Consider the following 72,089-nt stretch of genomic DNA (forward strand, 5'->3'; position numbering starts at 1 on the left):
CCCTCAAACTTTAGCTCAAAACTATTTAAATCAATCACCGACCTAAAATAGCCATCTTAAACCAGGGCGCACAAACTTACATACAGTCCTTCCCTCACTCTCACTCTCTCTCAAGCTCATCAGCATCCCATTCTGAATTTTGTAGAATATAGGTAGAGTGACACTGACGCTGTTATCATTAATACTATGAGCCTGGAGACACACGCTGCATGCTTCACTCACTGAATAACTGATACAAACTCAATCTCTGACCTCATTAGAACGAGAGAGAGCAGCAGAGGGATAAAGAGAAAGAGAATTAAACAACATTGAGAGAGCAAGAAAGAGAAACAGATAAGAGTTTGAGGCTGTGCTGTGTGCGAATCAGGTCAGCTGAGATTTAGCAAGATGAGGCGTGAGGTTTGTTCTGCTCTGGGTGAAACACACATGCGCTCTAGAATCAAACCAACTGGGATCTCCCGGTCACAAAACATCACTTGTCCTGAAAAAGTTCCTTTCATATATATAAATGAGTGGCTGAAAACACCACATCATATCATTCTACTCTACACTTCCATGTGTGTCAGTACTCGTGTTTAATTCACTAAGTCACTGAAATGTGTCCTATATTTTAGCCACCTCTGGGTTTGGTACCAAGGGACTTGCTGACCTATTCATGAGCGCCTTTCTAATTATGCTAATTTAAGATTTAACAGGGCTGAGGCCTGCAAAGCCAAACATTATCTCATGAGGATGAGCTGTACACACAGGAAATTTAATATGAATGTAATATAATTAAATAACGCATTATTCATTTGAAAACATATAACACCACGCAACAGACTGTGCAGCTTACATAACCAAGTTATGCCTTTCTGTATGTTAAAATTTCATTTGCTTCACCTCTTTCTCTTCTCTCTCTGCAACTGGAATGAGAACAAGCTATCAGAACATGAGATGTTTCTTGTTGCTATGCAACCAGAAATATGGGATCGTGGGTTATTCTGCGCTGTGTATAGCAATACATAACCATTCAAAAGTAGATCCATCTGTATCAGTGGCACAGTGAGGTAATGCATGTGAGGATCCGTAAATAAATGGGAGACAGTCTCTATAGATAGACTGTTATCCTGTGGTGCAGCTCTAGGAAAATTATTAGAATAGAATTGTAATTAGAGAATAATTCAAATTGTGCATACATTTAATTCAGATTTGAGGAAGCATGTTGTTTATATTGATGGTATCTTTTATATTGGGAAATTCAGACTATATATAGGGAAGTTAGTTAGCTTCAGTACCCATATTTAGAACAGTGCGTTTGACTATTAGTTTGTGAATTAATAGTGGGGATTTCTCAGTGACTCTTCATGCAGGTTTTATCAGTAAGTGACTGTGTTTAATCATTCACTTACACAATTTGTTTGAACAAACTACTTAATTGAGGAATGAAACAAGTGACAGATGTACAGAAGTATGTCCAGAGAGCATTCATACTACACACATGTATACTGTATTGAACATACTTATCAAATGTAGTATATATAGCCTATATATGTGCCGTTTCGGATGCAGTGAGTCATTGAATCATTCAATCATTCAATCTAAAAATTTGTCCAAAAACACTAATTCATTCAAACACACTCACACAAACTTTATAGCTCTGAGCAAGCTGAAAACATAATGTCCGCTGTGTGCTGGTTCCTGACAGCAACCAGTAAAATAATCAGGCACAGGCACACAGGATAATTCCAAAACTAATGAACCACAGTCCTGCTGACTGACAGCAAATGCCTACCATCAACCAGAAGAGATACAGGTAGAGTTCAGCCGGGCAGATAAACCGATTATCAAACTGAGGCTCTTTTCTACATACCCGATTAAGGAATGTGAGTCATACTGCACAATGAGACAAAGAGAAAGTATTTCTTAGCTGGGGAATGACTCACAGTAGACCTAATCACATGCTATGCTCAGGGATGACAAAAAGAGACAGATGACAAGTGGGATGCGGAGGCTGATGAATGCAAGGATAAATAAGAAAGGAAACTAATAACTTAAATATATTTAAATATATAATTTCAATCACAGTCTTATCAATATCATCTTCTTTTTCTCCAACAATAGCATCACAGTGTAGCACTCATGTTTGGCGATGGCTCCCCCGAGCGGCTAAACTGATTTAGAGCAGTAGAACATAAGGACCTTGTTTACTGAACCCAGTCCAAATACACAATTTTCACCAAGTGGCTGTAACACTGTTATGTGTTTGAGGCCCCGTGGTATTTTATATCCCCTCCCACATCATGAATTGAGAATATAGAGATCAGAATCTTGCTTTGTCATCACTGTGTCCTTGAGCAAGGCACCAAACCCCAGGTGTTTCCACACAAACGCTCTCTGTAATTAGTCTACTGTGAGTCACTTTACATTAAGACCATTATCTACAATTTGACATCTAAATATAAATATGAAGGACTTATGAATGCATAGACAAACAGGCACATGCATATTCCTAGTTCTTAGAGGACAAGGTGTCTTGATACTTCTATTTAACATGCAAATCGAATGAGATGCACGAGTCCTAACGTTTAGTGTCAAAGGAGACCTTTGGAGACACAGTACTATTGATCTTCCTGGCACCGGTAAATATGTTTATTAATTATGTTTCATAAATAGCACTGTGATTTTAAATTAAAATCTGCCATTTGTGATTTGAAAAGTATTAAAATGTGTGAAGGATGCTTTGTGATAGAGGGGATTTAACATATGGTACATGGTCTATAATAGAACTATTACAGAAATCATACATTCTGAACTGTAAGTATATATATATATATAAAGGAAACATTATATTTACTGTTTACATATGTTATTTATTATGGGGCAGTGTTTTTGACATGATGTGTAAATATAAAAAAAAATAATAATAATTAAAGCATATTAAGTTTAGCTATATTCAGTATGGTTGAATTCATACAGAATACCCATGTGTAAAAATTATATATGTTGACGCAAATTTCTTAATATGTAGAACCGCCATATAAAAAGCATGAGATATCATGTAAGTTTGTAGATATAGATATTACATATTATGATTTACATCTGCATCCATCCATTTGAAACATTTACAACATCAACCTGATGAAAATACTAGTGTTAAATTGCACTTGTGGGAGTTATTTTCTTGTTCCACACAGGCCACGAAGAGAGATAGAGAGAAGATGGCTGCCAGATCTGTCAGTGTGCTGCTCATTTCTGCAGGTTGGTGGCTTCACATCAGATCACACCAAATTCATAATTACAGCAAAACCATTATAATGAATATCAGTCATGAACAGGGAACCAATAAGACTTCTTTCTCCTGGGTTTAGACTGGGGAGTCACTATATGCCTTTACTTTCTTATCTAAAGATTTTGGACAATGAAACATCACTGAGTCACAGGGCAATGAACTAGTGTAGCAATGAACTAGCAATGAGCTAGTGGATATTAGCAGTGATTGATGAAAATTAAAAATTCCATATATTACCAAACACATCACATGTTTTTATAACCTGTACATTCTGTAGACCTAAAAAGGAGAACCATAATCTCTTGCCAGAACAAACTGTGAATTAAATACAATTAATAAAACCCAAAAACCTTTGGGTTATCAAAAGATAAAGATCCATCAGTACCAACTTACTGACATGTTTAGTATTTATTTCTTCTTTACGTTCTTTATGTAGTGTTGATCAGTGTGACTGGAATGCTGTCATCTTGGATAATGGGGTTCGGATTTTTATAGTTCTTTAAAAATATGTGACATTCTAGTAATAATCCTTAATAATTGCAGTTTTTTTATTCATGTCTAGGTTTCAACAATCTGAGATTAGAATGAAGTCTTCCGTAAATTCATTCACAGTCAACTCAGATGCAGCTCGAACAGAGATGACAACATTAGCGAGTCCATCAGATGTGACCGAAGGTGTGTCGAACACACCAAAGGCACAAATAATCACAAATATTCCTGGAACTGCATCAGTGAATATGATGTCTGGATCATCTGCGGTATCAAGAGCTTCATACGTTGCTATTGCTGAACCCTCTCGGCAAACAACAGCTGAGACAGCAGCAGTGAGTGCAGCTGGGGCAGTGAGATCTACAGCTAGGGAAACAATCGTCTTGTCTGAGACCACAGAGAAAGATAAGATACACACTTTATCTGGAACAAAAAAGACCGAAAGACAAGAAACAACAGTCACTGCATGTACACAAATAGAAGAAAGTGCCAATGTGGAAACATTGATAAATACAGCTCAAAAAACACCTCGACCTGAGAGAATAAGTGAAAGTGATATCATACAAACACATAAAAGTGAAACGGATGTTACAATATTTGAGAAACCAGCAGAAATGGGCATGACACCCAAAAAAGAATCAGGGACAACCAGATTTGCTCGGACTATAACAGCTCCAGCTAATATCAGGAGTGCAACTCCGATACCAGAACCAGTGACAGTAAGAGCAACACATTTCATTGGCAGTAAACTGGAAACTTCAAAAATCACACCTGAAAATAAAGCAACAAGCAAAACTAGACCAGACATTACATTTAGGACAGAAGCAGTTAGGACTGAAACAAAAGAAGATTTAGCTGAAGGAAAACCAGCACCAACCACCATCATAAAAAGACCAAAAACAGCAGGAACAGGGTCATCTACAGTTGAAACAAGTGAAAAAAACACAGTTAGATCACAAAAATCTCCTCAAGCTATAAAAACTTCAAATGGTCCAGCAATAAATGAGGCTACTGGTATAAGTCTTATAACTATGATTCAAACTGCCACTGGAAAACAAGCAAAAACAGTGGGAAAACAAGCTGGTACAGGTACAACAATACAATCAAATGTATTAACCACAATTAAATCCCTTGTAAATGATTTAAACAACATTTCACCAGAGAGACAGACTGCTAAACCATTTGAGAAGGTGACAGCTCCGTCACACAAGTCTGTATCGCCAGCATGTACAGGTAAATGTCCAACCAAATCTACTACTAAGAATACTACAGGCAGACGAGGCCAGGACAAGAAGCCCCTGTCGCATAAAACTTTTTATTCTGCCATCACTATGGGTAGCATCTTGGTTGTATGTGGCCTTCTAGCTCTTGTTGTGTTTATAAAGGATTGTATTGGGCCCAACTAAAATACTCAGCATATTCAAATGTTGGATAATTAAAATTGAGTATTTGTTTTAAACAACTACTTTAATAAATAACTAAAAACTAAACCTGTAATTATTCATTTTGAATAAATAGCTAATTCATTAAGATGAATTCAGATAACGACTGTTGATTTCCCCCCCTCCAGTATAAGGTCTTAAACGGATAGTTCACCCAAGATGAAAACTCACCCAACATTTACTCACCCTCGGGTCATTCCAAACCTGTATGACTTTCTTTCTTCTGCGGAACCAGTTTTAACTGGTTTTATCCTTGCAATAGAAGTCAATGTATCTTCTTTTGTTTTCCAAAAGGTTGATAAAATAATGACAGGATTTACATTTTTGGCGGATAATAATGCTCATGAAACTGTAGAAGAAGATACAAACTGCTTGTAATAAGCATGTTTTCTACAATTTTTAAATTTAAATTTGACTAGACTCAATAAACAGCTCAAATAAAAAAAAATTAAATAAAATATATATATATGAAACCTGATCACTTATCAAAACTCAACGTATTCTACGAAGAAGACGCTGATTGGCGGAATGCTTTGGCGGTCAGAGCACGCGATTGGTCCGGTGTTAAATCTTGGTAGCGAGCTGAACTAAAAAATGGTTCTTGACCGCAACAATTTTCACGGTTGACATTATAGTTTGAAATGTAAACAGATAGCACGTGATCTAACGGATGAGAATAGTGTGGTCAGAATCTGTTGCTTTGGTAAATACAACAGAAAGCTGCAGATTTGTAATGATCAGGTGCCCCTGCACGCAGTACTCACGTGGCCTCGTTGGCGCAGTAGGCAGCGCGTCAGTCTCATAATCTGAAGGTCGTGAGTTCGAGCCTCACACGGGGCACAGATTTTTAGTCATGAAACGGGAAATACACACTCATTTATCAGTGAAAGCGCACTTCTCTGGGCTGCGTCAGATATATAGGGTGGGTTCTGGTTTCCAGATAGAGTAAACACACAGTGTACCAAGTTTACTACAGACCTTCACCTAACGTTCAGACAGAGAGAGAGAGAGAAACTAACTAGAAATGCATTGGCAATATAAAGCTTTACGGTTTATACAAAGAAAGTCTTGAATGTAAGCGTTTTCTAAATGTCTTCGTGGATGTGTTTGTTTCAGAAAGAAACAATGTTTTATTTGTGTTGTTCTAATGCCCCCTAGTGCCAGAAACAACAACACAAAAGATTGTTCTTGGTTTTGCCACATGCCACATACTTTCAACATTATTATTAGCATGACTGTAATACGGACTCTCTGAGGAATGAAGTGTAGAATGTGAAGATTGTAAACTGACACCAAAACAAGGTGCTTGTATTTTATTTTTTAAACACCAAAGACACCCCGCTACAGCCTAATTATAATTAAAGAAAAATAAAAAGGACAAATATATAGAAAAAAAAAAAAACAGTCAGCAGCACTGAGTTTGACTTCTTTTTTCTTGTTTATTAATTTTATCTTAATTTCTTTGGTATATGCACTTGTGTAGTTATTAGGTCGAGTTTTTTTCTGTGAAAAATAACCTCACAGTTCTGTCTCATTAAGAAAGCAAAAGTATTTAAGAAACTGAAAACTTTTTTTTTCCATTTCAGTAGAACTTTTTTGCACAATTTAAATGGTTCAGAAAACCAAAATCATCACTGGCATCTTTGTCAATGACTAACTTCATATAAAAACGATAAGGTTCTCAGTGCAACCAAAGAAAGATGACAACGGTTGCATTATCAAATAAAGAAAATGTACAAAGCAAATTAACAGAGCAAAACGCTATCAATGGGAAACAAAAAACAGACATCAATACAAACAAAGGAATATCACAAAAATCAAGTGATCGTTAATACCAAACTGAAAAATGGCAGAAACCAATAAGAAAAAACACAAGTCTTGAGAAAGTCTTACCAATTTAAATCTTAAAAAAGAAAAAGAAAAATACAATATTTAACAAAATAATGAGCTATAATAAAGTTAACCAAAATGTGCTGAGCAGCAGCATAATTACAAAAAAAATGATCCCACTTAAGTTAGAAGACACATTTCATCCAATGAAAATCCCTCATCCAGCAACAAACACATTTTAAAATGGGTGCAAACAGATATGAATAAAAGTATAAAATAAAAGGCAACATAACATCTTAATATTTCAGAAGTTAAAGATTAATTCCCAACATAAGAAAATGATTAACAGGAAATGAGAATGTGAAACATTAAATGTTTTTGTGTATGTGTGTGTTTATGGGTAAATGTTCATAATTGCAGTTTTTTAGTGGTGGCATATGAATTGTTCTGTATGTACATGAGAGAGAGTGTGGGCTGTAGAAGCGTTAACTGTGTGGATGAGCCATGGTGCTGTTACTGAGTCCTAGCGCGTATACACACATTTGGTCGGCGTGCCGCTACAAATCCGAGTTTACAGTGACATTTGAATGAACCGAGGGTGTTAATACAGCGTGCATTCTTGCAGAGGCTCTGCCCTGTCCCTCGGCCTGCACACTCATCGATATCTAGAGGAAGAAAGAGAGAAACCGCCTCAAAATATGTCTGTCCATACACTTACAAATAATGAAATATGTCGACTTCAGGAACATGACCTTAATGATTATGCATTCATACTCACCTATACAGCGTGTTCGTGAGTGGTCCAGTACAAATCCAGTATTGCACTCGCACATCGTACCCAGATAGGAGCGCACGCACCGTCCATTAGCACAGCTACACTCGTCTGAGTCTTCCTCTGAACTGTCTCCATCTGAACACGTGAGAGTGACAGAAAGAGTCGTGAATAACTCAGCCAGTTCTGTTTAGTTCAAGGTGAATAACACTGCCAAGGTCACCTGGGTTGTAATTGGAGAAAGCTGCCAGGAAGTCCCCCTCTCCATCAGACTCAGTCTCCAAATGCATTTCACACAACCTGTTAAAAAGCACTGCACACACACCGAAACAAAATAAAGGATAGTTATGTTTGATATTTCTTTTCATCTTAGTGAAAGTGAAAAAAGTGAAAGTGACGTGACATACAGCCAAGTATGGTGACCCATACTCGGAATTCGTGCTCTGCATTTACCCATCCAAAGTGCACACACACAGCAGTGAACACACACACACACAGCAGTGAACACACACACACCCCCGGAGCAGTGGGCATTTATGCTGCGGCGCCCGGGGAGCAGTTGGTTTGGTGCCTTGCTCAAGGGCATCTCAGTCATGGTACTGAGGGTGGAGAGAGCGCTGGACATTCACTCCCCCCACCTACAGTTGTGGTCAGAATTATTGGAACCCTTGGTAAATATGATCAAAGAAGACTGTGAAAATTAACCTGCTTTGTTAATCCTTTTGATCTTTTATTTAAAAAAAAAAAAATCACAAAAAGCTAACCTTTCATTGGATAATAAGAATTTACAATGGGGGGAAATATCATTATGAAATAAATGTTTTTCTCAAACACACGTTGGACACAATTATTGGCACCTTTTTATTCAATACTTTTTGAAACCTCCATTTGTCAGTTTAACAGCTCTAAATCTTCTCCTATAATGCCTGATGAGGTTAGAGAACACCTGACAAGAGATCAGAGACCATTCCTTCATCCAGAATCACTCCAGATCCTTTAGATTCACAGCTCCATGACGGTGCTTCTTCTCTTCAGTTCACCTCACTCATTTTCTACAGGGCTCAGGTCAGAGGACTGGAATGGCCAACAGAAGCTTGGTTTTGTGCTCAGTGACCCATTTTTGTGTTGTTTTTGAGGTTTGTGTTTGGATTATTGTACGGTTGGAAGATCCAAACATGGCCCATTATAAGATTTCTAATAGAATCAGTCACTTATTGATTTTTTATCTGTTGGTATTTGATAGAATCCATGATGTCATGTGTCTGAACAAGATGTCCAGGACCTCCAGCAGAAATAGGCCTACAACATCAAAAATACAGCAGTATATTTCATTGTACACATGGGGTACTTTTTATCCCTGTGTTCACCAAACCCATCTTGAGTGTTTGCTGCTAAAAAGCTCATTTTTTAGTTTCATCTGACCATAGAAGCCAGTCCCATTTGAAGTGCCAGTCCTGTCTGATAACTGAATATGCTGGAGTTTGTTTTTGGATGAGTGAGAAGAATTTTTCTTGAAATCCTCCCAAACAACTTGTGGTGATGTAGGGGCTGTTTGACAATTTTTTTTTAAGGTTTTCTGACCCCGAGACTCAACTATTTTCTGCAATTCTCCAGCTGTGATCCTTGAAGAGTCTTTAGCCACTCAAACTCTCCTTCTCACCGTGCATTAGGACGATATAGACACACGTCCTCTTCCAGGCAGTTTCATTACATTTTCTGTTGATTGGAAATTCTTAATTATTGCCCTGATGGTGGAAATGGGAATTTTCACTGCTCTAGCTCTTTTCTTAAAGCCACTTCACTAATTTGTGAAGCTCAATTATCTTTTGCTGCACATCAGAAATATATTCTTTGTTTTTTCTCATTGTGATGGATGATTAAGGGAATTTGGGCTTTGTTTTCCCTCCTATTTATATTTCTGTGAAACAGGAAGCCATGGCTGGATAATTTCATGTTCATAATCACCCTAAAGTGCTCAAAATTGTGAATATGAATGGGAGTATACTTCAGAGATATTTTACTCTTAAGAATTTCTAGGGGTGCCAATAATTGTGTCCAACGTGTGTTTGAGAAAAACATTTATTTCATAATGATATTTCCCCCCATTTTAAATTCTTATTATCCAATGAAAGGTTAGCTTTTTGTGAATTTTTTAAATAAAAGATCAAAAGGATTAACAAAGCAGGTTAATTTTCACAGTCTTCTTTGATCATATTTACCAAGGGTTCCAATAATTCTGACCACAACTGTACAATCCCCGCCGGCCCGAGACTCGAAACCCGCAACCTTTGGATTACGAGTCCGACTCTCTAACCATTAGGCCACAACTTCCCGTACATCACAATTTCATCCTTTTCTACCTGCTTTGCTAATGTAAAAAAGAAAATTCAACACTGGCAAACGTTTTTTTTCTATTATGTTCATTCAAACGTTTGAGTATGATTGTTTTTTAAAGAATTTAATGCTTTTCTTCAGCAAGGATGCATTAAATTTATCAAAAGTAACAGTAAAGATTTTGTATTTCAAATAAATGCTGTTTTTTAATTTCTATTCGTCAAAAATCCTAAAGAAAAACTAAATGTTTCCCAGTTACCACAAAATATTAACTGTTTTCAAATAATTATTGTAATAATTATAATAAGAAATGTCTCTTAAAGCAGCAAATCAGCATATTAGAATGATTCCTGAAGGATCATGGGACATTGAAGACTGGAGTAATGGTTGCTGAACATTCAAAAAAATAAATTTTAAATGAAATTCAAATTGAAAAACCATTAAGAATATTTTACAATGTTACAGTTTTTACCGTATTTTCGATCAAATATATGCAGCCTTCTAAGCACAAGAGCATTTTTTTGCGATACCTGAATTTCTATTTGGACAGGTCCGGCACTCTGGGCCCCAGCCACGACCGTAGTGACAGCAGCACTCAGAGTACGTCACCGTTAGCTCATTTCGTGGCATAGTGCACATAAGATCCTCATCAACCTCCTGGAAACATATGTCCTTATGTGCTGCAGTACGGTCTGAGAAAGACAGAGATAAGCAGATGATGGAGGACATGAAAAAGAAACAAATACAGAGGGTTCACAAAAGAAATGGCAAAGTAGGTGGAAACAAAGTCAACTCCAAGGCTAACACTGCTAAAATATATTTAATGGTCCATGCTCAGAGGTTCAGAGCAGTAACTTGTGGACTGCCAGGCTACATGAAGGCCAATCAAAAACAAACAAACAAAAAAAAAGTTTCCACCAATCACAAGTCTGCATGCAGATTACTTGTGATACCCACCATCATAGACGCATTGCTTGAGGGCTGCACTGAAGGTGTGTGGCTGCTTGCAAATGCAGTGGAAGGAGCCGGGAGTGTTGACACATCTCCCGTTCCTACAGTAGGAGGGATCTTCACACTCGTTCACATCTGAAAGGTGCACCACAGACACACCCGTTACTAAAGAGATATACAGAGAGAAGGACAGATAGAGAGAAAACAGCAGGAGGGAGGAAGACAAGGAGAGAGCCATCAGAAGCACACAGTCTTGGGTGAGAACTTCAATAAATGCCTGGAGTTATTTCATCTTTACTATTCCAGGAAGAGCAGTTGAATTTCTTAGGAAATGAATAGCCCAACACATTTTGAGCCATAATAAAACAGACCATCTGTACATTACATTCTAAGAACTCATGCCATTTTTTATTAGCACCGTGATGTTTCCATAAAACTATACTCACCCGCCTGCTCCTCAGGTGTGACGCAGCTGTTACGGTCGGTGGCCAGAATCCAGGGAGGAGTGCAGAGGCAATAATAGGAATCTTGGGTGTTTACACAGTGGCCATTTTTGCAATTAGCAGGGTCCTGACATTCATCCACACCTGAATCAAAAAAATTTACATCAGGATACTTGAGTTTACAATGATTAAATTATTACAATAATTTATATTACATTTATATTTCATTTTTTAAATAAATTAAAAAATACATTGGCTAGTGGCTACCGTTCAAACATTTGGGGTCTTTTGCTCACCAAGACTTATTAAACTTTACCTATTACATTTATAAAAAAAAAGAAAAAAAAAAAAAAGAAAAAAAACTGAAGAATGTGAAATATTAGTAGAATTAAGAAAAAAACAGTTTAAAATGTTATTTATTCCATCTCTGCCATTACTCCAGTCTCCAGTGGCACATGATCATTCAGAAATTATTCTAACAGGCTGATCTGATACATTTTATTACGGAAATAGTGGTGCTGTTTAACATTTTTTTAGGAAACTTGATTTTTTTTTCAGGATTCTTTAATAAATAGAAATTTCAAAAGAAGAGAATTGATTTAAAACAGAAATATTTTGTAACATTATAAATTTCCCTACTGTCACTTTTGATCAATTTAATGCCCTCCTGAATAATTTATTAGCTCTGTAAAATCATATGTAGTAGTAGTAGTGTGTAAATATTGTATTAATTATATTTTAGAAATATTTATTATATTTAAAAAAATAATACATATAAAATAAATCCTTGCTGAATAAAGTATTAATTTCTTTAAAAAAACTGCACTGATCTTAAACATATTAATGGAAGTGTAAAAATATTGTATATATTATGTATATATTACATTACATTATGTAACATACATTACATTATATATATATATATTTAATATGAAATATAACAAGTATAAAATATAACTAAATTGTAACTAAAAATTATATACAAATACATATTGCAGGCAAATTGTTTTGATTGATGACAGTGACAGTTATCCCTATATGCAAAGTATTTAAGTTGCATAGGACCCCCGAACCACCTGGGCGTCCCTTGCTCTCATAGATGATTTAAAGACTATGGCTGTGTGATTAATGCAGTGTTTATTCAACACAACAAAAAGAAAACGAGTGAATCATTCAGTGCTCTTCACTGAATAACTTTCATAACTCAATGTATATTTAATTAATATGGTGACGACTACAGTGTTTTATTTACATTTGATTATTTTATTCAATTTTACAGTAGGCTATTATTTTTAGTAGGCTAAATTGTTTAATTTATATCCTTTTTCTTTCGTAATTGTCCATTTGTATTTTTTTGTATTTTTTTCTTTTTTTATTGTAACACTGTTTCAACTCACTGTTGTATGCTGACAGCGAAACTGCTTTGAAAGAACAGATTTAAGGGGTTAAGGGTCCTTTTATGAATGCACTGACAGGGCCCCCTTACAGATATATTATTTTTCAGAAACATGCAGCTGTGTCACTACATAAAGCGTTCTGTGTGCATGTGGGCCAAAGCCTCGTTGGCACAGTAGGCAGCGCGTCGGTCTCATAATCTGAAGGTCGTGAGTTTGAGCTTCACACAGGGCAGAAGCTTTTTAATTGGGTGGCTTTACTACCAAGTGTGACACACTTGACTATAAACACATACCTGTAACTGTGGGAAAGACACACTTCTTGTTAAAGGTGTCAGGGACCCAGGGTGGGTTGCAGGTGCAGTAGAACGACCCTCGAGTGTTCACACAATGTCCATTGGTACACAGGGACTCGTCATGACATTCATCCACATCTACAGGGGGAAAGAGAGAGAAAATACTGTTAAGGAATTCTACAATGCATTTGAGTTTGATAAATATGAAAGATGAAGGTTTATCATGTGTTGGTGTGTCAAATGTGAGTGCTGTACTTGTGTAATTCTACTGCTCCCTAGTGGCTGACAAATGATTCTTTCTACCACTAGCAGGCAAGTACAGCAGCACAAAAAAAATCTTTCCTTTTCAATATCAGTATCATACTGGTTTTCTGAATTTTTTTCATTTTTGGTGGTTTAAAAAAAATAATCTAATAAAATAACGACTGTTTGAACCACTGCAAAATTTTAAATTATATAGCCCATTCCAATGCATGACCAAAATAACAACACATTAAGATTTACAATTGTTATTTAATAATTTAGCAAAAATTAATTTCTTTACTGTATTTGTAAAATCATGGCACTGTACAAAATATTGTACTTTTACACACCACTGTTCCAAAGTTTAAATTTTTTTAAATAAATCTCTTGAATGCACCAAAGCAGCATTTAAACAATAAAACAGTAATATTGTGAAATATTGCAATTTCTTTTCAAATAACTCTTTTCTACTCGAACATATTATAAAATGAATTTTCAGAAGCCATTCCTGTAGACGTCAGTGTCATGTGATCCTTCAGAAATCATTCTAACATGCTGATTTGGTGCTCAAGAAACATTCTTATCATTATCAATGTTAAAAACATATGCGCTGCTTAATATTTTCGTAAAAATCATGATCCATCGCTTTTCAGGATTTTTTGATTGAAGTTCATTACAATGTAACAATGAAAAAGACTACTGTCAATGCTTTCTTTCCAAAAAAAAACCCCAAAAACTTTTAAACTGTAGAGTATATGTCCATGTAAGTGTGTACAGAAAAATGTGTGTATTTGTGTGTGATTTTACCGATACATTCCAGTAGATTGCTGTCATAGTAAAATCCCTGTTGGCAGTAGCATTCAAAGCCAGGCTGTGTGTTCATACAACGTCCCTCCTTACAGATCTCATTAGAGAACAATACACACTCATCAATATCTACAAAGAGAGCATGAAAGTCAGAGGATTTACTTTATTATGTGAGGAAGTGTGTTTGTGTTTGTGAATACACATATTCATGCACATATACCTTGCAAAGGCAATCCATATTCCATCTTTCCTTCCTCATGGTAAAATCCCCTGCCAACTGGACACAGAGAGTGATACTCCGCTGGAAAAAAACAGACAACATCAATCAAACACTGATGGACCAATTTACCTTTCATCCATTAATACATACATGTATTCATCTGTAATCTAACCAGAGTGGTAGACGGGACAGGGGTAGATCTCGCAGTGATCTCCCCATCCCACACCGATAGAGCAGCAGCACTCCTGCTTAGTAACGTTGGTTGCCAGGACGCTATCACAGAACACGGTGTCATCTAGATTTAGGTAGCACTCCTTCTTATCATTCCAAACTATCTCAACCTCTGTGTGGAAAAAAACAGAAATAACCGAACTTCGTAAAAAAAAAAAAAAAAAAAGGCAAAAGCAACTTCATGTGATCAAACTCACTAAACCAGCTCTCACCTTCACAGCTGTGTTTGTCTTCAGACAGCCTGAAACCATCGTTGCACACACACACATATCCACCCTGCCTGTTTTCACATACACCGTGAGGCTGACACAGACTCCTTTCCACAGCGCACTCATCTATATCTGAGAGAGAGTGTAAAAAGGTGAACAAGAGGACCAAGACCAAGATAAGGAACTGGGTGATGTAAAAAGTGTGAAATCCCATACCCTGGCATCGGCGCCCACTGACGAGCATGTATCCTTTTTGGCACTCGCAGCGGTAAGAGCCCATCGTATTGATACAGCGTCCTCGCTGACAGTTAGAAGCTCGGTCACACTCATTAATATCTAAAGAGATCAAACATATTCTTACTGATTCACGTAGGGTGTGCATTAGTGAATTGTTTCAGCTGTATTAGAAGGGTTACAAAAGATATTTGCTCACTATCATTCAAAAGTTCCCCAAATAAAATGAATCAGTTTATTGAGCAAGGATGCATTAAATTGATCAAAATTAACATTTATAATTTTAAAGGGATAGTTCACCAAAAATGAAACTTTTGGTATCATTTACCCACACTCATTTCATTTCAAACCTGTTGAACATAAAAAGATATTTTGAAGAATGCTGGTAATTAAACAGTTGATGGTCCCCATTGACTTCCATAGTATTTCTTTCCTTACAATGGAAGTCAGTGGGGACCAGCAAATATTTGGTTCTTCAAAATATCTTCTTTTGTGTTCAACATAAGAAAGAAACTTATACAGTTTTGGAATGACATGAGGGTGAGTAAACAATGACAAAAACCACCAGTAAACACCATTTTTGGGTGTACAAGATGAATAAAGACTGGGTGAAAAAGATTTATATCTCAAATAAATGCAGTGCTTTTGAACGGTCTATTCATCAAAGAATCCTAAAAAATATGTAGCACTGTTTCCACAAAATATTTTAACAGCACAACCGTTTTTCAATGTTGATACTAAGAAGAAATGGTTCTTGAAACCAAAGCAGCACATTAGAAAGGTTTCTGAAGGATCAAGTGACACTAAAGACTGGAGTAAGCTTCTCCATTACAGGAATACACATATATATATATATATATATATAGTGAACTGGGGGAGAGAGAGTGGGACAGGATCAGAAAAGGTCGAGTCATGACTCGAACTCGGGATGCCCAAAGCGCAACGGCGTCAGCGTGCTACCCACGACGCTATTGGCGCTGACATAAATCATATTTTAAATAAAATTTAAACTGAAAATAGTTATTTTAAATTGTAATAATATTTCAAATATTTACTGTTTCAATTGTTTAAATAAATGCATCCTTGTTGAGCATAAGACACTTCATTCTGACTTTTTACATTTGGGGATTATTGGCTTTATTGCATATTTAAGACCACATAAATGATTAACTATTGTAAATGTTTGTTATACAGAAGGATATTTTTGGTCCTGAATGCTAATTGGTCAGTACTGTGTTTCCGGCCATGCTAAAGACTGGAATACACTACACAACTTTTTTTTTTTTTATCTGAAGAGATTTTTTAAAACTCTACATCATACAATGGCTGTATTTTTAAATAGTAACAGAGAAAAACTGGGCATTATACACTAAACGACTGAGAATCACACAGCAAAAATCCCACTACCAGACTTTCAAGTCACTCTGAACACAATGATCTCCTGCAGAAACATGTGCCTAGGAGAAGTATGACAAATGAAAACAATGTGCGCTCTACAATTGGCTCAAAATATCAAACAAGCTTTTCAACTGGATGGAGTCATACACTACGTGGTTTTCTGTGAAAATTCCATCTACCGAAAATCTGCAGACTTAAATTGAAGTGCAAAATTTTCTTTAGTGCATTACATTCTCTATACAATTTGTACTGTAGTATACAGATATTGCAGTATTAAGTTCATGAGACTCGCAGCATTGGGTTAGTAATTACTAGCTGACCTTCGCAGTGGCTTCCCTCTTGTGTAGGCTGGTAACCAAGGTAACACTGGCAGCGGAATGATCCCTGAGTGTTAATGCAGTGACCGTTAGCACACAGATGGTTATCCTGACACTCATTGATGTCTGTGGAGAGACGAACAGACACATAACTTTCAAGAAAGAGCACATACACACGTGCTCAATTCTATTTATGTATATGTTGAAAAGTTGTGTTTGCAAGTATATTTATTCCCTTTAGAATGAACTTGTGCAGGAAGTAATAAAATCAATTTTAAAACCATTCTGAATGGCAAGATTAAGTTTCCATTAAAGGAACACTCAGCATTTTTTTGGAAATAGGCTCATTTTACAACTCCCCTAGAGTTAAACAGTTGAGTTTTACCGTTTTTGAATCCATTTAGCCGATCTCAGGGTCCGGCGGTAGCACTTTTAGCTTAGCTTAGCATAGATCATTAAATCGGATTAGACAGTTAGCATCTCGCTCAAAAACGACCAAAGAGTTTTGATAATTTTCCTATTTAAAACTTGACTCTTCTGTAGTTACATCGTGTACTAAGACTGACGGAAAAGTTGCGGAATAAGAGTATAGTTCCTAGTCATATCGGCCCAGAAAATCACAACTTTTAATTTTCCGGTAGCCTTAGTACATGATGTAACTACAGAAGAGTCAATTAAAAAATTATCGAAACGCTTTGGTCATTTTTGATGACCAAATGCTAATGGACTAATCCGATTTAATGGTCTATGCTAAGCTAAGCTAAAGGTGCTACCGCCAGACCCAGAGATCGGCTGAATGGATTCAAAAACGGTAAAACTCAGTTTAACTCTAGGGGAGTTGTAAAATGAGCCTATTTCCAAAAATAGTGGAGTGTTCCTTTAACCAATATGTTGTTTAGTTTTATTGGCTGTGTGCCACTGACCTCTGCAGCCTTTGCTGTCAGTCTCAGGCAGGAAGCCCTCATTGCACAGACATCGATAGGATCCTGCCAAGTTCTCACAACGGCCGTTCAGACAAACACCACGCTTCTGACACTCATTGACATCTAACACACAGAGAGAGACAGAGAGAGAGACAGAGAGAGACAGAGAGAGACAGAGAGAGACAGAGAGAGAGAGAGAGAGAGAGAGAGAGAGAGAGAGAGAGAGAGAGACCAAAAACAAGACCGTAAGCGGCACCTCTTTTCTCGTTTATTTTTTCCCATTTTTGAAAAGTATTGTTTCCCAGTTTTCTCCCGCGGCATGGAAGCCGCCACCCGTTTCGCCGCTCTAGCCCGTCTTGATCTCCCGTTCTAGGAGTACACCGGGGAGTTCTGCAAGCTCGGGGAGTTCTGCAAGCAGCGTGGGATCATCTGTTCTGGCTCGGGGGCCAACTACCATTGCCCCGTGGACCTCCCAGACACCACTGGACTGAGTTGGAGAGAAGGTATCTTCCGGTGTCTGGGAAGTCTAGAACCAGCCCACCGTCATCCGCGGTCAACGCAAGCCCGCCATCCGTGGGGAACTCTACACTGCCGTCCGCTCCCAAGCCTGCCGTCCGCAGGGAATTTTACGCCGCCGTCCGCGGCTCACCCAAGCCCGCTGGCCGCCCCTGACTCAAGCCCAGTGCCAGCCCCTCGAAAGAGCTATGCTGTGCCTGTGCCCCCAGAGCGCCCTCCAGTGCTGGCCCCTAGAAAGCGCTCTCCAGAGCCTGCTCCTAGACAGCGCCCTCCAGTGCCCGTTCTTCCAGTGTCTGCGCTTCCAGAGCGCCCCCAAGTGTCCGCTCCTCCAGTACGCCAGACTGATTGAGCCCCTACTTTCCCCAAGGAATTTTTTTTTGGGGGGGGCTGGGGTAGTAGGGCTCCAGCCGTAGAGGCCGAGGCGGGGGTTGGGGCCACGATGCAGCCTCGGAGGCGGTCCCGCCATGGCCTCCCGAGTCCCCTGACCCGCCATGGCCGCCCGAGCTCCCATCTCCGCCGTGGGTCCCGGAACGGGCATCGCCCTCACTCCCCGTTGGAAGTGTTAAGGTGCAGGACGCGCCTTCCTGGAGGGGGGAGTAAATGTCAGTCTTGTGTCCCCATGTCCTGTGTTTCCCTCCCTCTTATGTCCATATTTGGTTTCCTGTTCCTGCCCTTGTTCTGTGTGATCATTAGTTCATTAGTCTCCGTTTGTTTGATTACTCCTCACCTGTTTCAGTTCTCCTTGTTTGATTCCCCAGTATTCTTAAGCCTTGGTTTTCCCCGTGTCTGATGTCCGGTATTGTAGATGTCATGTGTTTGTCTTACCCCCATTCTCCACGTGTGTACTCCTTGGATTCTTCAATAAAAGAAGTTTTGAATGTTCTCCTGGCTCCAGCGTAGTTTGTGACAGTTTCAACATTGCATCATACTACGATCATTATTTGACCATGTATTACGGTGTCTTTTGCCTTTTAAACACATTAAAATGCACAAATTCACATTACATTTTTTCATGTAATGCATGGATTCCCAAACGTTTTTGTCATCTGAACCTCTTTCACCTAATATATTTACTTGAAGTAACCCTGAGATTTTAAAATAATATTTTAATAATTAACAAATTTGCATGTGGATAAATATAATAAAAATATAATGACAGCAAATGGCATGCACAAAGGGAAGTGTAAAGAGAGTTGTTTTGGTTTAGTCATGAAATGTCTGGAAGTCTGTGCGAGGAGCTGATGGTAGTCAGAATGGCTTTAGCCCTATAGTTCTAAGAATGTGAGCTAAACTGTTTGTGAGTGGTTGCACGTGTCTCTGTATGTGTGTAAGTATTCAGACCATAACACACTCCTCCCTGTGTTTGGTATCCAGGTTGGCAGGGTATACACTCATAGGATCCAACAGTATTCTCACACTGTTTGTTAGGACATATACTCAGTTGCGAACATTCATTAATGTCTGCATTTGAGAGACCGCAACAGCATAGACAATGAGACTCTCACAAACCTTCCCTGACATTTAAATACACTGCTAATAAAAAACAAAATAAACCATACTGGATGAACATGAACTGTTTATAGGTGTCTACATTTAACATTAATTAGGTGTATTGTGTCTATGCTTTGTATGGGTGGGTGTCCTCACCTTCACAGAGAGGTTGTCTGCGTGATTTGCTATGGAAGCCCGGCAGACACTCACACTTATAGGATCCATGCAAATTAGTGCAATGCCCTCCAACTCCGCAGATATCAGGCTTAGAACACTCGTTTACATCTGAAAACATGCATCCAAACAAGTGTCAGCCATCTGTACTGATACGCTCATATATTTAGTAGCTGTACACTGCATTTGAATAGACGATGCTGGTCACTTACCAATACATTTGCGTTTCCCATTATGCACCACAAGTTTGTAGCCATTGTGACAGTGGCATCTGTAGGAACCCACGGTGTTAATGCAGGTGCCTCTACCACATGGCTCCGAGTCACATTCATTTTCATCTACAGAAAGAGTGAGAACATTGTATATATTTTTATGTTATCTTTATTGTGTAATATAGTTGTTTTATATAGTAATTTTAAAAACATTATACACTACTATTCAATTACTATACCATTCTATTTCAAATAAATGCTGTTCTTCTGAACTTTCTACTGATTAAAGAATCCTGAAAAATTGTGTCATGGTTTCTACAAAAATATTAAGCAGCACAACTGTTTATATTGCTGATTATATAAGAAGAAATTTTTCTTGAGAACCAAATCAACATGATTTCTGAAGGATCGTGTGACACTTAAGACTGAGGTAAAGGCAGCTGAAAAGTCAGCTGTGCCATCACAGGAGTAAATTATATTTGAAAATCTATTCAAATAAAAAAAAAGTTATTTTAAACTGTAATAATATTTTGCAATATTACTGTTTTTACTTTATCAAAAAAAAAAAAGAAACCTTTAGTGACCATAACAGACGTCTTTTAAAAACAATAGAAAATCTTACCATCCCCAAACTTTTAATTGGTAGTGTATAATATTTTATGCACTACAAATCCAGGCTTTTATTTTAGCGTACATCCATCTGTGATTTCATTGTTTGTAAAGTATGTGTGTGTATTTACATGTGTGTACTCACCCACACAACTCTTTCTCTGTGGATGGGGTCGATAGCCAGTGTAACAGTGGCACATGAAACCATTTTGCATGTTCACACACTCTCCATGGCCGCATATATTCCAGTTAAGCTTGCAGTCATCCATTGCTGTGATACCCAAACCCAAAGAAAAAAATCCATAATTGTAAAAAAAAAAAATCATTTTTCTTATTAAATTACCAAACAGAACTTTGCATAAACCAATACTGCAGATTTAACTGACAAGATGTCATGGAACTCACGTGAAACCTGCGTCTGGGCCACTTCATGTGAATCACTCTCTGGAGGCACATGGACTATGGGAGGAGTTGTTGGCCTGGCCACAATGACTAAAGAGACAGAAGTGAGGAAGGTAGAGAAAAAGACACATTTTGAAAATAAATTAATGTTTAAATATTTGTGAGTAAACGAAAAAAGAAATGCAGACAATTATTGCTATAGACACAACATATTGCATGTTTGATATTTGCGCTACCGTGTGAGCTATGCAGAAACACATCGCTACATTTTCTAAAGTGTACCTGGGTGGCGAGGCCTGTGTGTATTGATTGGTAAGAGCTGCATGGACGTTGTCGTTTGAAATGGGATTTCCTGTTGACATGAGAGCAAAATCAATTACGTGAACTGTCTACAGCTGATCTCCCATTATTTTATTTATTAAAACTGCGACTTTGAGATTTCTGTCAAAGACGACTTTTGCTTTCTGTTCTTCCCTCGTCTGGTAGTTTAGGCATAAAACCAGAATCTTACCGGAGGCTTGACCTCTGAAACACAAGCACAGAGATACAATGAATAATCAGTCAATAAAAAAATAAAGAAATCAATCTTAAAGAATTTTTATCTCAGAAGTAATTCAAATGTCTCTACCAGTGTCAGGATTAATGTGTTCAATACTGGTAAGGAAGGGCTGAATGGACAGAGTGCCATGATAGGTCAGGAAAGACATCCCCTTTCCAGCTGGACAGATCTTATTAAAGGAAGCTAGAAATAGAGCGAGAGAGAAAGAAGAATTAGAGAGAGAAAGCCAAAGATTATTTAGTCAAAGAGTCAAAACCTTCTTTAAAGATACAGACACATGTACACAATAGGATTGGGCAAAATTCAGAGTTGAAAAATTGACACAATTTCAGTTCATAATTGGCAAAAAAGAAGTTGAATCGGAATTTGAATTTGAATGACAAGAGGAGGAACTTACTGGATTGTAATGCTAAGAAATTCAACAGGTAATTAGGCTAATTCTGGGATATTAACCCCCGGTTTCACAGACAAGGGTTAAGCTAGTCCCAGACTAAAATGCATGTTTGAGCTGTCTCAATTGAAAATATCTTGCTCTGACATGTCTTAAAATATGTCAGTTTCATTGTTCTGTGTCAAGATGCACACCTTAATGCAGGGATCTCCAACCCTGCTCCTGGAGAGCTACCATCCTGCAGACTTCAGTTCCAACCCTGCTGCAACACACCTGTCTGTAATTATCAGGTAGCCCTGAACACCTTGATTAGCTGGTTCAGGTGTGTTTGATTGGGGTTGGAGCTGAAATCTTCAGGAGGGTAGCTCTCCAGGAGCAGGGTTGGAGACCCCTGCCTTAATGTTTTCTTCTAAGGTATTTTTGTAAAAGTTGCTTAAATATCTTAATTTAACTAAGGCCTAGTCCTGCCTTAAGCTAAGCCCCGTTTGTGAAACCGGGCCTTTGTGTTCTTCCACCCTGGTCTAAAATTTGTTAAATATGATGAAACATAAACTAAATACAACATGTCTATAGATAGCTTTTTAAACATCTCTTAAATATTTAAACATTAAAGTTCAAAACATTTTTCAAAAACCTCCAAACAAGGCCTTTTAAAAAATATTTTTCTAGTTTAAAATGAATTTATTGAATTTTAAAGTCATTTTAATTTTACATTCAAATTTGAACTGTAATTCTGCATCCCGTTTGCTACCTTCATATTCAATTCAAATTCAGGAACTTAAAAGGCATTCTCTAATAAATTCTGAATGGTGCACACCCCCACTGAAAAGGCACGCTCACCTGTCCCATCCTGTGGGCATCTCTCGCAGTTGCTTCCCCATGCTTTACCCACAGTGCAGCAGCATATCTCCTGGGACAGGCGTGTTGGAAGAGCATGTTCACATTTCCCTGCTTCCGTAACCATACGATAACAGAGCCCCTGCTCAACTGTTGCTGTTGATGCTAAGAGAGTAAAAAAATCTTTATGATGGTTTGTTGGCCATTCTGTGTATAGTGTTATATGCAAGTTTGCGCACATATTTATGTCTTACCAACACAGCGTGTCCTTTCTGTCAGTACATAACCAGGTTTGCAGGTGCAGCGGAAACTTCCCTGTGTGTTTAAACATTCTCCATTCTGGCACAGCCCCTGTATCATACATTCATTTATGTCTAAGGCAGAGAAAGTAAATAAAATACACAAGAAAAAAGTCATTAGTATTTGTAATACGTCCATGAAAAATATGTAAAAAATAAAATAATAATTTTTTGGTCCTGGTATCGGCTTAGGATCAGAGTGAATGTTTAGATTATGTTCATGGGTAAAATTTAAGATGGCCTAACATTGCCTACAATGGTTAGTAGACTATCCTTTAAAGAAATAAAATTCAGTTAAATCAAGGTAAACCAACTGAGACATTTCACGTCAAAGAGAAACAACTCAAGTCTCTCCTTCTTGTCAAAGATACAGTTTTGTAACCGATTTTCCAGCTGTCATTGTTAGGGCTGTTAAGTAATTCTATTGCAGTCAGAGATGGCGCTGATGGGTTTTCCATCATCGAAGAATTTCTGAAGCTGAATTTCTAACAATGAAAATAAAGATGCCAGAAAATGTTTCTTTCCAATTTTTGTAACTTCTTCCAATTGAGAAGCAACAGTTAGTATTCTATTGTACATTGGTGCCTGCAGTATATACAGTGCTATACACTAAGTTTTTTATGAAAACATAAATGTAGGTTTCTACATCAAGAAGATGATAGGCTCAAGGTCAAAATGTTATCGGAGTAACCAGGGTTTAATGTTACCATTGATGTCAAAAATTTGATTTTCCTTTGGAGCAGAACTTTATATACAGTGTTTCCATGCATTCAGTCTGGCAGCTAAACTGTGTAGCTCTCTGTTGATCTGGATAACACTGAAGCTGAGTAATATCTATTCTCATACTCAATGGGTATTTCCATCTGTAACATTCAAGCAAAAGCATGTTTTATCAGATAACACCCAAAACAGTATGCAGTTTTGTTCATCGGGAAGATCATCATCTGAAGAAATGATGCAATTTAACTGCTGTTGTCTTCATTTTAAATTCTTCATTTTGTGCACTTTGTTCTGATTAAATTCTTCACCTTTCATTTCTTCTGATTTCTCCTAAATCTGAGAAATGTTTTCATTTAAGAGGGCACCTACAGTATATCAAAGGTCTGAAGCATCTGCTCGCACTAAAACCTGACAGATGTTGTTAGTCATTTTGCTAGTGTACAATTTATTCACTTGCCTCGTCCCAACCAAGCATCTCCCTCAATGAGAATATAAATGGAGCTTATCGCTGAATTATCTGATATTTTTATGTTCTCTTCTGCTATTATTCTAAATCTGAAACTATGCAGGTCTATATACCACAGTAATCCAAACTGTCTCCTAACTGGCAGAAAGTCCTTGACTTCTGTATCAGGAATGGATATCAGGACTGCTCTGCTATTACTTTCCTTTCTATGATAAAATGCTTTTTATTGCAGCAACTTTACAGGACTAATCAAAGATTTCCTTAGGTGTTTATGAAATTCTGTGACAACATCTCTACCATAAAAGGCCCTAGAGGGAGTTGATATAGCTTTAAATACATGTACATTTTGTGAATAGTTCAACCATGAAACTCTACTCGCATTCTAATTGGTTCATTCAATTCAATGTTCCCAGCCAATCAGATTCACATACTCATTACTGTTTACCTATATAACCAGGATGTATTCAATGAATGCTATGCTTTAATTTTATGATCCAAGCGTTTAGCAGAAGCAAGTCTCCTTGCCCTGCAGCAGCAGCGTAGCAGATATAGTCTGCCAAGACCAAACCTATGCACATTCTATTTACAATAGGGATGCACTGAAATGAAAATTCTTGGCTAAAGCTGAAACTGAACAAAATGAAACACTGTGCCGAAGGGGGAAATACAGAACACGGTTTTTCGCATTTTTTTCAACATAAATTAAACAGCCAAATTGTGCTTTTTACTGTTTTGTCTTGCTTTTCAAAGAAAAAATCAATTACAAAACAACAATAAAAAAAAAATGAGCACAGAACATTTTTACAGTATAGCAGACATTATACCAACAAAGCACAATTTTGCTTAAAATTAATTAGTAACATTTTCGAGACCCCCTTCTTGAATCAGGCATGTATTTTTTACTGTACAAATAAATGCAGCCTTGCTGAGCAGAAAATACTTTTAAAACATTAGAATATATTACAGATCTCAATTTGAACACTATGGGCCCTATTTTAACGATCTAAGCACACGGTCTAAAGCGCAAGGCGCAAGTGCACTCAGGGCATGTCCGAATCCACTTTTGCAAGTTTAACGACGGGAAAACGGTCGGCGTGCCCGGGCGCATGGTCTAAACGGGTTGTCCCTATTCTCTTAATGAGTAATGGGTGTTTTTTGGGCGTAACGTGCAATAAACCAATCACAGTCTCATCTCGCATTCCCTTTAAGAGCGAGTTGCGCTCGGGCCTGTCACGAATCTGGTCCATGCTCTCCCGGTCAACCACCACTAGAGGTCACCCGTTCACCACAGTGACTATTTTCACTCACAAGCACATTGGACTCCATTTCCCACCATCCATTGCACTCCCTAATCACGCACAGCTGTTCTCAATTATCACACCCACACCTGATCACCATTTCACAATCACCACCACTCACTACTTAAGCCTGGGACTTGCTCTTGCTCACGGCCGAGTATTGTTAGCCTGTCTGCACTACAAAGCGTTCTCTGTTCATAGTTTTCCTCATTGTTTTCCTGTGTTTTGATTCCTGCCCGTGTTCCTGGATTATTCTCTCTGCCTTGCCCTGTTTGGATATTGTACGCCGATCGTCGACCACGCCTGTTTACTGACCACTCTTCTGTCTTGCCCTCAACATACCTGTTTGCTGGTTATTCGACCCTGCCTGTCTTGACCATGTTTCATAATAAAGCTTTGCACATGGATCCGCACGTCTCACGTCTCGTCAGCCCCGTAACAGAATACTCGGCCACAAGAGGATCCAGCAGCTTTTCAAAGGATCAGGAGAATGGTATGGACACAGCATTTCGTCTGTTGCGGTTCAAGCAGGGTATCCGATCATTGGAGGAGTGTATTGAGGAGTTTTTAAGCTTAGCCAATGACTCAGATCTGCCGGACTGTTTTTTGATTCATCTTTTTGGTGATGGCGTTAATAAACCTCTCAGAGGTAAACTATTTAGAGAGGGTCCGCGTTCGTCACTCGCTGAGTTTATGGATTATGCTTTGCTGTGCGTGGGCTCTTCTTTTACTGTGGGTGTCGCGGAGGAACGCGACACCGCACTCACTCACAAAATGGCGGCAGAAACAGCACCCCTTCACGTCGTCGCTGTCAAGCCAGAGTCTGCTCACGTCGTCGCTGTCAAGCCAGAGTCTGCACACCACGTCTCAGTGCTCCAGCCAGAGTCTGCACACCACGTCTCAGTGCTCCAGCCAGAGTCTGCACACCACGTCTCAGTGCTCCAGCCAGAGTCTGCACACCACGTCTCAGTGCTCCAGCCAGAGTCTGCACACCACGTCTCAGTGCTCCAGCCAGAGTCTGCACACCACGTCTCAGTGCTCCAGCCAGAGTCTGCACACCACGTCTCAGTGCTCCAGCCAGAGTCTCTTCACGCCTCCACCGAACTGCCAGAGGCTGTTACCACAGATTCAAGGTCAGTCCTTCGAGTTCTGATATCCAGTGTGATGGACCCACCACTGACGTCGGTGCGAGCAGCTGGCATTCCCAGGGCCTCAACCCTGGCTGTTACAGAGACTGTTCCCCTGACCTCAGTGCTTCCCGTTATGGCGGTCGCCATTTTGAGCGTGTGGGCTGCACACTGTGCTCCTGAGGTCTCTCCTGTTCACGAGTCTGCTCCCGTGCCTCCAGAGGTGGCGGCTTCCGCTGCAGAACCTCCCGAAGTGGTGGCATCTACTCCCGAATCCCGAGAATCCAGTTCTCATGCCACGGAGGCCGTTCCTGACCTCATGGTCTGCCCTGTCACGGCCATGGAGGCCGTTCCGGACCTCATGGTCTGCCCTGTCACGGCCACAGAGGCCGTTCCTGAACTCACGGTCTACCCCGTCACGGCCACGGAGGCTGTTCCTGAACTCACTGTCTGCCCTGTCACGGCCACGGAGACCGTTCCTGAACTCACTGTCTGCCCTGTCACGGCCACGGAGGCCGTTCCTGAACTCACTGTCTGCCCTGTCACGGCCATGGAGACCGTTCCTGAGCTCTCGCCCTGTCCTGTCACGGCTAAAGAGGCCGTCTGTGAGCTCACGCCCTGTCCTGTCACGGCCAAGGAGGCCGTCTGTGAACTCACACCCTGTCCTGTCACGGCCAAGGAGGCCGTCTTTGAGCACACGCCCTGTCCTGTCACGGCTGAAGAGGCCGTCTGTGAGCTCTCGCCCTGTCCCGTCACGGCTAAAGAGGCCGTCTGTGAGCTCACGCCCTGTCCCGTCACGGCTAAGGAGGCCGCCTGTGAATCCTTGTCCTGCCCAGTCACGGCTATGGAGGCCGTCTGTGAATCCACGTCCTGCCTAGTCACGGCTATGGAAGCTGCCTTTGAATCCTCATCCTGTCCTGCCACGGCCATTGAGACCGTCTACGAACTCTCGACCTGCCCTGTCACGGCCCCTGGGACCATGGGGACTCTCTCTGTGTTGTTTGTCTCTGTTCTCCCTGTGGCGTCTGTCTCTGTTTCCCCCAGATCCCTGATCCTGCCATGGCTTCCTGAGCAGTCTGCTCTACCGTGGAGATCCTCTGCCCTGTCTACTCCACACTGGTGGGCTCTGGCTCTGTCTGCTCCGCGGTGGTGGTCAGCTGCCTGGCTCTGGGGGTCTCCTGCTCCACCCAGGTGCGCTCTGGTCCCGTCCTGCCCTGCCACGGCTCCTGAGACCATGAAGGCTCTCTCTGTGTTGTCTGTCTCTGCTCTCTCTGTGTTTTCTGTCCTTGTTCTCCCCAGATCCCAGTCTCTGTCATGGGTTCCTGCCCTGTCTGCCTCCCTGTGGTGGTCCTCTGCTCGGGTCTGGTGGTCATCTGCTCCGCCATGGTGGTCCACTGCTCCGGTCTGGTGGGCTCCGGTCTCGCCTGCTCCGCCCTGGTGGGCTCCGGTCTCGCCTGCTCCGCCCTGGTGGGCTCCGGTCTCGCCTGCTCCGCCCTGGTGGGCTCCGGTCCCGTCTGCTCCGCCCTGGCCTGTGGCTCCGCCCTGGTTTCCTGCTCTGCCGGTTCTGCCTCAGTCCCCGGTCTTCCCACTTCCTCGCGGGCCTGGCCCTCCGTCCCCCCCCCTGTTCCGCCTCTGCTCCACCGCCCTCCTGGATTGTTTGGGAGCGTCTGGAAGCCGCTCTTTGGGGGGGGGCTATGTCCATGCTCTCCCGGTCAACCACCACTAGAGGTCACCCGTTCACCACAGTGACTATTTTCACTCACAAGCACATTGGACTCCATTTCCCACCATCCATTGCACTCCCTAATCACGCACAGCTGTTCTCAATTATCACACCCACACCTGATCACCATTTCACAATCACCACCACTCACTACTTAAGCCTGGGACTTGCTCTTGCTCACGGCCGAGTATTGTTAGCCTGTCTGCACTACAAAGCGTTCTCTGTTCATAGTTTTCCTCATTGTTTTCCTGTGTTTTGATTCCTGCCCGTGTTCCTGGATTATTCTCTCTGCCTTGCCCTGTTTGGATATTGTACGCCGATCGTCGACCACGCCTGTTTACTGACCACTCTTCTGTCTTGCCCTCAACATACCTGTTTGCTGGTTATTCGACCCTGCCTGTCTTGACCATGTTTCATAATAAAGCTTTGCACATGGATCCGCACGTCTCACGTCTCGTCAGCCCCGTAACAGGGCCATGGCAGATTCGAGAGGAAATTTAAGGCGCACAGACGGAACTCGTCTCCAGAGAGCAAACGGATCTGCTCACGTGCGAGCAAATAGGTAGGCTAATTCTGATACACACAATGACTATCCATTATGACATCTATGACATTTTTATATTTATGTAGCCTACACAATAATATTATTTTACACAGTAATCCTTTAATTTTGGCATGTTTGTGTCCCTGTGTGTAAGCAAAGTGAACGCGCGTTGTGGACCAGCCCAGAGGCACATTTTCTACTAATGCGCTCTTTAAATAACAAAAAAATTCTGCGCCATTGACTTTAGACCAGTCTATTTTCAGTCCCTAAAAATAGCAACGCACCAACAATGTGCCTGAACACATCCCTTTTATAGACCAGCACGCCCATGGGCGCAAATGCATTTGCTATTTAAACAACGCGGCGCAGGACGGGAAAATTAGAATTGCGTCGGGCTGAAACTAGCAAAAACACTTGCGCCACGCCTTGCGCCAGGTGTATGATATGGCCTTATGTGTGAATGTTATAATAAATTTATTAATAGAGCTGTTGTAATTATTATTATCATTATCATTGCCTTACTTCATTTTATTTTACAGAACAACAGTACAATTACAATACTAACATTTATGAATGTTGATAAAGTTCTTGCTTTTTCTAAGCTTTTATTTTGATGGAAACCCGTAGGAAGACCTCAGTGTTTATTCTGAGAAGGGTCTGGCTGCAGACTTGCACTTGCACTCTCAGACACTTGCGCTTCTGCGGGTGACGTCACTTGCAGTCTTTTTTATTTTTTTATTTTGTTCTATTTATTGATTATTTTTTGTTTGAATCGCTCAACATTTTACAACAGTAGCCAGATGGTGAAGACAAGAAAAAAGAAACTAAATTACAATGTCACTTGCACTCTCCTGCGGAAGCGAAAGTGTCTGAGAGTGCAAGTCTGAGAGTGCAAGTGCAAGTCTGCAGCCAGACCCTATTGTTTATTCTTGTTGACAACAGCAGATTTATAAATGATTCTCATTACAAATTGTGAAGATGTTTGTCGCATGTATCACATTGTTACATGCCTTCTAAAAATTCCTTAAAATGTTACTGATCAACTGACGAGTAACACAGTTTGAGCACAGATTTTCCTCGCGCTTTGGACTTTAAACCTTGGCTAACAAGCAGATAGCGCTGCAGTTGTTTAAAGCCATTTGGCGATTTCAATCATCATACAGTAATCCGCAAAACAACCACCCCTTCCTCTTCTTGTTGAAGACATGCGATGCAGCACTAAACGGTCTCTCACTGTCGGTGCATGTAATGATTTTTGCATTTTTCTCGGACAGTTTTAAATGCTTCCACACTACCGACATGTTTGCTGCATTATAAAGAGTGTGCACCTCTCAGTCTACACTGGTTGCTATTTGATCGCATCACGTCTTTGTTCGGTACACTTTATTTAGTCTTTTCGCTTATTTGGCCGGACACCGAAAGAGCTTTATTTTGCTATTTTTGGCCGAATAATTTTGGTTGCATCAACATTTGCTGCATCCCTAATTTACATTAATAAAGATTTTTCAATCAATCCCAAGAGTTGTCATGACTGAAATAATGTTATAACAGTTACTATATTATTTTTATATTAATACTAAGATAATTAGATCACGTGACTGAGTAGCTTCAGTTTATGATAGTTATCATAAATTCCACCAACTACACATGAGTTTCATACAATAATCTTGTCAAAATAAAAACCACTGATCTGGCTATGTAGCAAACAGAATGGATGTGATATTTCCCCTAAACCGCATGATAGAAAATGTTTTGGCAGCCGTCTTGTTTGTGTTAATTTAATGCTCATGGATGTGTACATTTTATGACAACCAACATAACTACAATTTGTAAAACCTATACAACACACACAGTTCAGCATTACCTTGGCAGTGAGTGCTGTTGAGTCTCTTGTATCCCTGAGGGCACGTGGAGCCAAAGTCCTTTACTATAGTCTGGTGTTTTCCAGCATCTGAATGAGAGAAATTCAGACAAATTACTAATTATTTCTCCAAGAAAAAGCATCTGTACTAGCTGCTTTGGTTGTTTGACTAAGCCAGAACATGAAACTATGAAACATCACACCAATGAAAAGAATGTAAAATAAAGGCAAATAAAAATTTAAGTGGTGGAAGACGTTGAGAAAATTGATGAAAGAAGTGTCTTTGAGGGGATTTATGTCAAAGAGAAACTGGTAGCATGGTGTGCTGTGTGTGATGTGCTTCACTTCTGTGTGTGAGAAAGTGAGAAAAGGGCCACAGTGGGAACATTTCTCTGAAGCTGATATTTTCTCTTCTGTATAAGAACATGCGAGAAGAGAGACAGAGTGGCTTTCCAGAAAGGCTTTTGCCAAAGCCAACATTTTTTGTCCTTTTTTCCACCCTTCACTTTTGTCTCCTTTTACTGCAAAGGGTGTGTCATTGGAAAATATGGTGATGTTGCTGAGGCACGAAGACACTCGCAGACATTCACACACACTCGAACGCAAACACTAACACACATCCACTCATACACAGAAATGTTCACCAGGCCAGGATCACCGTCTGACTGAGCTCTGAGACATCAAATGAGTTACAGAGAGAAAACGGGAGTGGAAAAAAGCATTTTTCTTCTAGCCCATATTGAAACTTAACTCCAAGACTGCAATGACACATTCCCACCTGTCAAGCTATGACAGGGTGAATTTGTAGAGAAAAACAGCGCTGAGTGAGATTAACTCTTATTTTTAAAGAATTAGTCATGAGAAGGGATTGTTTTTGGCTGGACAGACACTTTGATCTTGGACAGAAACAGTAAAATGCAAATTCCAAAGAAAAGTTAAATTATATAACAGAAATTATTTGAACTTACAAGGTAGTAACGGGCATTTGTAACATTTATTTTGGCCCCAGGAATTACCCACACTGCCACAGCAGTCTTCCTGATTGGTCAAACCAGGGAGAGGGTTACTACTACACTGTAAAAAGAAAGAGTAATAATTAGAGTGTTGTTAAATATATATTAAATGAGAAATTCATAGGCAAATCAGATTTTGTGTATCATATCATCTACTTCTGTCACTCACAGCCTGTTTGGGAGTGGTTTCCTGGAAGCACCTCCCCTTTGGCTTGTGCGTCTGTGGAGGGAGGCGGGTCACAGGCTTGGTACTGTGAGGCTTGTTCTCTAATTGGTCGATAGGATGAATGACAACTGAAGTGTCTGGCGTGTGAACAACACGAACATTGACCTGCACTGGAAAGATAAAATCAAAAAGAAGGAAATGCACAGTTATTTTTAAATAACTTTTTAATAACAATGAAGTTTAGAAGCATTAAACATGAATAGATGATTTGATATCACAAATTCTAAAAAATAATTATTTTAAAGGGGTCATCGGACGCCCATTTTCCACAAGTTGATATTATTCTTAATGAAAAGTCTGTAACATAGTTTGGTTAAAATTTCTCATTGGTAGTGTAAAAAACTCCTTTTTTTTACCGTGTCAAAAACAGCTCTTTTCAGAGCAAGCCGTATTGTGTCATTCTTCTTTAAATATTAATGAGCTCTGCTGACTCCGCCCCTCTCTTCCGAGCCTCTCTCTGAAGGATTGTTTACTTTAGCCGCTTTCATTGTGAAACTTGCTAATTAGCGCATTATTAGGAAATGCGATTTGCAAAGATTCATTTAAAAAACCCTGCACTCACTTCTTCTGTAGGTGAAGCTGGATCACGAATGATTCGCACGAACATAGACGCATTTAGGTAGCTAGAGGGCGCATTCCCTTCAAAAACAAATGTAATCCTCTTCAGCCGCTCAGATGTCGGGTTTTCATGTGTACACATGTATGTGAAGGAGACCACATTTCAGTCAAATTAATAGTGACAATGTCCTGTGTGCCAATTACCTTCAGAGGAGTGATGTCCAGTGCCTTGCAGAGTGATAACAGAGTGTGTCTGTGTCATCTGCTGCCGCCCACCTGGCTCTGACAGACTCTGGGACTCAGGCATCACCTGGAGAGATTCAATTATTCTCAGTTAATTATTCATCTAGAAAACCTTCAAGAGACATGAGACACATTCAGTATATTCTTTCTATCACAACTGGTTTTGCACCATCGGTTTGTCTGTTTGGAATCAAGATGACAACTGGAAAAAAAGCTGCATTTACAGTTAAATCAGTGGAAAACACAGTGTGAAGGAGACACTCACTTGTACGCTGTAGGCAGGCTGCTTGTTGCCTCGAGAAGCTTGAGTCCGAAGTGGGAATTGGCAGAGGCGTCCGGTGAAGCCTGGTGGACACAGGCAATGTGTGCGGGTACTGCATACTCCTCCATTCATACAGGTGAGAGGACACACCACTGCAAACACAGACAGATTACAGATTAGACATGACACATCAGGTTTGACAATATTTGGATATACATTTTTTTTTTTAAATTAAACATACTAATTATTTATGAGGGCAGACGGCACTTTATTTTTCACTGTCACAAAAGCACAAGGCCTGGTTTAAACATGGATTCAGTGTATCTGCTTTATATTGTGGCATGTCAGACTGTGGTCTGGTTAGAGCGCTCTTATGTGGGATGAAATATCAAGCCAGGCTTAACCAGATTATTCTGGAACATTGGCATCATTATTTAATACCAGCTCATGGTGGTTTCAGAGGGAAAAATCCAGTGTCTTTCTGTTATTGTGTTCTGCCCTGTGAAGAGCTACTCTATAAATTATTCAAGAGTAAATTTAGTGACACCTGATTGAAAGGTAGAACATGACAAAATGTTTTATTAAACTTTATAAAAATAAAAAAATAATAAAATCATAGTTGATGATTTAACATAAGAGACAAAGACAATACTGACAGCAAGCAAGAAAACACTATTTTTAGTGTTTCTTTAGTTTATAGTATAGATTTTATAGTTTTTAAAATGTATTATTTGGAAAAAAGTAAAACCCTAAATACTACATGCTAAAAAATGTTTTTATTTATTTTGTAAAAAAAAAAAACTCAAATCTATGCTGTAGCAGTATGTTACTACATTGTACTATAATAATAGCAATGCTTTTTAATAGCAAGAAAATGAATGAGCTAAATCTAATCTTAACTAAAAAACATGATGGAAACAAATATCCATTAATTATCTGTATCTAAAATCCTGTAAATCACACATGCAAATTTAGACTTCTAGCTAATAATCAGCAAGAATTTTTATCTAAACATATTTATTGTAACATCAAGGTCCTAGACTTAGACTTAATATGGAAGAAAATGTTGTCAGGAATGCAATTTACAAACAAATATAAAAGTAAACAATTTAAAAGTATTTTAGAAAGAAAAACAAGTCACGATTGAGCCAACAACCATGAAGTTCATGCAGCACTGCAAAGATCTTGACAGCAGATGTGCAAAACAATACAGAAATTCCAGATTGGACAACCAGAGGACATTTTGAAGAGCACAAAGGCATATGATCAGGCTGGCAGTAGCTAACTGTGGCTTGCCTGTAGCTTGATGAGGACAACACACGGAAACAATTACAGCTGGCCGGAGTCTGTCTGCGTGCATATGACTACCACCCACACACGCTCACACCGATTCAAGCTTCCACACCACCAGCATTCTTACTTTACATAAAAATAAGATGACTTTATATAAATGTGCTTGTGAGAGAGACAGAGAGAGAGGGAAACACTTGAAGCAAAACCAAGCTAATACAGACACAAACAAACAACCTAGTTTCTAGTAAAAACAAACAGCCACATGAGTAGAACATAAAAAGTAAAAAGGTTTCTTTCTTACTTTATTGCTTTCTTCCTACATTTCTAAATGTCCAGTAATCATAGCAGAGACATACTGAATGTAAAGTGCCATTCTGTCAGTGAGTGCATGTGTACCGTGAAGCTTTAATGCCTATGTGGGTGTGTAGGGTGTGTATATATGGCTAAAAGTGATTTTCTGTGTGGAAGCCTATGATGTGCAGATATATTCATAGCTGTGTGTAGATTTGTGTATGTGAAGCTAGCTAGCTAGCTAGCTAGCTAGCTGTCTGTCTGTCTGTCTGTCTGTCTGTTAAAGCTTTCCCGCTAGCAACGTCAAGGTCATGGGTTCAATTCCCAGGGAAAGCAAGAGCTGATAAAATGTAAAAACTGTAACTTGAATGCAATGTAAGTCGCTTTGGATAAAAGCGTCTGCTAAATGCATAAATGTAAATGTAATGCCTCAGTGTGTCTGTGCTTGCTGAGTTAATTGCAGTGCTCCAGACAGTCAGAGGTTTCAAAAATACAGCTTTAGACTTCACTACACCACTAACTCGCACACATACATGTGACTTTTCCCAGCAGCATTTAGTTCACAGGGAATTTGGTGCTTTTGTAGTATATCTTGCCCTCTTATACCCAAAATTTTAGTTTGATTGATTTGATTTGATTGCTTCAACTAGCTTTGTTTTGCTTAGAAAATATTCACTTTAATCTCAGAAAGGCCAGAACACTGGCAAAAGGTCAAGAAATCTTACAACATATCGTGTGCTTATGATTTTTGAGGAATGTCAAATACGTTCTTACTCTTTGTCTGAGCTAAAGAGCATGTTAATGGATTTAACAGACCCAGTATATGTGTGTGTGTGTGTGTGTGTGCATGCGTGTTGATGGGTGGGGTGTATACGATAGGACAGACCGTGTGATGATTTTCTGCGGGTTAGTTGGGGGTGTGTCTGCTGTGCTCATCTAATCCACTGCCTGTCTGAAAATCGCTATGTATTTACAGTAAGAAGCTGAAAGCTTCATATCAGCTTTCTCACACCTCAGTATAAAAAGCAGGCAGCTGAATCCATAAACCTGCCACTGCAATGGATAAATCAGATCTGCTATAGCAGGGTTCAAATCAGGTCCTTGAACAGCTTTAATCTGAGACACACAAGGAAAATAAATAACCTTTTACAGATTGTGTTCTTAAAATGTCTTTGCTCACCAGTTAAATATTTAAAACATTTTTGTTCTGGCCACCATACTAGTTCATTCTAGTTGATGTAATGTAAAATATTGTGGGTGTAGGTCAAACTATACTCAACGTAAATCACATAAGAGTCAGCGACCTTAGCCTCAGTAAAATGCCAGCTAAAAGCTCATTTAATAAAGCATCCTGTGCCAAGACAAAATTACATATGAGATGTCTTTAATATGTCATCACTTACAGACAGCCATGATTAGAGAGCAAACTAAGAGTTTTACTTTAAATTTCTCATCGAGGTAATTATCTCGTCCTCTCCATCTCAATAACTCAGATTTAATAACAACTCAGACTATGCTCATGTAGCAGAGGCCAGCAGGTAAGTGCTGTGCAGGTAAAACCTCACTCCCCTGATCTCCGGGATCTTCGAATCCCCAGGCGAGTAGGGCTGCAACACTCAGATTTACCAAGATACCAAAGTCTGCCATCAAGTCAGAAGTTTCATTAAGAAGTCAAAACAATCTTAGCAGATTCTAAATTAATGTGAATGATTCGTACCCAAGTCTCTTAAGATATTAAAGAACAATGTCTGAGCAATAAAACTGCAATCTCTATGTGACTCTGTGATAGAGAAGCAACACCCGTTGAGCACACTGCAAATTATACATAAAAGTCACCATTCAAATATTTGGGGTTGTTAAAGTTTGGGTTTTTTAATATTTTTGAAAGCGTTTCTTATCCTGCACTTATTTTGATCAAAAATACAGTAAAAGCTATAATACTGTGAAATATATACATTACAATTTAAAAGAACTGTTTTCTATTTTAATATTTTTTAATATTTCAGTTAATGGATTTAACAGACCCAATATGTGTGCATATATATGTGTTTAATATTTAAATTATTCCTGTGATGGCAAAGCTAAATTTTCAGCAGCCATTTCTTCAGTCTTCAGTGTCACGTGACCCTTTAAAAATCATTCTAATATGCTGATTTAATTTTTAATAAACACTTCTTTATAACATTTTTCATTATTATTTGAAAAAAGTTCAAAGGAACAGCTTTTAACTGAAATATTTTTTAACACTTTTGATCAATTTAATGTGCATTATTATTTGTTTTCAACTTTCTGACCCCAAACTTTTGAATGGCAGTGTATGTGAACAAATCAAATCAAAGAAGGCAAACTTTAGCACTTTGCATCAAAACCTGTTAACACAATATTGTTGTCAGCTCTGTATCTCTGTTCCTCAGTATAGAACTGTATTCTGTCTGTTAATGTTTATCTCATCTTGTGTTCAGTAAATGTCTTTAACCCAAAAAATTACCTTTCGCAAGCAGAGGTAGGAAAAAAGATGCTCTGACTTCTCTCTGAAACTACATGCACACGCACACATACTTCACTCATAGAGAAAACACAGCTTTTAAACAGTTATACTGCAAACCGCTGGCCATAAACTGTTTTTAAAAACAAAGGAAATAACTAGGTATAATTGTTTCAGAGGTTTAGAAGGAAGGAGAGAAAAAAAATATGGAGGAATGAGTAAATGACAGATAGTGGAAAAGGAAAAAAATTAGACTGTTAAAAATATTCACACAAAGAAATGTAAGCTGTTTTATTTTAATGCACCAGTGGCAGAGCAGGAACTAGACCCTTAGGTGTGTGTGTGCGAGAGAGAGAAAGACACCCATGAGTGCTGTGGTACAGTACCATTGGTAAAGTGATGTAGAAGCAAAGAAATGTTCACATTCCTCAGATACCCTGGCGCAAAGGCCAGCAAGCTCAGACAGATACACTCAGAGCATTGGCTCTCCCTGGCAGAAAGACACACGACTTAACCACAATCCACTCTTGCTTTTATTAATTATTATATACATATTTGACATTAAGTCTCTCTATTTCTCTATACAAAAGCCTACATATACACATATACAGAGAAAGAAAGAGAGAGTAGCTCTTTCATTAATAAAGCACCAGTGCTTTTATCCCCAGCCACCTCCTCTCACACAGATGAATCACTTTAGTACCAGTCAACACTAGTCATGTATGCTTCAGCTGCACTGTTATTCAGTTCAGATAAGCTTCAACACCTACATGCCAGAGTGGTTAATGACTGACCCATTTAAACGATCAAAAGTTATCAAGATTTTTACATCAAAAAACATCATAATTTAGAAGTAATAGACTATTTTCTGTCCTCTTTTGACCCCCTCATTGGAATGCTCCATTTGAATAGGTGTGGCGGATTGTGAACTCTGCAAACGCCCACTGCTATGATTGGCTAACAGTTGTGTATTTTTCACAGCCTACATCCCTCACAGATGGACGCTGCTGTGATTTAGGTTAAAACTACACAAATACTCATATCAAACAATCTGTAATAACAAAGCAATAGTGACCAAATAATAAAAACAGTTACTCACACTTATGTAGTGGGACATTGATCCAATATAGTCGGCACAGCATCATCATTTAGTTTCAATCGATCTGAAAATCCTGGGTCGATTTGTGCCTTGTTAGTAAACGAATTTGCAGTAAAATGAAGTGAAGGACTTCATGAAGGACCAAGTCTTTGAAGGACTAAAAGTTCTGAAACTTACAGAATGTTTTTATAGCACAATGACCTTATATGTATCAAAAGGAATCAAAGAATTTAGATTTCTCAGTTCATGACCCCTTTAAACTTGACAAAAGGAAGGGGACTGATCAGATATGGAACAAAAGACCAACCAAGAGTTTAATTTTGCCCAATTTTTACAAATGTAACGTTGCTTAAACAACCCAAATTCCGGAAATGTTGGGACGTTTTTTAAATTTGAATAAAATGAAAACTAAAAGACTTTCAAATCACATGAGCCAATATTTTATTCAAAATAGAACATGGATAACATTACAAATGTTTAAACTGATAATTTTTACAATTTTATGCACAAAATTAGCTCATTTCAAATTTGATGCCTGCTACAGGTCTCAAAATAGTTGGGACAGGGGCATGTTTACCATGGTGTAACAGCTCTTCTTTTCAAAACAGTTTGAAGATGTCTGGGCATCAAGGTTATGAGTTTCTGGAGTTTTGGTGTTGGAATTTGGTCCCATTCTTGCATGATATAGGTTTCTAGCTGCTGAAGAGTTTGTGGTCATCTTTGACGTATTTTTCTTTTAATGATGCACCAAATGTTCTCTATAAGTGAAAGATCTGGACTGCAGGAAGGCCAATTCAGCACCCAGACTCTTCTACTAAGCCATGCTGTCATAATAGCTGCAGTATGTGGTTTTGCATTGTCCTGCTGAAATACACGTTGTCTGGAGGGGAGCATGTGTCACTCTAAAAGATTAATATATACCTTTCAGCATTCATATTGCCTTCCAAAACATGCAAGCTGGCCATACCGTATACGCTTATGCAACCCCATACCATCAGAGATGCAGGCTTTTGAACTGAACGCTGATGACACGCTGGAAGGTCTCCCTCCTCTTTAGCTTGGAGGACACGGCGTCCGTGATTTCCAACAAGAATGTCAAATTTGGACTCCTCTGTCCATAGAACACTTTTCCACTTTGAAACAGGACATGACGGCGCTTTTGGACCATGTTCACATATGGCTTCCTTTTCCCATGATAGAGGTTTAGTTGGCATCTGCAGATGGCATGGCGGATTGTGTTTACCGACAGTTGTTTCTGGAAGCGTTCCTGGGCCCATTTAGTAATTTCAATGACATAATCATGCCGATGAATGATGCAGTGTCGTCTGAGGGCCCGAAGACCACGGGCATCCAACAAAGGTCTTGTTGCTTACGCACAGAGATTTCTCCAGTTTCTCTGACTCGTTTGATGATGTTATGCACTGTAGATGAGATTTGCAAAGCCTTCGGAATTTGATGTTGAGGAACGTTGTTTTTAAAGTATTCCACCATCTTTTTATGCACTCTTTCACAGATTGGAGAGCCTCTGCCCATCTTTTCTGAGAGACTCTGCCTCTCTAAGACATCCCTTTTATAGCTAATCATGTTACAGACCTGATGTCAATTAACTTAATTTTGAGACCTGTAGCAGACATCAAATTTGAAATTCTCATTTAGTGGACAAAAGTGTAAAATTTCTCAGTTTAAACATTTGTTATGTTATCTATGTTCTATTTTGAATAAAATATTGGCTCATGTGATTTGAAAGTCTTTTAGTTTTCATTTTATTAAAAAACAAAAACAAAAAAACATCCCAACATTTCCGGAATTCGGAAGTGGTGTTTGGCCAAGTATGGTGACCCATACTCGGAATTTGTGCTCTGCATTTAACCCATCCAAGTGTACACACAGTAGTGAACATACACCCGGAGCACAACTGCCCTCTTTCCTGTCATGATTGATCAATTTATTGTGTTCTTACTGAATAAAACTATTACTTTCTTTCAAAAGAAAATCTTACTGACTGAAAGTTTTGGATGGTAGTGTGTAAAAGAGCAGCAGGCATGTAAGAATGAAAGTTCTACTCTGAACAGAATAAAAAGTACTGAAATTCATTACACTGCCTACTTTAACACAGTTCTTCAATTATCATCTAGAAAACATAGCACTTCACGCACCCACTAACATATCAATACCAACTAACTTATCTGCTAACAAAGTTACTAGCAAAAACACCAACAAACCCTCCCATTAAATTGTATGTTAGCAACTATAATTTAGTGTTCTAAACAAAAACATACGGAAAATATAAAAGTGGCCATTAGTGTCAAAACAGAAGGTGGGGCAAAAGAATAGTCAACCTAATTCAGTTTCTTGACAAAAGCCTGGGACTGTTTATTTCTGTGGGCAGCAAAATAACAAAAACAACAAGCACACACCCATTATAATGCTGAGCCCAAGTTTCCCAAAAATATACTAACTATATATAATCACTATCAGCAGTGTGTTAAACCTGACAGTCATAAAAACATCAGAGACACCTAGAGTCTGGAGAAAAGTCTAGAAAAGAAGAGTGAGTGTTTACTGAAAAGGAATGTGCATGTACTGTACTGTATATCAACATTCATAAACATACACACCTACAAATACCACACAAACACATATATTAACATTCTAGCATGTATGGATGCCTTTTTCTCGTGAATACAGAGGCATTTTCTTCCAAACATTTTCCTAGACATGAACTGTAGCATTAAAAGCTGTCTGACTTCCAATAAGCACAAATCAGCTCTCCAAAACAGCGCTTACTTCAAAGCACCTCCACTTTCGTCAAGAGTCTGACCTGAGCTAAAAATATTTTTCAAAATAACTTTCATCCACAGATCTTACAAAAAAACAAAGACATCAAGTAAAACATCAAACCAATGCAGGGCAACCCCTTTCTTTCATCTCAGTGTTTACATTTTCCTGCTATGAAACAGCGTCTTGCAAGCTTCTTATACATAGTGACATGGGGGCCAGAACGTGTGGTAACCTTGGCAACAGCAGAGGTTCCAGATTCAGAAAGCCAAACAGATGTGAGCGTGGATGGATGGAATGCCGAAAGGAGACTGTGATTGTGATGTCATCATCAGCGCTTGACAGGTATTTGTGTATTTATAGAGAGAAAGGAAGAGGAAAGGGGACATTTAGAATGGAATATTACGGGAAATTTCATGTGCTGGGGGAAAATAGGCCAGACACTGCAAACACTAAGTATATACAATATACTAAAACGATGATGAAATGATTCATTGGAAATTTGAAAACTGAGGAATCTGCAGGACATGGAGGATTTTTCTGAAGAACAGTGCTCAGTTTAACTTTTCAGAACAAACAAGGGACTCAAACACAACCATCACAAAACAAAAACACAGTCGTAGATCATCCAGGTAACCACACACAGTAGTAAGAACCAAGGGTTCCCAAACTTTTGAAGGGGGTTATTTTAATAATTTCAGCTGTTTGTTTATCTTGTGGACTATATGTAAACATCTTTTATGTAAAATATCTTACTCAGGACAGTACTAAATAAAAAATATGCATTTTGTATGATCTCTCTTATTTTGTTAAAATTATTCACATTTTCACAGATTCTACAAGGGGTTCCCAAACTTTTGCATGCCACTGTATTTTGAAGAACTTTTTTGTCTATATAATAAAAGTCAATGATGCAAAACAACTGACTTTCATTGCATGGACAAAAAAGACATTCTTCAAAATATCTTTTATGTACTTCAGAAGAAAAAAAAAGCCATCCAGGTTTGAGTAAATTACTACAAACTTCATTTTTGGCTGAACTATGCATTTAAATACTAAACATCACAAAAGGACAATGGAGGGGAATTATATAATGCTAAAAGCGTCAATGAAGAGTGTAAAAGAATTAAACTAGCCCTATCACTCAAAAACCTTGTCTACCGTTAACCTTCAGATGTTTTCACTTCTGAATAACTACAGGGTATGCGACCAATAACAAATACACATACATATACAGACATTCCTCTGCTCTGCTTTAAATAACTGGCCTCATTCCCACAGTGAAAAGCAGTGAATTTATTCAGAGTAAACCAGAATGCTTGTTTAAGGGCCCGAGTTTCAATATTGCCCTTTAAAAAAGCCCACAGCTGCCACCTCTCCCTCAAACACAGACACTCATTTATACACAGTGTTCTCTTATCACTTTCCAACACAACCTCTAATTAGGGTTTCAAAGTCTTAGACTGGCAAGACCAATTATGCCAATTGCATCTCACTCTGCTCTTCAATCTTCTGCATAAGAAATGCATGGGAAACTCTTCAAGGAAAAATGGGAAATACGATCCACAAAAAAGCAAAGGTTAGATAAAAAGAACAGTGAGGGAGAAATGACTGAGAAACCAGAAGTTGATGACACAGAAACTAATAACTACTGCACTTCATACAACTACAACAAATGGTAGATGACCACTGACTCACATGCTCACAAACACACAAGGTTTGGCATGCTTCTGGAATGTTCGACTGGATTTCTGACACATTTTCCATTCTCAAACTGCTCCTTTGTGGCTTGCTGCATGAATTTTCCATGCATAGGAGCAACATAAGAGCAAGGGAGGAATAAAGCCTGATTAGCCCCAAAGACTTCATGTATCTAGTTATGTAATAAATCTGACTCTTCCAATTGTGTGCACTGTAATCACAGCATACACGGAGCACTGCACTCCACAGTAGTTAAATAAAGAGGGATCCTAGACTTGCTGTAAGTAGAACTGAGTTAAATAAAGAAATGAACAGAAGTCACCAAAATATGTGAAAATATGTGACGCCTACATGTGAAAGAGAGGCAGTGTGTGTGTGTGAGAGAGAATGAAGACTGAAATAGGCATTGGGTAGTGCTTCTGTGGCATGCTGGCATCGCTCTGGGCACTCTGTGACACTCTGCAGAAGTGGAGGATGGTTTGGGGTTTACACACCTCTCACCACAAAACCCAGATCCTGGCATTGAAAGACAGACAGAGGAACACAAAAAGATAAATATAGCTGCAAGCAGCAATTACCGGGGTTCAAGCTCTTTAAGGCCTTTATGATTTCTATGCTGTTAAGGTGTAGCCTAATGTGAAATGCAGGTCTGACACCAGAACACATCCACAATGGAGAATTCATTAACACCGTATTTTTCTCTCTCTCTCTCTCTCTGTCACATACACACACAGACAGACAGAAATGAAAGGTTTAACAACACTGATACACAGTAAGCATGCTAATATATACACACGCACACACACAAACAAACACACAGACACACATTGTAGATATAAAATTGCGATTCTCAGCTCCATTACTGGAGACCTTCTGCTGTGCGCTGCCTTGCTTATTGAACACAGATCTCCGGCTCATTAGAAGAGAGCTCCATGCAGGTTTAAGCACTTTAATGCCTTTATGACTTTTATGCTGTTAAGGTCTAGGCCAACGTAAAATGCAGGGCTGACAATAGCACACATTCACAATGGAGAATTCTTTAAACTGTCTCTCTCTCTCTGTCACATAAATACACACACAGGGAGAAGTTAAAGGTTTACAAATACTTAAACAGTAAGCATACATACACAGAAATGAAAGGTTTAATAATACTTAATACACAGCAAACATGCTATCACAGACACACACACTCACTTTGTTGCAGATACACTTCAGGTATTGTAGTCTCCACTAATGAGCTGATGAGTTGAATCAGGTGTGATAGATGAGGGAGACAAAGGCCTTTTCTCAATACCAAGTTCGCAGAGTCTGGACTTCCGTCCTTTCGAGTTTGGACTTGCCAAGTTCGACTCAGAAGAACGAACTCTCGAGGACGGGAGGACGAACTGAATTCTGGGTTATGGCCCGTATCTAGGTTCCGCACAAGTCACCTCTCGATGCATCCTCGGTAAAAGGGGCGGATCAAGAACACATCCGGGGATTTGAACTGGACTTCTTGTGGATTTGAAAGTCCACAAGAACACAAGTACAGACAAGTACGCATATTGAGAAACGGCCGAACAAAATGTGCAGGGCTGGGGGTTCTCCAGGACAGGTTTGAGAACCACTGAATTAGTTGAATGAGCCCATTAGTGGTCTTCCGCTGCCATCTAGTGGTTATAAATTGCAATTTCTCATACAACACTGTGTTTTTAACCTTTACAACTATTATAGTTATTTTTTGCCCAATCCCTCTTGAAATTTTACATGCTTGTTTAGAATTAAATTATGCATCATTTTACACAGATTTGAGAATTTGTGGGATTTCTTTTGGGATTCAAAGGCCTTTGGGTACACTATGTAAAGAAGATATTATTAAATGACCGGTAGTTGTCCAAATGCACGTTCAACATTTTTTGATAATTATTGACCTAAAGAGTCTAGAGAATAGTACTGCACTGATTTTATTGATTTTGATTTTAAAAACCATGTCTAGTTCACTAGTTAAAGTAGCTTTTTTTTTTTAATTATCTCAAATAATTAATGAACAGTTTGATTGACAGCTTTGGTCCCAGAGGCAAAGTTGTTCAAAATGAGGAGATCTATCGTATGATATGAAGAGACATAGTGTATAAGTGAATATTATGAAAATTTTATTGCAATTTGAGGTCATTAGCTTTTTCCACTGTTATAGCACCACCTATGGTCCAATCTCCATGAAACTGCTTGTTAAGTCTTGGCCTAATGGTTAGAGAGTCGGACTCGTAATCGAAAGGTTGCGAGTTCGAGCCCCCGGCCGGCAGGAATTGTAGGTGGGGGGAGGGAATGTCCAGCGCTCTCTCCACCCTCAATACCACGACTGAGGTGCCCTTGAGCAAGGCACCGAACCCCCAATTGCTCCCCGGGCGCTGCAGCATGGCTGCCCACTGCTCCGGGTGTGTGTTCACGGTGTGTGTGTGTGCATTTGTTCACTACTCACTGCTGTGTGTGTGCACTTGGATGGGTTAAACGCAGAGCACCAATTTCGAGTATGGGTCACCATACTTGACAATACGTCACGACTTTTTTTTTTTAAGAGTCATCTTACACGTTTTCAACAAGTTTTGTAAAGTTTCCAGTTTTTGTTTAGGTTTTATAGGCTTCTGGGTATATTTGGCCACACCCCTTTTGAATGACCCCGTTACAGCTAACCAAATGACAAAATTCAATATTTTTTTGATAATTATTGACCTAGAGAGTCCAGAGAGTATTACTGCAGTGGTTTGATCGAGTTTTAGCAAAAAACCTAGGACTAGTTCGCAAAAGTAGGTTTTTAACATAATTGAAGATATTTCCTGAACGACTTGATTGACAGTATTAGTCCCAGAGGCAAAGTTGTTCAGAATCAGGAGATCTATCAAATTATATGGAGATCTAGTGTTTGTGTGAATATATGAACATGTTCTACAATTTGAGGTCATTTTCTATACAAATATTGTGTTTTTGAAGGATTTTTTAACTGTTATAGCACCACCTATGGTCCGATCTCCATGAAACTTTGCAAGATTTTTAAGAGTCATATGACACGTTTTCACCAGGTTTCGTAAAGTTTTGAGTTTTTGTTTAGGTTTTATAGGTGTTTGGGTATATGTGGCCACACCCCCTTATTAAATGAGCCCATTGTAGCTAAGCAAAGGACAAAATATTTTTTTTTTTGATAATTATTGATCTAGAGTCCAAAGATTAATACTGCAGTGGTTTGATCACGATTGAGCGGAAAACCAGGGACTAGATCGCAAAAGTAGGTTTTTCACATATTTGTGAATATTTAATGAACGATTTGATTGACAGCAATGGTTCTTGAGGCAAAGTTGCTCATTATGTGGAGACCTATCAAATGATATGCATATTGTGTGGATGGGTGAAACACCACGTGATTAAAGAGCCAAAAAATGTCGTTAGCGCTAACTAGTGGCCGATTTCTTTCAAAATTCTTACAGACCTTTAGGGCCATGGGTCAAACATGCCCACCGAGTTTCGTTCCGATCAGCCACCGTTAAACTTGTCTAATAGGCGCTCAAACTTCATTAGCCGATGGCGGCCATGTTTTTTTAGATACGCCAATGTCCTCATAGACTTTTATGGCACATGGGACAAAGATACTGCATACCAATTTTCAGGTCAATTGGACTAACGCTTGCGTAGTTATAGCCATTTTTATGTTTTTTTCCATCTTATAGCGCCACCAAGTGGCAGAGCTTCACAATTTATTTATTTTTTGACCAAAGATTGAGCTCTTACACATGTGTACCGAGTTTGGTGAAGATATCTCATTTTGTTCACAAATTATAGCCTTTTTCGTAAAATTGGCCGTTTTGGCACCCCATTTTGACAGCGAGTCGAAATTTCAACTTTTTTTTGATAATTATTGATATTCACTGTCCAGAGAATTTTTCTGAACCAAAACCTAGGACTAGTTCGCAAAAGTAGGTTTTGGACATAGCTCAATTTTGAGGAAAAACCGTACCTCGCAGCGCATATCTGATTTTTTAGGCTTTTGACCGCCTTGACCCAAGGATTTTTTTTAGTCTATGACAAGCGGTTTAGGGGCTATGAGCGATTTCGCATTTTTGTTCGCTGTAGCGCCCTCCCATAGGCCGATTGGGGCGAGCCTTGGTATCTGACAAGAAGGCTGGACTACTACCATCTGACCAAGTTTCAGCTCTCTATACCTTACGGTTTGTTCTGCACAATCAGTTTTAGGGAAGAAGAAGAATAATCAAAATCCTAACAGTTACAATAGGGTTTCAGCACTTCGTGCTTGAACCCCTAAAAAGAGGCTGCTTTCTCAGTCCTTAATAAACTGCTAATGAAACTGTCAGTAAATAAGCAAATATTAAATTAATAGTTTACCCAAAAATTACAAGTTGCTGAAAATTTACTCACCTTCAGGCCATTTGAGATGTAGATGAGTTTGTTTGATGTAGGAAAATGTAGGTTTGAAGAAATTTAGCATTACATCACTTGCCTACCAGTGGATCCTCAGTAAATGGGTGCCGTCAGGATGAGTTCAAACAGCTAATAAAAACATCACAATAATCCACCACACAACTTTCAGTCCATCAAATTGCATCTTATGAAGTGAAAAGCTGCATGTTTGTGTGAGTTGTGTGGATTAATTGTTGATTATTGTGATGTTTTCATCAGCTGTTTGAACTCTCATTCTAACGGCATCCATTCACTGCAGAGGATCCATTGGTGAGCAAGTGATGTAATGCTAAATTTCTCCAAATCTGTTTAGATGAAGAAACAAACTCATCTACTTCTTGAATGACCTGAGGGTGAGTAAATTTTCAGCAAATTCTCATTTGTTAACAAAAAGAAAAGGTAGAGACTCTGTATATCAAATAAGATGAGTATTCTTTAGGTGCCTGATCCTCCAGACAGTGTGTGCATTCCATGACTACAACCACAAAGACTAAGTCAGACAAAAATGTAATATGCATCATCTTGACAGCTGAGTCAGGCTTTAAGCAAAATGTAAAAAAACCTAATGACAAATTTATTGCTGGCATTAAAATAAAGGTTTATTTAATGATGATGATTATACAGCTTTAACACAGTTTGAGTGTAGCTGCAGTGCTTATTTCCATTGAACACCATGAACTCTGGACTCTGGACAAGTCTAAACTAGCGACTGAAAGACCTTGTGAGGAGTATTATTCCCTAACAGGCTTGCTAGAACCAAAGGTTTCAGAAAAAAATCAGGTCTAGTGAAATTAAATAAGATAACAACAACAAAAACTTCAACCAGTCTGTTGGGTAGCATTATGAAAGAGCATGTGGATGCTTCTTGTCTGTTCTCATAATCCTGTAGACAGACAAATTCTCAGATTGTCATGCAAACAAAAGGACTTGTGTGAAAGAATAAGAGTTTGAGAATGTGTTGAGAAATTTAAGTGTCTGTAAGAGTTAGGTTTAGGGTTAGAGGATGTGATTCATTATTTACTTAGGATGTACAAATATCTTTCAGTTAACTTTGTCAAATCAAATCAGCTTTGTTTCTAATAAAGATGTTTTTTTAAATATTACAAATGGATATGGATCGCTTTTGACTTTTTATGATGATATGAATATACACTACCATTAAAACGTTTTGGCTCAGATATATATATATATATATACACACACTTTGAGTGCGCAAGTTCTGTTCTTTTGAAATTTCTACTCACTGAATTGTCTTAAAACTGTCACAATATTACTATTTTTACTATATATTTACTATTTATTTTTTATCAAATAAATGCAGCATTGGTGAACATAAAAGACTTAAAAATTAAAAAATCGTACCCACCCAAACTTTTAAGCAGTAGTCTATGGTATTCTTTATGTTTAAGTGTCTATTAACCAATTTTAACTACAATAAAAATGTATGCATTAAATTTACTAAAAAATATTACTCTTATTATTGTTGTTATTTATGCCATATATTTATGCAAAGTTCAAAAACAAAAAATTCAGCTATGTTTTGAGACTTCTAAGCTAAAACAATAAAAAAATTATTCAGAACCTTAACATCAAGTTACCTGTGTCTAATTATAAAGCTGTGCTTGTTTTAGAACTATTCTAACAAGTCAGAGAATATGGGTCAGATATGATGTTTGTTATTCAAAAAGTAAGTCCCACATCCTTACACACTAACACACCACGAACCACAGATGCTCATGGTCAGAGTCTTAGAGCTTGATGTGTGTGGACTTCTTCAGACTTCCATAAATGTAGCTTTCACTCAGCAGTGACTCAGCTTCCTCCTTTATTTTTACCACATTTATTTATATTTGGACTCCATATATTCAAAAGCACACGGGGCATCCAGCAGACAAAATTAGAGAGAGCAAGAGGGAGAGAAAGAAAGACAACACACCAAATGAACCTGCTGAGAGGCAGAACTAAAATAACCATCACTTTTATCACAATACTGATGAAAAACCCAGACAAACATGTTGAGCTAAACATACCCACCACACACACTTACAGATATACACTCTAAGCATATCAGCTCCTGTCATTCTTTTCTTGAAATAACAAACTTGCAGAGGGGGTATCTCTTACTAACATACACACAAACTATTTTAGTAGTCTGTGGACTGCATGTGTTTGTTTATGTGGACAAAGAGAATGTGAATGTACAGTATGTGTGTGTGAGCAGTGCAGATCTTGCTGTGTAGACTTTATGGCTCCATGCCTTACCACATCCAATCTGATACAGCTCAGAGCGAGAGCTACCCTGCCAACCAGACAATATGCAGAAACCATTACCAAGAGCAGAGAGAAATAGACGGAGAAAAAGTGAGGCGGTTATTACTGCATTTCCACTCACAGACTCACGTGCCAAATATTCAACCATAAAGCTTGTATATACAGTTCACACCAAAAAAATAAAAAATAAACTGTCATAATTGATTCACACTTCCACATCTTCATGATTTACTTTCTTAGGTGAAACATAAAAAGAAACGTTAGGCAGAATGACAGGCCCAGTCACCATTCACTTTCACTGCACAGAAAAAAACGATGCAATTAAAGTGAATGGAGAATGACTGTTTCAGTCACTAATATTTTACTTCAGAAATAAAGTCATAACAGTTTTGGAACAACATGAGGGTAAGTAAATAAGTAACTCAAGTCATTCAAGGTGAAAGTTTTATTTTTGGGTAAACTATACCTTTAAGTTCCCTCTTCATCCAAGTGTGGCAAAAACATTAACAATAGAGTTCGTGAGCAGTCCTGTCATCTGACCAAACTTAATAATAATCATTCTAAACTTGTTTGAGTTGACTTACCGACTCTGAAGCCCGGCCCGGTCAGTGTGTCCGCCGACTGTCCGTTTTCACCGATGAGGGTCGTGTTGTTGCCCTGCTCGCAGGTGTCCTGACACTGGCCCTTCAGACACGTCCGTTTGCAGATGAGTGGCGCGATAACCACTTTGAAGCGCTCGCGAGTGGACGCGCGCTCGCCGCAAAGAGCCAGCCGCTGGAGCGCGAGCCAGATGAGGAGCAGATGGGAGAGAATCAGCGAGGGCATGCTGGCATCCCTCAATGCCAACACAGGGCATTCACGCTACCACCCACAATATAAAGCCTGAGCGGATCAGGCGGTCCCTCCGCGCACGACCGCAGAAGACGTTTTGCTGGAGCCCCGTTTGGAAAAAGTACGCAAGCACGAGCTCTCTTCCCAGGCAGCGCTGGCTATGAAAGTCCTCGCGCAGAAAGGTTTCCCGATGCCTTCCTGTCCAGTTTCGAGTGAGGAACTTGAAAAATTACGTCCGGTTCGGTGGATAAAAAATACTGATTTTCCGCATCGAGGTCGTTTGCGACATTTTTAAAAGGCGCTTTAAAATTCTTACATGATTTAAAGGGCAACCTGGCAGTGGAATAAGGTAAAAAAACTCCTCATTCCTTAAAGCAGTTCTCCTCACTTTGAGTCGCTGCGTGGATGGCGTGTGTGCGTATCGCAGTTTGAGAAAGTTTAGGAGGAGGAGAGGCAAAGTGAGAGCCAATCCACTGGCAGCCGAGCTGGCGCAGGGCCAGAGCAGTACAGGAGCGGGACTCTTAGAGGTTTTGATGTCGTTGCTTTTCCTCGTCACCTTCTTGTCCCCTTATTTCGAACTCAACAAGTGCCCGGTGACTCTGCTGCGCGCGATTTTCCGCTGCTGTCACGGTCAGTAAACACAAACATGCCAGCTGCGGTGCCCTGGGCCATAACTTGTGCATGCGCAACACTAATGAATTTGTAGTATTTACTACTTAAGCGGTGCAACAGGGAAATTTACCACGTGGTTTAAAAATCTCTTTAAAAACTCTTTTAACACCTCTGCTGAAAAGGCATGTGCTGGTTCACTGGTCTTCCAGATTATTTTTAGAAAGATGTTGGACACTTTTTGTCAGCTTGGACAGGCTGGGAGACAAGCAAACTGCTCAGCCCAAGACCATAACCATGTCTTGAACACTGTGGGGGATTATTGATTTTTATAATGCACAAAGAACTAGAACAGTGAAGGATAGGTCAAATTCTTGCTATGAAGTGATCCTTTTAAACCGTTTGTAAATAATATTTTAAAATATGCCTATGCCTAATATTGCTTATATGTCACTTTTCAATTCAAAACAGCCATATTTGAGAAAAAGTCGAGTAGTTGGCATCACTGGATAACGTTTCTTTCTTATTATTAAATCATACCTTGCTCTCTTTCAACTCCAAAACTGATGCTTTGCGTGGGAATTCGCGCTCTGCTTCTGTAAACACCGCCTACTTTGATTTGATTGGCCATCTCAATCATTTTACATTGAAGACCAAAGAGGAACACCAGCCTTCAAATGTAAGGTTTTTGTTGACTGTGTTGTTATGCATGGGGCTTTAAGTGGGTGTGTCCGGGGCAGAGGTCAGAGGGTTAAGATTAAAGATGTCAACACTGCTTAAGAATGACTGTTTTTGGGTTTGTCTGTGAAGAATAAACAAAGCTGTCAGAAGTGGTTCTCTCCTATGGACTCACCAAAAAGTAAGTCCAAGGAGGCGAGAAAAGCACCCAAATGTGCAAGAGAGAAATTAAAAAATTTATTAAAAGCAGCAAGCTACAAGCTACCAAACAGCGAATGCAAGTGAGCTTCGTGAAAAAAAAAATAATTCTTGAATTTGCTACTGGAAAACTGAGGTCTGTTGTCTGTAAAGATTAAACAAAACAATTACAACAAACAGAGCAATTTAAAATATTGGTGGTGGTAATTAATTATTAATTACTGGGGTCAATGTTTATGGTCGTTACAGTTATGCCTCAACCAACAAACCATTCTCTCTTTTTTCAGCAGGGATAATAGTGTCATGGTATTCCATTAAGTATTTTTGTATATGTAGGCCAATACAATTAAGTATTAACTGGTATACGTTAGAGTACCATGTACATGCCCTTAGAAAAAAATACTACAATTGTTTGTATTATTTCTACAGCAACATTGTGAAAATACAATTGGTGTTTTGTTGTTGTTTTGGTGGTATTTGCCACCAGTGACTTTAAAAAAGATTCCTAACATCATTTTATTAATAATCAAGCAGCAAAAATATTACTATCATGGTATTTTTTTATAAAGGAGGAAAATAAAGCAGTGTTTTTAAATAGCTGTAAATCAAAGATCATTAGAGCATGTTTTATAAGAAAATGTTATTTCAGTTTCTTTACTTAAAAATTTCACATTTAATTCAATGTGTTATTTTTTTTTTGTTATTTGTGAAATTTAGGCTACTAGCAATTTCAAGAGTGAAAATAGTTTCAATGTAAATTCTACACAAGTTGTTTTTCAGTGTGTTCTTGTTACCAGATGAGGAGAAAACTTAAAACTAAAGATATGTTTTGAAATTTGACCCTCATAAAAGATAACCCAAAAGAATGAGATTTTATAGAGGGCAAGATGGGAGAAAAGGAAATTTCAAGACAGTAAAATCAGCCAGTGGGCAAGAAAAAATTGTGAGAGTAGGATGATGGAGAGGCAATGTTAGAGAAAGTGAGTTGAGTCACTTCCTTTAAGAAAAGTGAGAATGTTTGCTTTCGGTCACTGAGGAAATGACTGCATGAGAGCTCCTCTCTCTCTCTCCCTCTCACACACTGAGTTCACAGGCAGATATTACATTTTTGGCTACACATAGGCATGCAGCTCTAAAACCCACAATGGACATGCGCAGTTGCTCAAACTCACAAAGAATTTTATGCTAAAATACACACATGCACACAGAAAGCAAAACATAGAAAAAGCAAGCTGTTGCACTCCATGTCAGCATCCATTTTTTTAAACATACAGATATAATACATTTCAAAATAAACTTTCATTATAAAGTCATTATAAAGGGTTTCACAACATAAAAAGGGTTCCCCCCAAAAAACCAACTCTTCTGAACAGTTCTTTAAAAATCTGAAGAAGATTCTGAAGAAGCCTTTTCCACTACAAAGAACATTTTGTGAAACGGAAAGGTTTTTATGGAACCATAGACGCCAACAGAGACTTTGTTTTTAAGAGCTCTTGTAACAAGACAACGTAAACCCCGCATACGTGTCTAGATCTGTCAATGAAAAACAATGCACGTCAGAATAATCACTATAACAGTCTGATGACACAGAGCAGCAGGATGCGCATTCAGCCCAACAAAGTTTACTCTCAATGTGACATTAAAACCTGCGTACCGCAGCATAGAGAGCAAGGACTGTGGTCTGGAGGCAGGGTGTGGGCTCAAAGGGCAGAGTGGTCCTGACTTACGTCACAGAGACTATAATCATGCCTGAGCGGATACATGAGTCACTTCAGAATCCAGGGAGGAGAGCTCTGGCCAAACATCATCTAAATGTGGGACAGACTTTGGCTGACCGATGTCTCATCGTCTGGGGCAATACACAGTGGCATTTTTACAATGGAAATCTTTGAGGGTTGAAGAGAGTGATGGGAAATGCTATAGAACAAGTCTGACAACACATACTTAAAGCAGATACTGTGGAAGTAACAATTCTAGACATTTTTTTATACTTAGATGTGACAAACTGCACTGGCTGGTGTAAAGCTTATGTTATGTCATGCTGTAGAATTACAAAATGTTAGGGTCAGTAAGATTTTTTCCCTCAAATTAAAACACATTTCTTCAGCAAGGACACACTAAACTCTTTGTCATGTTAATTTATACCTGAAGTTAAATTCCAAAAACAAAGATATAGCTAATCCAAACATTCAAAACAGATTATGACACAAACAATACCAGAAAATTGCAAGGTAAGCAAAGAGTAAAGAGGAGCAAAGAGCTGCCTTCACATGAAATCGGAAATTTCCTATTTCCCACTTATAAAGACATGATTAAGAGCCTGTAGCATTCAAAAAAGAAATGATTGTTCATATATAGCCTATAAATACACTACTTTAGCGACAAGACAAAGTGGTGTAGTTGTGGAAAAAACTAATAAAAGAACAGCAGTGGTTGTCCCCTCCACCATGTTTAAAGTTTACTCGGAAATTCTGGTATCAAAATGATTCCCAGTAGTAAATACGACTTGAGAAGCAAACCTCGATTCTATTTATCGAGGTTTGCTGAAAGAAAAAAATAAATAAAATCCTTTTCTACAAAAATATTAACCAGCAAATCTATTGATTGATGATCATAATTAGAAATGTTTTTTAAGCACCAAATCAAAATTCATCTTTGACATCACGGGATGTAACTACAGAAGAGTCAAGTTTTAAATAGGAAAATTATTGAAACTCTTTGGTCATTTTTGATGACCAAATGTTAATGGTCTAATCCGATTCAATGGTCTATGCTAAGCTAAGCTAAAGGTGCCACCGCCAGACCCGGAGATCGGCTGAATGGATTCAAAAATTGTAAAACTCAACTGTTTAACTATTGGGGAGTTGTAAAATGAGCCTATTTAAAAAAAAAAAAAAGTGGAAAAATGGAATGGAAAAAAATGCCTTACAAACTAATGATAACAGATGTTATTCTCTTGAAAATGATAGATGTTTCCATTTCAACAGATTTGTTCAAATTCAAAATACAAGTAGTTTCTCTGTTGTTGTACCCTGTGAGTCAGATTGTCTCACCCCAGCATTACCCGAGTCAACACACAGAAAAGAAAGACTATTCATAAAACTGTAAACAAAGACTATATATATGAATACAGTCAGAGGAAAAGATGTCTAATTTCGTCACAGTCATGAACTCCCTCACAAAATGCCCAACCTATAACACTGTCCTGTTTCTTGACCAAGTTCATGAGCCTTGTTCACATACATACATTATACACTCACCATTTTATTAGGTAGGCCTACACCTGTTCAACTGGTCATTAATACAAATATCTATCTAGCCAATCACATGGCAGCAACTTAATGGCTTTAGGGATTTAGACATGGTCAAGACAATCTGCCTATAAGTTCAAACCGAGCATCAGAATGAGGAAGAAAGATGACTTAAGTGACTTTGAAGTTTGAACGTGCCAGACAGGCTGATCTGAGTATTTCAGAAACTCCTGGTCTGTTGGGATTTTCATGCGCAACCATCTCTAGGGTTTACAGAGAATGGCCCCCAAAAAAGAAATTATCTAGTAAGTGGTCTGTGAGTTCTGAGCGTCTTGTTGATGGTCAAAGGAGAATGACCAGACTTTGAGCTGATACAAAGGCAACAGTAACTCAATTAACCACTTGTAATTTTAACACAATTGAGGTATGCAGGAGAGCATCTCTGAACACAAAACACATCAGATGGGTTACAGCAGCAGAAGACCACACCGGGTGCCACTCCTGTCAGATAAGAACAGGAGAAAATAAGGCTACAATTTGGACAATGGAAGATTGGAAAAAAATTTGGCTGATCTTATGAGTCTCGATTTCTGCTACGACATTCAGATGGTAGGGTCAGAATTTGGCAAAAACATCATGAAGGCATGTTTGTAGTGGTGGTATAATGGTGTGGCGTATATTTTCTTGGCACACTTTGGGCCCCCCTAGTCATTGCCCATTTCAGTTTTGAATTTAAAATAAAAAAAGGAAAAAGCTGACCCTTAAAAAAAATATATGTTGGCATAGTTCACCAAAATTTTTTAATTTGTGTCATCATTACTCACCCTCAAGCTGTTCCATACCCATGTTCCATAATATGAATTTCTTTCTTCTGTTGAACACAAAAGAATGCTGGTAATCGATTTGAAAAGTTTTAATTTTAAATGATTATAATACTGTTGGTACATCATTCTGAATATGAGTGAACTTGATTGTTATAGATATTAAGAAGATGATGACTCTGCTCTTCTTAAAGAGTATAATGACAGAAAATACATATTAAAGGATATGCAAGTAGAGATGTTATAGCAAAAGAAATCTCAGCAGATTTCAATGTTTTCGTATGAAAATTGACCTGTATTGATTTCTTACAATGAAGTATAATTCTGGAGAATGAAAGATTACATTGATCATATATATTGAAACTAAACATTACAAACAACTATTTAGAATCTTCCCTTCCATTTGGCCAAAGTGTTGCTGTCCCTTAACTTGTATTACAGCATTACACTTATAAGGTTGCAGACCAGCCCAAAATACTGGTTTAACACTAGCAATAAGGTATGGATCTTTACATGGTATCAAACATTCTGTTCAGCATATTTACTAAGGATGAGGTCTTTTTACACTGAAGATTTGTTGGAGCTAGACAATCAACAATCATTTTTGTTGATCTTATTGTTGAATCAAATACAGATGGACCACAACCTCCAAACATCTGCAACATCATCTCTAAATTCAACATCACGTGGGCACAGAAACATACAGAATATTGCAACAAAGTGAACAGTTTAAATAGTTCAGAGTTATTAAAACACTTGTCATGGATCTTTTTAAGCTCCAGTTTCTGGCTTGAAATTTTTAAGACTAGCCTATTTCAAATCAATGCAAAGAATATACAAGTCAAATGTACAAAATGGCATTTCACAAGATATATATAAAAATAAGAGAGAAAAGAAAAAAAAAAGATGTATTCACAAAACCACACAGTTTGACACCGTGGTCACAACAGAAACAGTGTCTCCATCTTTGGAGGAGAACCAACCATAAAAGCAACTTGGCAGTAACAGCCTTTGCCTCATATATTCAGTAGAGGGCAGCACTTTTAAAGTTGACTAGATTTCTGTGCTAGCACATTATACCTCAACCAAAAGGAGAAGCCTTCATTCTTCAAAACAATCAGCATATTAATACATAGCTTGGATATGTAAATACATTTTTACAGATGAGACAGCTGAATTATCCCTGGCCGTCACAATTCTGATTCTTTGGATCAGCACCCTGTGAGATACTCTTCACCTTAAACACAACACCATCCAAACACTCTTAAATCTAATGATGCACTCAACAAAACCCAGAGTAAACTGAATGAATATTCTGCAGCTTGCAAACACCCACTGATAAAAAGGTGAAGAACCCAATTTAAAACAATACTACAGCTATTGATGCACATCTGTGTGTGAGCCTGCGCAATAAACACACAGTTAAGGCTTTAATGTGTTCAACGTAGCTCTTTCTCTAAGAGGGCATATTAAAATAATCATCACACCAATAACAACACCCATAACATGTGAGTAACATGATACTGTGTTAGTCCCACTGGAGAGTCAACAGCCCCTACACTAAAATACAGTACACATAGGGGGAAAAAAAGGATGTAAGTCTACATATCCTGGTCTATATGATGTGACATCTGAGATGTCATGAGATATAATATGTACTTGAAGTGGATATTTGAGTCATCATGATAAATTTACATAACCATATTAAATAACGAGCTTGTTGTTATAGGTTTTAAAGTCAGACTCTAGAAGAAAGTGTTGCCACAGACATTTTTTTTTGTAAGTCCAGGACAAGATGTAAAAAAAAAAAAAAGTAAAAAAAAAAAAAAAAAGCTGTCCCTTAAAATATTTTTGTGATAGTTCACACAAAAATGACAATTCTTGTAATCATTATTCACCCTCAAGTTATTCCATACCTGTATGAGTTTCTTTGTTCTGCTGAACACAAAACAATGTTGGTAACTTGAATTGAATTTTTGTTCCATACTATGGAAGTCTGTGGCTTCCAGAAACTGTTCGTTTCCCCCACATTCTTCAAAATATTATCTTTTTTGTTTAACAGAAGAAAGAAACTCGTACATGCTCGGAAAAGTTTGAGGGTGAGTAAATGACAGAATTTTCAATTTTAGGTGAACTATCCCTTTAAGTCAGAGTTTTGTTTATTTTTTCACGAAAAGACTAAAATGTTTATTGTTTTCTTTATATGTAAATTTGTGACTAAACACAGTCCACCACAGGCTCGCCTTCATTCCCTTCCCCTTCCCCCCACATCCCGAACCTCATATCCTCATCATCTATGGATCCTCCATCTCCCTCTCCCAAACCAGCCATTCCCATTGCTTCATCCGCTCCAGGCTCACCCTGATGGGCACGGAGGTGCTTCCTCAGACTAGCTGGATCTTTAAAGCCTCTGTGGCAAAGTGGACAGCAACATGGCCGCTCTCCCGTGTGTATGCGCTGGTGGTGTTTCAGATGCTGCAGGCGGCTGAGCCTTTTCCCGCAGACGCTGCACACATATGGTTTTTCACCGGTGTGTGTGCGGCGGTGCTTCCGCAGGCCATCGAGATGACGAAACTGCGTTCCGCAATCGGAGCAGGAATATGGTTTCTCACCCGTGTGGATGCGGAGGTGAGTCTTAAGAGCCCCAGACTCGCGGAAACGGCGGCCACAGACGGTGCACGGATACGGTTTCTCTCCCGTGTGGATCCTCAGGTGCTTTTTCAAACTAGAGATCAGACGGAAAGTCTTTCCGCACTCCAGACACAAGTGAGGACGGTCCCCAGGTGCCTCTCCCATTAGCTCAGAGATGGAGCGTCGTATGGGTTCTTCTGGCGATGAGCCGCCCACCCCTGGGCTCCTGCTTGTGCTCATACCCAAACCAGGAGCATCCCTCAGGGCCGACCTAAGCCCAGAGGTTCCTTGTGATGGTGAACTACTGGAGGAGGGTCCATTGTGAGGCCTGGAGGGGGGCGGTGGTGTAGACTTGGATTGGTGATGGTGTGAACGGGGGCCTCCTTCTTCCTCGACCACGTGGACATATGCCAGATCACACACACTCTGTGCCGAGTGCTCAGCCTCTGTAGGCGCCTCTCTTCCTCGCATACACACCTGTCCAGAGGCAGGAACCTGCTCCACTTTAACAGAGAAGCTAGTGTGTGAGGGAGGGTTTTGGGGTCTGGCGTGTGCGAGTCTTCTGCTGTCATCCACCATCTCACCTGTGAAACATCACACATTTATACGCAGGTAGAAAAGGTTTAAGAGAATTTTCAAATTTGGCATGGCAACTTCACAATTTGCAAAACTATTTTCTTATTGCACTTCATAAGAATATTAGATGCCTTGCATATAATGTGATACCTGTATTTTTCACAGACAAAATTATTATAATGCTAAATGCCAGACAGTTCACCTTTATTATAGGTATTTGCAGCTGCAAACTACCAATTATCAAACTGTTAAAGAGAGACAACCAAAAGCGGTCTTTTCCAAAATGTTCAGTTAAGAATAGCAGATGTTGTGTGCATTAAAGGGGACCTATTATGCAAAAATCACTTTTATAAGGATTGAACATAATCAATAAATAGATATTAAAAGAATACTATTTATATTATTTAATATTACAATATAAAATCAAATAATTTGAAATGCAACAATTTAGGCATTAAAATAAAATGAAAAATGTCATTTTGAGATTTATTAATTATTCATATTAAATGTATAGTTGATATAATAATATATTATTAATATTACTTATATAAACTGTAAAGAGAGAAAGATGTGTATGCACAATTAAATATCGACAGAAGTAAAAATCTGAGAAGGGTCTGGCTGCAGACTTGCACTTGACGTCACTTGCAGTTTTTTTTTTTTTTTTTCTATTTATTGATTATTTTTTGTTTGAATCACTCAACATTTTACAACAGTAGCCAGGTGGTGAAGAAAAGAAAAAAGAAACTAAATTACAATATCACTTGCACTTTCCGCTACCTGCGACGATCACTTGCATTCGACACGAATCGTGTGCGTTGCCAATGGAGACAAGACGCTGTGGTGGTTAAACGATTAAAACTAATTTAGTATAATAACGAACAGGGTCCTGCAAGTCATCTGTAGGAGAAAAAGACAAGACCCGCAAATCTGTGGCAGAACAGCAGAATATGAACGCAATGCACAAAGTTTCTCGTTAAGTGTTTTCCTCCTGTGGAAAACCATAAACACTTAATATGGCTTAATGTGTTAAGATAGAGCTATTAAAATATCAAATTCAATATACAATTTATTAATATCATGAATATGTATCTAGTCTTTTCCTCCCATACCGCAAAACATGGGATAATGTGGCATAATGGACTAAGATGATAAAGAGCAAACTCAATATGCTCCTCATCATTATTAAAATATACATAACTAATGTACAGGCAGGTGAACCCAGAATAAACGCAACATGCTAAGTTTCACGTTAAACATTTTTCCAGACAGAATAAACGGTCTACAGCTCTTTTATATCATTGTCTTTGTCCATTAAGCTATATTATGTGTTTTATTTAAATTATTTTCTATGGGAGGAAAACATTTACCATGCAATTTAATGCATCGCATCCTTTTAATATCACTTAATGCATTTCATAATGCACGTTCATATCTGCTGGTCTGTATCTTTGTGTCAACAAGACTTATAGGCTAATGAATTGTCTTTATCATCTTAGTCAAAGACTACAGAATACCCTTAAGTCCCTTATTATTATTATTATTATTATTATTATATTAAATTTAGTCCATTATGCCACATTAAGCGTTTTGCTGTTTGGGAGAACAAGTGAAAGTTTGCATATTGTGTTCATGGCCGTCTGCTTGCCTTGTAGTGCATTTAATAATAACTATACATCAAATTTTATCTTTTAATTGACCATATGCACGGAGCACTATTTAGAACTTCCAGATAAAGATAAGCCAGCTCGTAATCTTCCAGGTTTACCATTGGTGTTTGGTGATGAGTTTTTGGCTCAAAGTCTGCATTTAAAGTCACACCAAAGGTGTTCAGCTGAGATTAGGACTTTGCTTTCTGCAGACCAGTCAAATTCTTCCACACTGACTAAATCAATCATTTCTTTTTGAACGTTGCCGTATACACAGAGGCACTGTCATGTTAGACTAGAAAAGGGCCCTGTCCAAACTGTTGCAATAAAATTAGAAGCACACAATTCCCTAGAATATCATTATATGCTTAAACATTAAGATTTGTACTCATGGGAATTACTAAAGTAGTCAAACCTGTTCATTAGAAGGGGGTGACCCAATACTTTTGGCAATATAGTGTATCTTAATACATTAAGCCATATTAAGTGTTTATGATTTTCTAGAAACTTTGAGCATTGCGTTCATATTCTGCTGTTCTGCCACGGATTTGCGGGTCTTGTCTTTTTCTCCTACAGATGACTTGCAGGACCCTGCTCGTAATTGTACTAAATTAGTTTTAATCGTTTAAGCACCACAGCATCTTGTCTCAATTGGCAACGCAAGTGCTGTCACAGGTAGCGGAGAGTACAAGTGGCGATTGCAAGTGACATTGTAATTTAGTTTCTTTTTTTTCTCGTCTTCACCACCTGGCTACTGTTATAAAATGTTGAGCGATTCAAACAAAAAATAATCAATAAATAGAACAAAATAAAAAAGACGTCAAGTGACGTCACTCGAGGAAGCGCAAGTACTGACAGTGCAAGTCTGCAGCCAGACCCTATGGGAAAATCTACTATATCGGCATATAACCGATATGGAACCGATATATTGTGCATCTCTATTCTAAACCACTCAGTGTTGTTGCTACTGTCTAATGCCTGAATGCTTCAGTGTTAGCACATCAACAATTCCCATTACATGTAATACACTGTGCTGTCTTACCAGGTCGGTTCATATCTGAACAGATGTTAGAGGAATGGACGTTTATGGGGTCATAAAAACTGTTCGTCACTGTCCCATCCGCCTGAATGGAGAGGTGGCAGCTCTTGAATTCCTCCCTGGAGTCAAAGCCGTGTATGGCATCACCCAGAGCGCCACTCAACTCGGGTTCAGCTCCGGTAAAGCAGCGCGGATCCGGCTCAGGCGCACTCCGATGCGTCAAGCGGCTCGAGTTTATGGGTCCAGCCGTGGCGTAGACGTGAGGACCCGGCATGGGCGGATTCCCAAAGGGACCCTGAAGCTGGTCGATTAATTTCTGTGCGCTACACAGACACTCCTGTAACGTCTTGAGCTCTCTCTCTGAGACTTCGAGTCGAATCTTCAGCTTCTCGTTCTCTTGCTCTTTGGTCATCAGCTCCCGCTGGGTTTCGGACAGCACCGCCACGATCTCGCCCAGAAGGGTGTCCACCGCCGCGGACAGAGTCGACCGGATGGTCGGTCCGAGGCGTGTTCTGAGTGTGGAGATGGACAGGTTTTTGTCCCGGCCTGTGTTTTGCATGCACTCATCCTTCTCTTCCTTATGGGATGAGTTGATTATAGTTTGTTTACGGTGAGAAGCACTCGCTGATGAGCTGTTTGTTGCTGTTGGTACCGACACTGCGTTGTTGCGCTTCGAGTTCATAGCGAATTCTTCTGCTGTGCATACAAACGAAAAGGAAACCTATATTATTAGTTATCGCTGTGATATATTAATGTTATATAAAAGAAAACGGTCATCTTCTGGAGTCTCGCTGCGACAGAATTTCCTAATCACTCAGAAATGAAAAACTAGAGACAAGCCAGATGAGCTACTATAGCATTGCCATTAGCAAACTAGCCCACACTTTCCTCTTGCTAATGGAGCTTTTCGCTGAATTGGTTTTGGTGAAAGCTGGATAAATAACCGCCCTGCATGCTCACAACGATATTGTTGTTAACCTGCATTAATGTAGTAATCGCTTTTTCGCTACGAGCCAAAGCCTTCTTTCCACAGAACAAACGCTGGGGTCAATCCTGACTTTTGATTGGTCAAAGATGTGGTCGCGGCTTAATGACATACTCTCGCGTAAACAAAGCGCATATAAATGACGATTTTCAGAACGAAAAACGTGTTAACGTTCATTAGTGTTGAGTCATAATTCTAGTTTACACATCAAACATTAGCTGATGCAAAATAATGTATTTAACAATTGATTAAATATCAACTCTAATAAACCATTAAAATGAAATATGAAAGTCAAGCTAGCCAAGATTAACTTTGATGTTGGTTTAATGTGAAATTTAAATGAGCTATAAAAAAGTTTGAAGGTTTTTCATGTCTTACAGACAAAAATGCTATCAGATAGACAAAAGCCCTAAACCAGTGATTCTCCACTCCCCTTTAGGTGGCCTCAGCAAGCGTCCAGGGGGCCCTAATATATCTTAAAATAAATTGAGTTATATTAACATAATCTTAATTAAAAAAAAAAAAAAAGTAAAGATGTATAACATTAACATATTTTGTGGTTAATTTTTTATTACAACAGAAGTACTAGAGGATATCAGCTTAGACAGAAGAGCTTTCAAATATTGTCTCGGACAAAAGGAGCACCTTGAAGTCAAAAGGTTGAAAACCACTGCTCTACACCACCATCTTTTTCAAATATTATCATTAATGCTCTCTAGTGAATTGCAAATACAAGTTTACAACTTGTTTAATTTATGCTGTGACTTGTTCATATAAAAGATTGTGCAAATAATTCAAATTAATATGTGAATTTGAAGAATGTGAGGGTAGCATAGGGTAGGAGGAGAAATCTGGCCATGAACGGGTTATGTTTGAAGTATAAGTAGTAGACCTATTACTCTTTAGTTCCAGCTTTCTATATGAGACACTCTGCAGCCATAATGGTTTTGACTATACAAAAGAGGGAATTATGTGTATAAGTTGTTTTGCTTCAGGTGTAAATATTGTAGTTTTTGTGTAAAATTCTGATACCTCTCTAACTTGTCATTCAAAATAATGACTGTGGAAGTAATAAACATGAACGTGTGTTACACCAACCCTTTAGTTTCTTGAATAATTATTTGAAAAAGTAAAAAGTAATATATTGCATCATATAACTGTATTCCACAGTATTGCATATCTACATAAATATTTCCCCCGTCCCTTGGTGTAACTTTTACACTTCCCGTGATGAAACAGTGCTGCTATTGAGATTTGTTGTGTTCTTGGTCATGTTGTGCAGCGGCACCTGGTGGCAAATCTTAGTATATTCATGGCCATATTTCTCCTTGTATTTGCACGGGGGCAGTCGTGGATAGTCTATCCTAATGCATAGAGAGTTGGACTTGTCGTGGGTTTGAGTCTCAGGTCCGGCAGGGATTGTAGGTGAATAACCAACACTCTCTCCACCCTCAATACCACGACTGAGGTGAGACCCTTGAGCAAGGCACTAAACCCCCAACTGCTCCCCGGGCACCGCAGCATTGGCTGCCCACTGCTTCAGGTGTATGTTCACTACTGTGTGTACACTTGGATGGGTTAAATGCAGAGCACAAATTCCGAGTATTGGTCACAAAACATACAGGTACATCTCAAAAAATTATAATATCGTGAAAAAGGTCAATATTTTTTGTCACTCATTTCAGAAAGTGAAACCCAAATATTATATAGATTCATTACACATAGAGTGAAATATTTCAAACCGTTATTTCTTGAAATTTTCATGATTATGGCTTACAGATAATGAAAACCCAAAATTCAGTGTCTCAGAAAATTAGAATATTACATAAGATCAATATAAAAAGGATATTTTAAACAGAAATGTCAGGCTTCTGAAAAGTATGTTCATTTCTATGCACTCGATACTTGGTTGGGCCTCCTTTTGCATGAATTACTGCGTCAATGTGGCGTGGCATGGAGGCAATCAGCCTGTGGCACTGCTCAGCGGCCTTCAGGTCATCTGCATTGTTGGGTCTGGTGTCTCTCATCTTCCTCTTGACTATACCCCATAGATTCTCTATGGGGTTCAGGTCAGGCGAGTTTGCTGGCCAGTCAAGCACAGTAACACCATGGTCAGCTTACTTTACTTTTACTTACTTTTGTCATTTAGCAGACGCTTTTGTCCAAAGCGACTTACAAATAAGAAAAAGTAACTAAAACTAAAAAGTTACAACTCTATAAATACTATATACCCACATATTTAAGAAAATAAAGAAATTAAATAAAATTGACACATGCATATAACAACATTTCAATAATAAACATATAAATGAAAAAATTTAAATAAAAAGCGATACTACTATCCCTTGCCGGTGTCCCTGCCCGGTGGAGTCGCACGGTAGAGTTGACGGTCTTTACACTCTTTACTTCTTACTTGGCTTACCTTACCAACCAGCTTTTGGTACCTTTGGCAGTGTGGGCAGGTGCCAAGTCCTGCTGGAAAATGAAATCAGCACATCTCCATAAAGCTTGTCAGCAGAAGGAAGCATGAAGTGCTCTAAAATTTCCTGGTAGATGGCTGCGTTGACTGTGGACTTCAGAAAACACAGTGGACCAACACCAGCAGATGACATGGCAGCCCAAATCATCACTGACTGTGGAAACTTCACACTGGACTTCAAGCAACATAGATTCTGTGCCTCTTCACTCTTTCTCCAGACTCTGGGACCTTGGTTTCCAAATGAAATGCCAAATTTACTTTCATCTGAAAAGAGGACTTTGGACCACTGAGCAACAGTCCAGTTCTTTTTCTCCACAGCCCAGGTAAGACGCTTCTGACGTTGTCTCTGGTTCAGAAGTGGCTTGGTAGCCCTTTTCCTGAAGACGTCTGAGCGTGGTGACTCTTGATGCACTGACGCCTGCTTCAGTCCACTCCTTGTGAAGCTCTTCCAAGTGATTGAATCAGCTTTGCTTGACAGTATTCTCAAGCTTGCGGTCATCCCTGTTGCTTGTGCACCTTTTCCTACCCAAATTCTTCCTTCCAGTCAACTTTGTATTTAATATGCTTTGATACAGCACTCTGTAAACAGCCACACCTTTCAGTAATGACCCTCTGTGACTTACCCTCTTTGTGGAGGGCTTCAATGTTTGTCTTCTGGATCATTTCCAAGTCAGCAGTCTTCCCCATTATTGTGGTTTCAAAGAACAAGAGATACCCGTAATTTATACTGTAGGGATGGTCATTAACTGAAACTCAAATGTAAATATTGTAATATTTTGAGATACTGATTTTTGATGTTCATGAGCTGTAAGCTTTAATCATCATAATTAAAACAAAAAACATTTGAAATGTTTTACTTTACATGTAATGAATCTAAAATATATGAAAGTTTCACTTTTTGAAATAAGTTACAAGAAAAAAAGTAACTTTTTCATGATATTCCAATTTTTTGAGATGTATCTGTATGCATCAGTATATGGGCCAATTTAAACACAAAAAGCCAAGAGATCTAAATTTTAGATCTCACCAGTGGACACCAACCAGTAATTGGAAGCTCTGATCCAATGGAATATGGTTTGGTGAATTACAAAATGATATACAGAACACAAATAAAATATAATGCAATAAATAATAACAGATGAACATTTTTACAAAAAAAAAAAGAGGAATATGTTAAAACTGTGTCTAAAGTTGTTTTTGCCATGCTAAAATAGACAAGGACCTTCTCTGAAGTGTCTCTTCAGTGGAACTAAAGCAGGGAAAGCAGCCACAGACCATTTTTTTTTTCTCCTTGACAACTTTATAGTTGTTGCATAAATTTGGTCAAGTAGCTTTATACTGTCATCCCCAAACTCATCCGTGAGAGAGGATAATGGTAAACCGTGATTCATTATTCCAGAGTTCAGTGGTGTTTAGGTTTACACCATCCAGCACATACTTGACATTGCCTCAGTTATCTTGTGTGACTGTAGGCAGCACACACCCAAACCCAATTTATGAAGCTCCCAATGAATACTTCTTGTTCAGATTCGCCTTTTACAGGGGCAGTTTTGAACTACAGTTCTAAAAGCAGGATCTGGTAATGCCTCAGGTGTGACATGCATCAGCACTCTTTTTCTTTGGGATTGTGTGGCCCATTTCCTGGCTCAGCTGAACTTTGCTTAGAATGATGTATCAAAATTTGTGACTGATACTACAGAAAAAAGACAAGTCACAAGAAGGTTCTCTTTTAGGAGTTTTTAACAGTGTTTGAATCAGTCTCTACTGTACCAGAATAGCTTTATACATGTCTGTTTCTAGCTTTGCTCCAAGTCTAATGTAACCCCGGTTAAATTAAGTGTAATTGAAGGGAATTATTTAATTTATTCAATTTAGTAACATCATATTTCTCTAATAAAAGTTGAAAAGAAGTGTAGAAGTTATTAAAGAACATTTCAAAATTAGTCAATTTATCCTATTTAGAAGATTAGTTATTGACCAATGAGAGCTCTTTGTCGTTGCGCGCCCTGAGTGTCGACGAGTATGCGCAATGACAGAGAAGAAAAGATGTGATCTGACCTTCGCGATCTAATTTATAGGAATATAGATTAAAATCCTCCGAAAAGTGTACGAAAGTATTAGAATTAATTTATTTTTCGAGCCATCCAGTATCTGAAGGAGCCGATTGAATATTGTACTCATTCACCGACGCCATTGTTGGTCACACGCGCCTGTGTAAGAAAAAACAAACAATTGATACAGGGGCCAGGTTTTGTTTTCTTCTTTGTGTTTTGTTTTTTTCCTATTTTTCTTTCTTCTTGATTCTACGGATTCGTGACACCCCTGTGATCTTCTGTGACATCCTGTGAAACTTCACATTTGATGGTGAGCCAACCAAATCTGCTACAGAGGGAAAAAGGACGACACATCATAAAGAAGAAGACAATATCCTTTCTTTCAATTATCAGCCTAGCTTTATGAATGCAAGACGATCCCAAATATAAAGAACTATTAAGTTCCCTTCCTTGAGGGAATTGATAAAGAAAGAGAAGAAACGAGAAGGGTCGTAGACTTGCACTCTCAGACACTTGCGCTTCTGCGGGTAACGTCACTTGCAGTCTTTTTTATTTTGTTCTATTTATTGATTATTTTTTGTTTGAATCGCTCAACATTTTACAACAGTAGCCAGGTGGTGAAGACGAGAAAAAAGAAACTAAATTAAAATGCAAGTGATTGTCGCAGGTAGCGGAGAGTGCAAGTGACATTGTAATTTAGTTTCTTTTTTCTTGTCTTCACCACCTGGCTACTGTTGTAAAATGTTGAGCGATTCAAACAAAAAATAATCAATAAATAGAACAAAATAAAAAAGACTGCAAGTGACGTCACCCGCAGAAGCGCAAGTGTCTGAGAGTGCAAGTGTCTGAGAGTGCAAGTCTGAGAGTGCAAGTGTCTGAGAGTGCGCAAGTGTCTGAGAGTGCGCAAGTGTCTGAGAGTGCAAGTGTCTGAGAGTGCAAGTGTCTGAGAGTGCAAGTGTCTGAGAGTGCAAGTGTCTGAGAGTGCGCAAGTGTCTGAGAGTGCAAGTGTCTGAGAGTGCGCAAGTGTCTGAGAGTGCGCAAGTGTCTGAGAGTGCAAGTGTCTGAGAGTAAAAGTGTCTGAGAGTGCGCAAGTGTCTGAGAGTGCGCAAGTGTCTGAGAGTGCAAGTGTCTGAGAGTGCAAGTGTCTGAGAGTGCGCAAGTGTCTGAGAGTGCGCAAGTGTCTGAGAGTGCAAGTGTCTGAGAGTGCGCAAGTGTCTGAAAGTGCAAGTGTCTGAGAGTGCAAGTGTCTGAGAGTGCGCAAGTGTCTGAGAGTGCGCAAGTGTCTGAGAGTGCAAGTGTCTGAGAGTGCAAGTGTCTGAGAGTGCAAGTGTCTGAGAGTGCGCAAGTGTCTGAGAGAGTGCAAGTGTCTGAGAGTGCGCAAGTGTCTGAGAGTGCAAGTGTCTGAGAGAGTGCAAGTGTCTGAGAGTGCGCAAGTGTCTGAGAGTGCAAGTGTCTGAGAGTGCAAGTGTCTGAGAGTGCAAGTGTCTGAGAGTGCGCAAGTGTCTGAGAGTGCGCAAGTGTCTGAGAGTGCAAGTGTCTGAGAGTGCAAGTGTCTGAGAGTGCAAGTGTCTGAGAGTGCGCAAGTGTCTGAGAGTGCAAGTGTCTGAGAGTGCGCAAGTGTCTGAGAGTGCAAGTGTCTGAGAGTGCAAGTGTCTGAGAGTGCAAGTGTCTGAGAGTGCGCAAGTGTCTGAGAGTGCAAGTGTCTGAGAGTGTAAGTGTCTGAGAGTGCAAGTGTCTGAGAGTGCAAGTGCAAGTCTGCAGCCAGACCCTATTGGAAGAAACTGATCACAGAACATTGAACTATTGATGGTGTATGGTTACCCATAACCCATTTGATTAACACCGAAGTCCTTATTGGGACAGCTGTGACATTTTGAGAGAGAAGTTATTTTTATGTTTTTTCTTTCTGACATTGAAATGACCGATCCGTGTATATTTTTGGGGTAAAAGAAGAGTGCACTTAAGGGAAGTTTTCATAGTTGATCTTTATTGTATATTGTTTATATGACATTGTAATTTACTTTCTTTTATTTTGGTTATTATCTCCACTTTATATTAAAAGGAATAATTACATTCCAAGTTCAAATTTAACTTTGAGTCTGTCGGTTGTTTCTCACCACAACCCGCCACCTCCTTTACGATCTCTAAATCTTCTGATCAATTCAATTCTATCATTAATTAAATTATTAAAAATTCCATCGACACGTGTTACACTGTACACATTTCTTCATATGTGAATTGAAAGGATAAAAGATTATATCCCAATCAGCTTGTGGGGGAAGGTGTGATGAAACGTTCAGGAATGCAGAATATATAGTGTATTGTTATTGCAACACTGCACAGAGAACGAACTGTACAGAGAACAAAGTTAAAAAAGAAAGAAAGAAAACATAATAAGAAACAAAGTTAATAAAGAACAGTGTTACTCTAGCAAGGAAAATCAATTCTGAAAATAAATTGTTGGGCTTTGTCGCTACCTGGCGTAACGATGTAACCTGATGTAACCTCAGTCGCTTAAAATACTTTTTAATGTACATTTTAATGAACGAAAACATTGTAAAATAGTTCCTCTATTTCAGTGTCCCTTTCATCCCCCCCCCCCCCCGTGTGTGTTCTGTTTTTGTATCGGACATGTAGCCTAAACACTAAACAAAATGCTTTAAATGCAAAATCCACAGATGTATGCAGTTTCCTTAAGCCACACGCACCACAATAAAGAATGGAACTTACCAGTAACAGCGAACTGAATACAGCACACTAGACCACACTAGAGTGGTAATTCTGTCATAAATTATAGTTATTTTCCAGCTTTCTAAAATACAGGGTATTACAGAGACTGCAGACAATGTGAAGCACTATTAAAGGGCTGACTGGATCAGTTTGTTCTTCTAGATAGAAGTGTTCTATCCAGAGACGGTTTACCAGTGTTTGCTTGTACCTTCACTAAAACGGGTTTGCTACCCATTGATTTGGAGCTGATGGTAGATTTGCACTCTAGTACACTTAAGGGAGTTGGTGCCTTGGTGTTGCTCCTTGAGATAATTAGTAAGTAAGTAAGTAAAGTTTATTTATATAGCACATTTATCTATTTATAGCTGACCAAAGTGCTGAACAAAGTCAAAGATAAACATAAAATAAAACAGATGATACAGCAAAACAATACAACATAGATAAATCAAATTAAAATGCCTGGGAATAAAGATATGTTTTCAACTTCATTTTAAAAGTTGTAATAGAAGGTGCAAGGCGAATGTCCAGTGGCAGTTGATTCCAAAGACGAGGGGCAGCAATCGAAAAAGCTCTATCACCCTTTGTTTTTAAACGTGAACGCGGGACAACTAAAAGAGCCCTGACAGAAGATCTTAGAGATCTGGAGGATGAATGTAGAGTAAGATGATCTGTGAGATAAGATGGGACTTGACCATTAAGTGCTTTAAAAACAAACAATAAAATTTTAAACTGAATTCTAAAATGGACAGGAAGCCAGTGAAGAGAGGCTAAAATTGGTGTAATGTTATCAGTTTTGCAATTGCTGGGGATTCTGTGGTAAATAAAAAATTTGAAATATCCCAGGAATCCCTAAAAAGAGTCTGGAACGTACCAGCCACCACCTCATTTTAAGGAAGTGATTTTGTACAGAAGCATTAACTCCATTTTTAAAGTTCTAAAAATAAAAACATTAATTTTAAATACCGGCTAATTCTGACATATAGTGAAAAAAAAGAGAAATCCTCTCTTGTCACAGTACTTTCTATGGATGTGACATTTTACAGTTTAGTACAGCTTATAGTTTACACTATGGTTGTAATAATTTAGTATAATATTTTGCTTCAAAAGTAGCCTAAATTTTAAAAAGTTTGTTCTTTTAAGGTTCTTTACACAAAGTAACAGTTCTAGAACCATGTCATCCTGTAAACTCTTTTATGCACAATTGAATTTTGAGTTAGGGTTCTTTATTCTTGTTGTTTTTGTTTCTTCTGTAACTGTCAAAGCCACCTCATTACAGTTCTATTCAGAACCATATAATCCTGAAGAACTCTTTTAGGCAGAAATGTTTATTTCATGTTAGAGTTTAGGGTTCTTTATTCCCGCCTTTTTGTTTTTCAAATCTATAACTGTCAAAGCCACCTCATTAAAGTTCTATTTAGAACCATATCATTCTAAATAACTCTTTTATGCTGAAATTGTTATTTTGTGTTAGAATTTAGGCTTCTTTATTCCTGCCTTTTTGTTTTTCAAATCTGTAACTCTCAAAGCCACCTCATTGCTGAGATTCTGAAGCTCAACCATCTAACTACACAAACTGTCAACACACTCTCAACAGGTAAATGGTTCCATTCTTAAAACTTATTAAACTTAATGTTTAATTTGTAACAGAACACATAAGTGCAACCAGCTTTGTTCAGTTGAGATTACTTCACTCCTCCGAATGCAAAACTTGGACTTATTTTATGGTCCTGAGCCTTCCACAGAAGATATATATTTAGATCACATTATTATTTATTGCTATCAGGATGTGATATTTTGTGAGACTCTCAACCAGTATAAACAAAAAAGATTTCTGGAAAACAAATTGCCTACCTAGAAGT

The 72,089-nt window shown here is 38.8% G+C and overlaps 2 protein-coding genes across 3 annotated transcripts; both read right to left on the reverse strand.

The window, feature by feature from the left end:
* Nucleotides 1-6,477: 6,477 nt before the first annotated feature.
* Nucleotides 6,478-33,482, reverse strand: LOC306869197 (latent-transforming growth factor beta-binding protein 3-like). Its single transcript, XM_079415847.1, has 29 exons — nucleotides 33,339-33,482; nucleotides 33,035-33,140; nucleotides 32,216-32,382; nucleotides 32,002-32,107; nucleotides 31,037-31,123; nucleotides 23,250-23,369; nucleotides 22,999-23,160; nucleotides 21,837-21,950; nucleotides 21,720-21,733; nucleotides 21,491-21,560; nucleotides 21,212-21,298; nucleotides 20,952-21,077; nucleotides 20,198-20,323; nucleotides 19,968-20,096; nucleotides 19,662-19,781; nucleotides 17,805-17,927; nucleotides 16,885-17,007; nucleotides 15,149-15,268; nucleotides 14,936-15,064; nucleotides 14,665-14,835; nucleotides 14,493-14,573; nucleotides 14,273-14,401; nucleotides 13,223-13,360; nucleotides 11,536-11,676; nucleotides 11,096-11,254; nucleotides 10,669-10,830; nucleotides 8,028-8,117; nucleotides 7,811-7,942; nucleotides 6,478-7,697 (listed from the first exon to the last, which is right to left on the reverse strand). The coding sequence occupies exons 1-29, from the start codon at nucleotides 33,465-33,467 to the stop codon at nucleotides 7,546-7,548; spliced, it is 3,513 nt and encodes a 1,170-aa protein (XP_079271973.1). The 5' UTR covers nucleotides 33,468-33,482; the 3' UTR covers nucleotides 6,478-7,545.
* A 22,569-nt stretch (nucleotides 33,483-56,051) lies between these two features.
* LOC306869273 (uncharacterized protein) lies at nucleotides 56,052-63,058 on the reverse strand. Of its 2 annotated transcripts, XM_079415963.1 has the most exons (3): nucleotides 62,961-63,048; nucleotides 61,986-62,678; nucleotides 56,171-59,302 (listed from the first exon to the last, which is right to left on the reverse strand). In XM_079415963.1, exons 2-3 carry the CDS (start codon nucleotides 62,662-62,664, stop codon nucleotides 58,305-58,307), a joined length of 1,677 nt encoding a protein of 558 aa, XP_079272089.1. In that variant the 5' UTR covers nucleotides 62,665-62,678; nucleotides 62,961-63,048; the 3' UTR covers nucleotides 56,171-58,304. The 2 variants fall into 2 exon arrangements, with proteins under 2 accessions (XP_079272088.1, XP_079272089.1); XM_079415962.1 differs by having other exon boundaries at nucleotides 56,052-59,302; nucleotides 61,986-63,058.
* Nucleotides 63,059-72,089: the final 9,031 nt, after the last annotated feature.

The sequence above is a fragment of the Barbus barbus genome, assembly GCF_936440315.1.
Source record: "Barbus barbus genome assembly, chromosome: 5".
Classification (NCBI taxonomy): domain Eukaryota; kingdom Metazoa; phylum Chordata; class Actinopteri; order Cypriniformes; family Cyprinidae; genus Barbus; species Barbus barbus.

Bases quoted from the DNA above. Each gene is read 5' to 3' on its own strand.
- LOC306869197 (XM_079415847.1), bottom strand. From the start codon at position 33,467: ATGAATGGAGGAGTATGCAGTACCCGCACACATTGCCTGTGTCCACCA. The intron at 14,574-14,664 runs GTTAGATTACAG...GTTTTTTTCCAG, and splicing joins CTGTCCCGTCTACCACTCTG to CGGAGTATCACTCTCTGTGT. The intron at 8,118-10,668 runs GTATCGCAAAAA...GTGTGTGTGCAG, and splicing joins CTGTCCAAATAGAAATTCAG to TGCTTTTTAACAGGTTGTGT.
- LOC306869273 (XM_079415962.1), bottom strand. From the start codon at position 62,664: ATGAACTCGAAGCGCAACAACGCAGTGTCGGTACCAACAGCAACAAAC. The intron at 59,303-61,985 runs GTAAGACAGCAC...GATGTTTCACAG, and splicing joins TTCAGATATGAACCGACCTG to GTGAGATGGTGGATGACAGC.